General features: G+C 47.2%; 2 protein-coding genes and 1 long non-coding RNA gene across 6 annotated transcripts; all 3 read right to left on the reverse strand.

Moving 5' to 3' along the window:
- Window positions 1-11,831: 11,831 nt before the first annotated feature.
- Window positions 11,832-13,987, reverse strand: LOC109733345 (glutathione transferase GST 23). 4 transcript variants are annotated; one of them, XM_040389548.2, is made up of 2 exons: window positions 13,396-13,986; window positions 11,832-11,956 (listed from the first exon to the last, which is right to left on the reverse strand). In XM_040389548.2, exons 1-2 carry the CDS (start codon window positions 13,738-13,740, stop codon window positions 11,936-11,938), a joined length of 366 nt encoding a protein of 121 aa, XP_040245482.1. In that variant the 5' UTR covers window positions 13,741-13,986; the 3' UTR covers window positions 11,832-11,935. The 4 variants fall into 4 exon arrangements, with proteins under 4 accessions (XP_040245482.1, XP_020148131.1, XP_020148132.1 ...); XM_020292542.4 differs by lacking the exon at window positions 11,832-11,956 and adding an exon at window positions 12,388-12,923 and having other exon boundaries at window positions 13,396-13,987; XM_020292543.4 differs by lacking the exon at window positions 11,832-11,956 and adding an exon at window positions 12,392-12,896 and having other exon boundaries at window positions 13,396-13,983.
- A 1,180-nt stretch (window positions 13,988-15,167) lies between these two features.
- Window positions 15,168-51,070, reverse strand: LOC109733344 (beta-galactosidase 15). The gene is made up of 19 exons (XM_020292539.4): window positions 49,476-51,070; window positions 48,663-48,758; window positions 48,467-48,579; window positions 47,469-47,535; window positions 47,175-47,267; window positions 39,601-39,744; window positions 39,426-39,514; window positions 37,887-37,992; window positions 26,908-26,995; window positions 23,688-23,812; window positions 21,620-21,817; window positions 20,587-20,819; window positions 20,093-20,208; window positions 19,473-19,570; window positions 18,839-18,949; window positions 18,122-18,232; window positions 17,677-17,885; window positions 15,961-16,303; window positions 15,168-15,511 (listed from the first exon to the last, which is right to left on the reverse strand). The coding sequence occupies exons 1-19, from the start codon at window positions 49,728-49,730 to the stop codon at window positions 15,368-15,370; spliced, it is 2,739 nt and encodes a 912-aa protein (XP_020148128.1). The 5' UTR covers window positions 49,731-51,070; the 3' UTR covers window positions 15,168-15,367.
- A 396-nt stretch (window positions 51,071-51,466) lies between these two features.
- On the reverse strand, window positions 51,467-52,351 carry LOC141023376 (uncharacterized). The gene is made up of 3 exons (XR_012184589.1): window positions 52,212-52,351; window positions 51,942-52,120; window positions 51,467-51,524 (listed from the first exon to the last, which is right to left on the reverse strand). It is a non-coding gene; the product is annotated as an uncharacterized lncRNA (long non-coding RNA).
- Window positions 52,352-72,089: the final 19,738 nt, after the last annotated feature.

Genomic DNA, 72,089 nt, shown 5'->3' on the forward strand with positions numbered 1-72,089 from the left:
TAAAATGAATCTCGATCGTAGTGATACACATGTTCATGCCAAAAGATATAAGATAGTAATGATAGTACCACATACTTGTGGCACTGCCACTTGAGTCATATTGGTATAGAACGCATGAAGAAGCTCCATGTAGATGGATCTTTGGACTCACTCGTTTTTGAAAAGAATGAGACATGCGAACCATGTCTATTGGTATATATGCATGAAGAAACTCCATGCAGATGGATCGTTTGGACTCACTTGATTTTGAATCACTTGAGACATGCAAATCATACCACATGGGCAAGATGACTGAAAGGCCTCGTTTTCAGTAAGATGGAACAAGAGAGAAACTTATTGGAAGTAATACATTTTGATGTATGCAGTCCAATGAGTGCTGAGGCATGCAGTGGATATCGTTATGTTCTTATTTCACAGATGATTTGAGTAGATGCTGAGTGTATTTACTTGATAAAACACAAGTCTGAATTATTGAAAGGTTCAAGTAATCTCAGAGTGAAGTTGAAGATCGTCGTGACAAGAGGATAAAATGTCTGAGATATGATCATAGAGATGAGTATCTGAGTTACGAGTTTGGCACACAATTAAGACATTGTGGAAAGTGTCTCACAATTAATACCGCCTGGAACACCATAGTGTGATGGTGTGTCCGAACATCATAACTGCACCCTATTGGATATGGCGCATACCATGATGTCTCTTATCGAATTACCACTATCGTTTATGGGTTAGGCATTAGAGATAACCGTATTCACTTTAAAAGGGGCACCACGCAATTCCGTTGAGACGACACCGTTTAGAGAAACCTAAGTTGTCGTTTCTTAAAAGTTTGGGGCTGCGAAGCTTATGTGAAAAAGTTTCAGGCTGATAAGCTCGAACCCAAAGCGGATAAATACATCTTCATAAGAATACCCAAAACAGTTGGGTATACCTCCTATTTCAGATCTGGAAGCAAAAGTAATTTCTTCTAGAAACGAGTCCTTTCTCGAGGAAAAGTTTCTCTCGAAAGAATTGAGTGGGAGGATGGTGGAGACTTGATAAGGTTCTTGAACCGTCACTTCAACTAGTGTGTAGCAGGGCACAGGAAGTTGTTCCTGTGGCACCTATACCAATTGAAGTGGAAGCTTATGACAGTGATCATGAAACTTCGGATCAAGTCACCACCAAACCTCGTAGGACAACGAGGATGCGTGCTACTTCAGAGTGGTACGTGATCCTGTCTGAGATATCATGTTGTTGGACAATACTGAACCTACGAGCTATGGAGAAGCGATGGTGGGCCCATATCCCGACAAATGGTTAGAAGCCATGAAATCCGAGATAAATGGATCTTTGAGAAGAAGACGGACGTGGACGGTAATGTTACCGTCTATGAAGCTCGACTTGTGGCAAAGAGTATTTCCACAAGTTCAAGGAGTTGACTACGATGAGATTTTCTCATCCGTAGCGATGCTTAAGTCCGTCGAAATCATGTTAGCATTAGCTGCATTTATGAAATCTGGCAGATGGATGTCAAAACAAGTTTCCTTACCAGTTTTCGTAAGGAAAGGTTGTATGTGATACAATCAGAAAGGTTTTGTCGATCCTAAGGATGCTAAAAGGTATGCTAGCTCCAGCGATCCTTCCATGGATTAGAGCAAGCATCTCGGAGTCAGAATATACGCTTTGATGGAGTGATCAAAGTTTTTGGGTTTATACAAAGTTTGTTAGAAACTTGTATTTACAATAAAGTGAGTGGGAGCGCTACAACATTTCTGATAAGTATATGTGAATGACATATTGTTGACCCGAAATGATGTAAAATTTCTGGAAAGCATAAAGGGTTGTTTGAAAGGAGTTTTTCAAAGGAAGACCTGGATAAAGCTGCTTACATATTGGGCATCAAGATCTATAGAGATAGATCAAGACGCCTGATGATACTTTCAAAGAACGCACACCTTGACATGATTTTGAAAGAGTTCAAAATAGATCAGCAAAGAAGGAGTTCTTGGCTGTGTTACAAGGTGTGAGTATTGATTAAGACTCAAGACCTGACCACAGCAGAAGAGAGAGAAAGGACGAAGGTCGTCCCCTATGCTTCAGACGTAGGCTCTACAGTATGCTATGCTGTGTACCGCACATGAAGTGTGCCTTGCCATGAGTTGGTCAAGGGGTACAATAGTGATCCGGGAATGGATCACATGACAGCGGTCGAACTTATCCTTAGTATCTAGTGGACTAAGGATTTTCTCGATTATGGAGGTGAAAAGGAGTTCGTCGTAAAGGGTTACGTCGATGCGAACTTTGACACTAATCCTGATGGCTCTGAGTAGTAAACCGGATTCGTATAGTAGAGCAGTTATTTGAAATGGCTCCAAGTAGCGCGTGGTAGCATCCACAAGATGACATAGATATTCGTAAAGCACACACGGATCTGAAAGGTTTAGACCCGTTGACTAAATAACCTCTCTCACAAGCATAACATGATCAAACCAGAACTCATTGAGTGTTAATCACATAGAGATGTGAACTAGATTGTTGACTCTAGTAAACTCTTTGGATGTTGGTCACATGGAGATGTGACCTGTGAGTGTTAATCACATGGTGATGTGGACTAGATTATTGACTCTAGTGCAAGTGGGAGACTGTTGGAAATATGCCCTAGAGGCAATAATAAATTGGTTATTATTATATTTCCTTGTTCACGATAATCGTTTATTATCCATGCTAGAATTGTATTGATAGGAAACTCAGATACATGTGTGGATACATAGACAACACCATGTCCCTAGTAAGCCTCTAGTTGACTAGCTCGTTGATCAATGGATGGTTACGGTTTCCTGACCATGGACATTGGATGTCGTTGATAACGGGATCACATCATTAGGAGAATGATGTGATGGACAAGACCCAATCCTAAGCCTAGCACAAGATCGTGTAGTTCGTTTGCTCAGAGCTTTTCTAATGTCAAGTATCATTTCCTTAGACCATGAGATTGTGCAACTCCCGGATACCGTAGGAATGCTTTGGGTGTACCAAACGTCACAACGTAACTGGGTGGCTATAAAGGTGCACTACAGGTATCTCCGAAAGTGTCTGTTGGGTTGGCACGAATCGAGACTGGGATTTGTCACTCCGTGTAAACGGAGAGGTATCTCTGGGCCCACTCGGTAGGACATCATCATAATGTGCACAATGTGACCAAGGAGTTGATCATGGGATGATGTGAGTTACGGAACGAGTAAAGAGACTTGCCGGTAACGAGATTGAACAAGGTATCGGGATACCGACGATCGAATCTCGGGCAAGTAACATACCGATAGACAAAGGGAATTGTATACGGGATTGATTGAATCCCCGACATCGTGGTTCATCCGATGAGATCATCGTGGAACATGTGGGAGCCAACATGGGTATCCAGATCCCACTGTTGGTTATTGACCGGAGAACGTCTCGGTCATGTCTGCATGGTTCTCGAACCCGTAGGGTCTACACACTTAAGGTTCGATGACGCTAGGGTTATAGGGAAAGTATGTACGTGGTTACCGAATGTTGGTCGGAGTCCCGGATGAGATCCCGGACGTCATGAGGAATTCCGGAATGGTCCGGAGGTAAAGATTTATATATGGGAAGTCCTGTTTTGGTCACCGGAAAAGTTTCGGGTGTTATCGGTAATGTACCGGGACCACCGGGAGGGTCCCGGGGGTCCACCAAGTGGGGCCACCAGCCCCAGAAGGCTGCATGGGCCAAGTGTGGGAGGGGACCAGCCCCAGGTGGGCTGGTGCGCCCCCCCACCAAGGCCCAAGGCGCATGGGAGAGTGGGAGGGGGCAAACCCTAGGTCCAGATGGGCCTTAAGGCCCACCCTAGTGGCACCCCCCCCTCTCCTCCCCTTGGCCGCACCCTAGATGGGTTTGGGGGCTGCCGCCACCCCTGGGGAGGGAACCCTAGATGGGGGCGCAGCCCCTCCCCTTCCCCTATATATACTAGAGGTATTTGGGGCTGCCAGACATGTGAGAACACCTCTCTCTTGGCGCAGCCCTTCCCCTCTCCCTTCTCCTCTCCCGCGGTGCTTGGCGAAGCCCTGCGGGATTGCCACGCTCCTCCATCACCACCACGCCGTCGTGCTGCTGCTGGATGGAGTCTTCCCCAACCTCTCCCTCTCTCCTTGCTGGATCAAGGCGTGGGAGACGTCACCGGGCTGCACGTGTGTTGAACGCGGAGGCGCCGTGGTTCGGCGCTTAGATCGGAATCAACCGCGATCTGAATCGCTACGAGTACGACTCCTTCATCCACGTTCTTGCAACGCTTCCGCATCACGATCTACAAGGGTATGTAGATGCACTCCCCTTCCCCTCGTTGCTAGATTACTCCATAGATTGATCTTGGTGATGCGTAGAAAATTTTGAATTTCTGCTACGTTCCCCAACACTTTCATGCGTCTTATGCATTTTGTGCTTCGTCCTTATATTGGAGTGCTTGTTGTGGTTTACTTTGATGATATTCTCGTGTTCAAGACCTCCTCACAGAGAAGAACGGTTACCTTTGTATCGTCCTTTGTTGACTTTGGATCTCGTGTTACTTTGTGTCTCGATGATCTAGCACTTGTGTGATCATATTCGTGTCGGTTGAGTGTTTCTCTTGTTTCTCCCCGTGATTTCCCTCGTTTCCTTCTGCGCGTTCTTCGTGTTCCTCGTAGGGATCCTCCCCAAACGTGAAAGATCGGCTCCATAGGGTTCCGCCCTACATCAGAGCAGGCCATACGTACATGAATGAAGTGACTGTATTTGCACGAAAACGCAAGTTGGATGACTAGAAATTCATATTTTTAAAGTTTTAGCACCAAACTGAACATCGAACGCAAGTTCTATGACCCCCGGTGATATTACCTCTTAATGGAATGTATGGTGTTCCACGTCAAAAAAAACCGTCACTGCCCGGACACAAATTCTCCATTGAATCGGACCTTTAATAGCCGTCCCAAATGTTTAGGATGTTTGCAACCTCAAACCCAACCCATATGTAAGGCGATCAGGACATGGTTGTACGTGGCCGCCACGTCTGACTGACCCAATGTGGCGCAGTCTGATCCCACATATACCCCACCACAACCAAACTGTAGTCCATACTCCTCACACTTGACCAATCTGTTCTGCTTCATTGCCCACCTTCTTCCCGTCCAGTCTCCTCCTACCATGGTCAACTCTGGCAGCGGATCCAACAAGTCCGACCCTGTCGACTGGGAGGCGCTCCTCAAGGAGGGATCCAGCTCTGCCCCAGACGAAGAGTAGCTCGCGTTCCATCGGTACCGGATGGACAGGGGCAGCAACTCTAGCTCCACAGCGCTGACACCTCCATCCCCTGCTCCTAATGGACGATATTGGGTGCTTGTGTTGCACCGACAACCCTGTGGCCACCGCGCCTACCTGCATCAAAGGTGCTAGCCGCTCGCCGCACGAGGTAGAGGGCGTCACAGACCAGATCCAGCCGGTCCGGTATGGGTCTTGTCACGCTCGAGCCACTCCCGCCCACCGACTCCGACGAAGAGCTTCTCCGCTACGTCATCTATTCCTTCATCTCAGCAGAGATGGACGCCCCCTGCCGTCACCACAAAAATGCGAAGGTGCTCCGATTGCCAAGGAGAAGGTGGCCGCTGCGGGCTGCGATGGAAGCCGCCCGCCTCACCAAGGAGCAGGCCGGGAAGCCCGGGATCCTCTCCTCTCCCTCTCAGGCTGCAAGTGGACGCGGGCTGCCCGCGGTGCCCACGGCCAAGCCCACATAATTTACGTTCGTGGAAGCCCATGGTTAGAGCACCGAGAGATGCGGATTATGTGGGCTGTCCCGTGGCGCCCACATCAGACCCACATCTCTTCTAAGTCGAAGGTCAGTCGTGCGGATTAGCTGATTATGACACGCCGCCATGGCCGCGCGCCGCCGTGTACCTTCCTCATGGCCGCCCAGCGCCGCTGTCCAACTCCGCCATGGACGACGTAATGTCGTCGTCAACCTTCGCCAAGTACAGGTGTAGTTCAGTCTTCTTCCCCTCTCTCATCTATGATTTACTATCAACTACTACATCTTCAGCCAATTTCCTCTAAATTGTTCAGAGCAGAGCCGATTCATTCCACCTTGTTGAATCACATATCATCCGCGGCCTGATAATGCGAGTTAGCGGTTGTGGTATCTTCCCTCCTCATCTAATCCTCCTTGATTTCTTCTTCTCTGAAGAACGTCATGAAGAAGCTCGCTGCTTCAAGGAACAACAGCTGCAAACAAGCAGATTGCACTCTGCTCACCTCTTATTTTGAGCTTATAACAGTGGCACTTCTAATATCATTTTCGATGTGATTCTTCTACTGAAGCGACGCCCGCCGAAGCACTGAGCTGCGACTTCGTAGAGGCAGAGGATTACCACTCCCAGATAAAGAAAAGTACTACAAAAAAGATGTAATTTGCAGTGCCAACTCCGAAGATTCTTCACCTGATAATGAAGCCTGAACTTCTCTGCTTCTTCCATGTCCATTGCAAAACAGAAAATATAAGCTTGAGCCTGTGATTTACATAAGGATTACATGGGATGTGGGAGCCCACTTATCCCGCGAAAAATTATGTGGACATATGCGGGCTTCCCACTAATACTACGCGGCAGATGTGGGCGTGTTCGCGGGCTCCCGTGGAACGTCCTACTTGCAGCCTGATCTCCCTCATTAGACAATAGAACTGTAGAAGATTATACAACTCACGATATATTGATCGGGGGAAATATGCACGTATATATAAGTACAAAGGGTAGCCACGTCCTCAACTATACAAGGAAGGAGGACGGCTTGTTGTACAAGAAATACACATATGTATCTACATCTCAACACCCCCCCGCAGTCGAAGCGGCACCACGGTAGACGCAAAGACTGGATCGGAACTCCTCGAAAGACGCGGTAGACAGGCCCTTTGTCATGATGTCAGCAAATTGTTGGGATGTAGGGACATGTAGCACGCGTACATGACCAAGAGCTACCTGTTCCCGAACAAAATGGATATCAATCTCAATGTGCTTGGTGCGTTGATGATGAACCGGGTTGGCGGAGAGGTAGACTGCAGAAACATTGTCACAGTAGACAATCGTAGCCTTGTCAACCGGAGACAAGAGCTCATGCAGAAGCTGACGAAGCCAGGAACACTCGGCAACGACGTTGGCAACGGCGCGGTACTCCGCTTCAGCACTGGAGCGGGAGACAATGGGCTGCCGCTTGGACGGCCAGGAGATGAGTGATGGTCCAAGGTAGACACAATAACCAGAGGTCGAGCGGCGCGTGTCAGGGCAGCCAGCCCAATCGGCGTCAGAATAAGCCGTCAGATCCAGAGAGGACGAAGCCTGAAGTGACAATCCAAGATCCAAGGTGCCACGGATATAGCGCAGAATGCGCTTGACCGCGGTCCAGTGAGCATCACGAGGAGCATGCATATGGAGGCACACCTGCTGCACAGCGTACTGGAGCTCCGGACGAGTAAGAGTGAGGTATTGAAGAGCACCAACAATCGACCTGTAGAACGGAGCATCTGAAGCAGGAGAACCATCTGTGGCAGAAAGCTTGGCCTTCGTATCGACAGGTGTGGCAGCCGGTTTGCAGTTAAGCATCCCGGCATGGTCCAGAAGCTCATGAGCATACTTCCGCTGATGAAGAAAGAAGCCATCTGCTCGACGAATAACCTCGATCCCGAGGAAATGGTGCAGAGGACCTAAGTCCTTAATGGCAAACTCAGCACGAAGACGATCAGTGAGCTGTCGAAGAAGGGCAGTCGAGCATGCTGTCAAGATGATGTCGTCGACATAGAGCAGTAGGAAAGCAGTAGCATCACCCTGGTGGTAGACAAACAGTGAAGCATCGGAGCAAGTGGAGCGGAAGCCAAGCTGAGTAAGAAACGTTGCGATGCGCTGGTACCACGCGCGAGGAGCTTGCTTGAGCCCGTACAAAGACCGAGAGAGCAAGCACACATGATCCGGAGAAGACTCATTGACGAATCCAGTCGGCTGCTGACAGAACACCTGTTCCTCAAGATGACCATGAAGAAAGGCATTCGAAACATCCATCTGGTGCACAGGCCAGGAGCGAGAAACCGCCAGCTGAAGAACAGTCTGAATTGTGCCAGGTTTGACAACCGGGGCGAAAGTGTCGGTGAAGTCGACACCTGCTCGTTGACGAAAACCCTGAACGACCCAACGAGCCTTGTGTCGGTCAAGAGTACCATCTGGATGAAACTTGTGCTTGAACACCCACTTCCCGGTAATGATGTTGGCCCGAGGAGGACGGGGGACGAGCTGCCAAGTGTGATTGCGTTGCAATGCGTCAAATTCCTCCTTCATCGCGGCGAACCACATGGGGTCGCGAAGCGCGGAACGGGCGGAGGTCGGCAGGGGTGACGGTGACGAGGAAGACGTCGAAGCCACACAGGTGTACTCATCCGGAGGGTAGCGAGTGCTCGGCCGATGGACACCCAGGCATGACCGAGTGACCGGGCCAACGGGTGGTGGCACCACAGCAACCACCGGTGCTGGCGCCAAGCCCGGCTGCGAAGAAGCCGGCGACACTCCCGGCGAAGAAGCCGGGGCAGAGGCAGGTGATCCCGGCGAGACCGGGGCTGAACCCGGCGAAGAAAGAACCGGGGAGGCCGGCTCGGAGGCCGGCGCCAAGCTCGGTGTCGAAGCACCCGAAGAGGCTGGCTCGGAGGCCGGCTCGAAGGCCGGTGAGAGCGGCGCAGTGGCCGGCGCGGAGGCCAGCTCAGAGGCCGGTGAGGCCGGCTCGGAGGCCGGCGAGCCCAGTGAAGCTGCGGGCAGGAGCCAGAGCGCCACGCGTCCAGGGGGCGCCCTACGTCGTGGGTCGAAGCCGGGGCGGACAGGGTCAGCCAGAGAGGGGCCGGGCGCCGATGAAGAAGCCTCCTGTTGTTCATGTTTAAACGGAAAACACAGCTCGTCGAAATAAACATGCCGAGATGTGATGACACGGTGGGAAACCGGATCATAACATTTATAGCCCTTGGTGTTAGCCGGGTAACCGAGGAAGACACACGGAAGGGAACGAGGAGCAAGTTTATGAGGAGAAGTGGCGGCGGTACTAGGATAACACAGACAACCGAAGATACGAAGACCGTCGTATGAGGGAGGAGACCCAAAGAGGAGGTGGTGAGGTGTAAAGTTCCACTGGGTGCGACATGGACGAAGGTTGATGAGCAGGGTGGCGGTAGCAAGAGCGTCGGGCCAGAAGCGAGGTGGCATGTATGCATGGAAGAGGAGGGTACGGACACAATCGTTAAGAGTGCGGAGAATGCGTTCAGCCCGACCGTTCTGCTGTGAAGTGTATGGACATGTGAGACGAAAAATAGTGCCATGGGTGGAGAGAAGATTGCGGATGGTGGTGTTGTCGAATTCTTTCCCGTTGTCAGTTTGTAAAGCTCGGATGGGACGACCAAATTGTGTAGACACGTAAGAGTAGAAGGCCGTAAGGGTGGCAGCAACTTCGGACTTCTTACGCAATGGGAAGGTCCACACAAAGTGAGAATAGTCATCCAAAATAACAAGATAATATGAAAACCAGTGCTACTAGCAACAGGAGAGGTCCAGACATCATTATGGATTAACTCAAAAGGTAACGACGCAACTGTGGATGAAGCACTAAAGGGGAGGCGAACATGTTTGCCCAGACAGCATGCGTGACAAGAGTGCGCATCCGTTTTATTACATGTAAAAGAAAAAACCCTAATAATTTGACGAAGAGCGGTGGAGCTAGGATGACCAAGACGGGCGTGCCAAAGATCAACGCCGGCGGAGAGAGCAACTGGTCCAGCAGGTGAGGATGATGAAGACTGGACGGAGTATGTATCGCCGGGACTGTCACAGCGGTGAAGAACCATCCGGGTGAGGGCGTCCTTAACAGAAAAACCAACTTCGTCAAATTCCACAGTTACAGAGTTATCTCGAGAAAGTTTACGAACACAGACTGAATTCTGAATAAGTTCAGGAGACACAAGAACATTATTGAGATGAAGTGGTCGAGAGTTTGAAGGAAAACTGGTAGAACCAATATGAGTGATAGGGAGACCAGCACCATTACCGACAATGATACAAGAAGAAGTGTGAATAGGAGACGCAGAAGAGAGGTTACCCGGGTAAGCGGCCATGTGCAAAGATGCACTGGTGTCCATAAACCAATCGCCACCGCCGGAATAAGCCCCGACCGGAGGCTGGTGATGAAGAGCAGCAAGTAGGGCCGGATCATAAGAGACCGGCGCGGGATAGCCTGAGGAGCCGGTCACGCCTGTGTTGGTGGTTGGCCCGCCATAGCCAACCGGAGCAGGAGAGTAGTAGGCCGGTGGAGCGACCGGACCGGGTTGCGGACCGGCAAAGAACGCCTGATGGCCAGAGGGACCGGGCCGAGGAGGCTCGGAGCGGGGGGGCACGGGCATGGTATAGGCGTGCACAAACCCTGTCCAGGGGTTGTGGCCCCCCCCCCCCAAGGCGGCGTCGGCTGCTGCTGGACAGACCCGGCGCGCGGCTGTTGCTGCTGCGTCTGGCCTTTGCCGCGGCCGCGGCGCCGCTACTGGGGCTGCTGCTGCGGCGGTTGTTGAGGAAGAGTCGCAAGAGGAGCCGCAGGAGGAGCCGGTGGCCGGGGCGCCTGGTACGGCGCTGGGAAGCCGGGGGCGCGCCTGAGGGCGCGGGGCCACCGCACGAGTAGCCGGCGGTGAAGGCGGTGTGAACGGCACGGGAGCGAAGATGCTTCAACCGGCGTTCCTCGAGAAGAAGATAAGCCACCGCCCGCTTGTAGGTAGGGTTCGCCATGAGGGTGAGGTTGGAGGCGGCGTTGCCGAGATCCTCATTGAGGCCGGCGCTGAGGGTGGAGAGGAGCAACTCGTCGCCCACCTTGAAGCCGATGTCATTGAGCTCGTCGGAGAGGGTCTTGAGGCGCATGCAGAAGTCGTCGACGGAGGAGTCGTTTTGATGACACCCGAAGAACTCCTGCTGCAGGAAGACGATCCGTTGGAGCATGTTGTCGGTGAAGAGGCCGCCGATCATGTTCCACACCGTGCATGCATCATCCTTTTCGTGAACGACGGTGTGGAAGATGTCCTTGGACACGGTGAGGAAGAGCCACCTAATGATGGTGGCGTCAATCGCCAGCCAGTCGGCGTCACGGTTCAGGACGAAGAGGTTGGCGGTGCCGTCGATGTGGTCCTGCAGGTTCTACTCACGAAAGAGGAGATTGAAGTATGTCTTCCAAGCATAAAAATTTGCCTCTTTGTGGGAGAGGATAACCGGAACGCGACGTTCGATGGGAACATCGCGGATGTAGGCAGGATCGGGAAGGGTGGCGGCGGAGGAGCCGGCGGAAGAGTCGAAGGGATTCGGTGGCTTCACGACCGGAGGAGTGGAGGCAGCGGACCGGTCGGAGAGGTTGGATCCCGACATGGCGGCGGCTAGGGTTGGATGCGGCCGGGGCGGGTTAGGGTTTGTAGTGGCTAGGGTTTTGGGGTTTGGCGGCTAGCGGCGGGAGAGAAGCGGGCGGGCGAGGCGAGAGGCGGGAGCGGAAGCAGTGGAGGAGCAGGCTACGGCAGCGTCAGGGAGGAGCGACGCAGGCGTGGCCTGGTTGGAGGGTGGCACGGCGGCGGCGGCGAGTAGTCGGCGGCGCGGGCGTGCAAGGAGACTAGCGGCGGCGGCTAGGGAGCAGCGGCGACGCGGCTAGGGTAGAGGATCGTAGGAAGGCTGATACCATATAGAAGATTATGCAACTCACGATACATTGATCGGGTGCAATATACACGTATATATAAGTACAAAGGATAGCCACGTCCTCAACTATACAAGGAAGGAGGAAGGCTTGTTGTACAAGAAATACACATATGTATCTACATCTTAACAAGAACAACCACCGACGGCGATGACGATTCCTCTCTGTCCGCTGACGAAGACTAATACCGCTGCTCCGAACACTGCAAGGGGAAGGGACCAGCGAGGAAAGTGTGACGCCCTACCTTTAATTTATGTATCGTAGGCTAAACTTTTGTGAATATGCTATGCTATGTCCGATCTTTTATGAACTTCATATGCTATGTCCGGCTGTAAATTGAACATTGCTATGCCCGATCTGATCTGGGGTTGCATGGATTTAGAGGTTTTGATATAAGAAGGATGGCCTGGCCAAATGAGAGGTGACTAGACGCTATAGGGCTCAAATTAGAACATTGTGGTTGTAGATGTTCTTACACGAGTATTTCTGAGAAAAAAAGGTTACATGGGTATTTCTTTTTCCAATGACAATACACATGTAGCTGCAGAGTGTCCGCGTTAGAAAATTTGGTTTCTGTTGAAATCTGACTTGAATTTATGTCACCATAATATTTTGCTTGAAATGCGTATATTTGATAGCTACTGTGATGACTGGAATTTCTGAAATTTCATAGAAAATGAGTCATTTTTTATGATAAATATGTGTCTTATTTATATCGTAAAGATCATAGTACAAGCCATGTAAATACAAGGATGCACTGGACCGTTTTTTTTGTGGGTAGGACTGTATATATCGTACTAGTACAAGCAATTTTTTTTGACATAGTACAAGCAATCACTTAAACGCAGACAGTGGCTTTGATCTAGCCCATGTTCAGAAAGGCTTCACGCATGGCTCGGTACCTGGGTTTCAGCCTCTCCACTAGCGGCGGGTGATCCTTCACCGGCGGCGAGTCCAAGAATCGCCCCATCCACGCTGACAGAGACGGGAACCTCTCCTCGGTGACCAGCCTCACGCCGATGATCTCCTCGTACATCGGGACCACGTACGCCAACGCACCGAGCGACAGATCCACGAGCTCGACGCTCTCCCCGGCAAAGAAATCCTTGCCGCCGACGGCGATCAACTCCTCCAGGAATCATCTGGGTAAAGTTCCTTTGTAGCTCAGGCTACATGTAACCTCTTATCTTCAGTCCTCCAAAGTTGCTTTGAGATTCATACTCTTTAACTAACTTACAGCAAGAAGATTTTTCTTTTTTGTTTCTCTCGAATGAAAGAATATGTAGACTTCAAACTTTCCAGGTCAAACAAAACTTACAACTTCAATGTGTGAAAAAACTTTCAGATTTTTTGGACCAACATAAATATACAAAATGAGGATTTTTTTGATTAAAAAAATAATTTTTAGCATTTAAAATGCATGAAAAAATCTGAAAGTTTTTTCCCATATAGTAATTAGAATGTTTTGTTGTTCTGTAAAGTTTGAAGTTTATACGTTGTCTCGTTTGAGAGAAACAAAAATGACAAATGTGCCTGTACGGATCATGATGCAAAAATGGATGGCTAAGATAAGGGGTATCATGTAGCTTGAGCTACACAAAACCAAACTTGGAATGGAGGAAAGAGAACCGCTGCGCTGACCTTGTCGTGCACGAACCTCACCCAGAAGCGGGCCATGGCGCGCTCGTGGGGGTCGTCGGGGAGGATGCGGCCGCCGCGGTGGCTCCACGCCTCGTCGACGAACTCGACGATGACGTCGGATTCCGCCACCGGTATGCCGCGGTAGAGCAGCACGGGGACTTTCTTGTGCACGTGGTTGTGCTCCAGGAGGTCGTGGCTCTTGTTCCTCAGGTCCTCCTCCACGTACTCGTACTCCACGCCCTTGATGCTCAGCGCCCATCTCACCTTGAGGACGTAGGGGCTTGCCCACATGCCAAAAAGCTTCACCTGCTCCGGCGCCTCCTCTTGATGATCATCATCATCCATGGCGGCGATGGCTTTCTAATCTAATGATCCGTTTGGTCAGTTTGCTGAATTTGTAGTGGTTTTCTTGTGGCGGAGATATTTTTTATGGCTCCAGTGTTTGATTAGTCAGGTCCGGTGGCTTGACTTCCGACTGAGCAGTCTGGACGATCGACGTTGCTTCCTTCGTTTTCACAGTTAATGAAAGGCCCAGCCAATTCAAACATGAAGACCTGCAATGCCCGATCAGCCGACAGATCTTTTCAAAAATTCTGCTGCCTCGACGACCATTAGATCTGACGCCATCATCGTCTTCAGCATTGTAACAAATGTAGTATTGCAGAGCTCTTCGCAATAGAGCTCATGTTGCAGAAACCATTTGCAATATAGGTGATATTGCAGATTTTTTTTTCCAGCTTCACATTTTTGTAACGTAGGTGTTCTCGCGGAAGAAAATTTTGCAACACAAATAATCTTGCCAATTTTTTTGCAATGGAGATGATGTTGCAGAAACGCCGCCGCCATTCGCCGTCGCCCCTTGCAACCCCGTCGTCACAATTACAACAGGGAGGTGACCGGTGATGGTCGAAAACGTCATGGAGGAGGTCCGTGGCAGCCATACTGAGCTCAGGCGCACACCACACGGCCGGTGGTAGTGGTGGACGGGCGGCTGGGACGGTGATCGCAACCCACCCTAGCTGCAACGACGCACCACAACGGCTGACGGCCATGGTGGAGGCGAGCGGCAGAAGGACGGCGGACGGCGGAGGTCCCCAATGGAGAAGAGGAGGTCAGCCATGGTGGCAGCTGGAGTTCATGGTTGGCTGCGAACACGAGAAGAAGAGAGGTGGAGGAGGCAGGGCACAGGGTGCAACGATGGACGAGGGGCTTGCCGGCGACGACGCTCCCAGCGATCGGCTGGATGGAATCGGGCGACGAGGTATCGTGGGAAACGTAGTGTTGACATTGTTTACTGTTTGATACACCTGTATTATGTCTGATAGACCTGTATTGCAAGAATTGCAACAAGGGCCGTATTGCAGAAGTTAGCCTACGGTGTAGGTTGCTAGGTATCGTCTGATCAAACGGTGGTGAAGGTGGTGGACACCCGCGCTATTATCAGTCGGATGGAACGTAGCGTTTCTGTTTTTTTTTTTAAGTTATTACTCCCTTCGATCCGTATTAATTGACGCTGCTTTAGTATAAAAATACACTAAAACAACGTCAATTAATATGAATCGAAAGGAGTAATATATTAATTCAAACCCATTCACTCGATATATAATACAGTTCTAGAATTTTATCCTTCAGCTTCTTCAGTCTCTTCCATGGGTGATCGATCTTATTGTTTTTTCTGATCAGAGTCATGGCTGTCGATTTCATTAATAATGAAATCAAATCTATAATGTTCGCACCACGTTTAGGACTGCAGGGTCGGCCCACAGAGATCATTTCCGAAGTGTTGTTCAATGTTCAGCATTAATCAAATCCAACCTCCAGGAACAAACAATGGTACAAGGATGGTACAATGGGGTACGTATGTGGGGCTTTTCCCTGTCCTTATTTCTTCAGTTGTAGGATTATCTTTACACCAACACCACGCACAACAATGGGTCAAGTGAAACACTCCCTTGCACCAGTTTGCCCCGCATCACATCTCGGCTCGAGGTTCTTTGGTGGCCGATGACGGCGAGCACTCGGCCTCAACTGCTAAATCCTTGACGACTCGTCGGCATGGATCACCAAATACATCATTCGAAACACTGATTGCGCATTCGTTGTTGCCCACACACGCCTGGAAACGAGGAAAATGGTAATAGTGTTATGACATCTGGTAGATATTCAGATTTGCATCAAGTTAGTGAACAGAGTTCATGCATCTGTTCCTTATCTAACAGACTGAATAGACAAAATAGATAAACATATAGTGCAACCACCGACTTGCTCGGAGTCTCTTCTCTCATTTTGGGGATCAAGTTTAGCCTTGCGTTGTTCAGAAACCACAGTAAATTAACCCCTCCAAATCTTTCATTTTCTTCTTTATTACGAATTTTGCAAACACTGATTGATGCACATGAGTGTGGGAAACTAAAAAGGTGCTTTCGCATTCGTCCATTAGAATTTTGCAACCACTTTTTATGATGATGATGCACATGAGTGTGAAATTAAAAAGGTGCTCTCGCATTCGTCCATTAGAATCAGAAGACATTTACTAGGTTTAGCAGTCGTGACTTGTCAGCTTACCTCTGATACCAAGGCAAGAGTACTCGAAGCATGGCACTTTCCTTCGGAGAAGTTCTGGCAACCACCTGACGGTGTTCCGTAGCTTGCAAATGTAATCTTAGTGATCAAATGCCCATCATCGCACCGTAAGCGCAGTTCTGGCGCTATAGTATCAACCAAGACACGACCACTGGTAAGGCGTGACCAAGCAGAAAGGGGAGGATAATAACTTTCTGATATCCTTGAGCAGATTGTTTTGGTATACTGAACCTCCAGTGATATCTTTGAAGGGTCACCCCCTGTTTCTTCAAACAATACCAGAAGATTGTCCGACTCCTGCAGCCATTCTCGTGGTATGTGGTACCTGATTGGAAATAACAAGGTTTGAGATTATAAAAAATGGTTATGTCACAGTAAAAGGCTGGTTTTCCAAACAAAAAAAAAACACACTGAAAAAAACTAATATACACTTTAATCTTATCAAATGAATGCAATCCTAAGAGTTTAGAGTAGACTGGTCACATTCCATCAATAGGGGCTATGGAAGGATCTATTACTGATATAACCCCAATCACTGTAAGCAGAAAGTAAACGACAATGTTCTTTTCTGTTGAGAGGGTCGCCCCATTATGTAGTAGACAAAACTTCTTCGACAAGCCGGTAAGTCTATTCCTCTAATGCGATCTCTAAAATCACTGGACTGTTTCCTAACAAAGTTGCTTATCAACTAGGACCCTGGTTAATGGATAAGACTCCACGTTTGATGCGCCGCCCACAAAACATCTCTCCCCTTCTCGAAAAACAGCTTGTGGAGCAGTAACTCTTCAATTGACTCCCAGGAGACACTGGGTGCTACCAGTTGTGGAGCTATCCTGGTCGAAGTTGTCAGCCTCGATAAAGAGCCACGCTCACCAGTGACCCGGAACACAAATCTTGTCACAGTTTTTCTTTGTGCGTGTGGATAAAATCTCATCACAGTTCAAGCAAAGACCCTGACGACGATGTTCTGCCAACTCAGCTGGGGTGAGATGCCAAACTTGCCATGGCGCCGAGCTAGGTGTGGCGCAAAAAAGTTGCTAGTAGTGCTAGCGGGGAAGGCGTCGGAGTTGTGTTTACTGCAGGAGGAGTGGAGGGGCACAAGGGTCCCGTGGGTCCAGAAGGCTAGTGTGGTGACATCGATGGAGGGAAATGCCTCTCGTGACAGGCCTTGGCAAAGGAGGTGGCGGCATGGGGGTCGGACGGTTGTTGAACCTCGACATCGACGCGAACACCCCCGGGCAGCCCTGACGTGTACAGAATTGCTGGGACGGGATTTGTCGGTGTGTAAGTGTACCCACTCAGAGGAGGATAGCATACGGGCATATCCCGACCATATCACCGGCCCGAGTGTCCAAGGGATTTTTAATACAAATTGAATGGTATAACTTTTGTGATCCATAAACCATGTTTTCTTGGTCAAATTGATGGTCAACGCCGAACCTCGAAATACATGCACGACATGTAAATAGGGACGGAGGGAGTTTATTTTATGTAACTAAAAATATGATGAAATTCCTTGACTACTCATGTCTATCAATATTGTATCATCACTTTAGAGTTCCAATTTGTGGCTTATCTGCATGTAATGCTTACACTACAGATATGACAAATATAGACATAAAGAATAGACAAATGTAGAAGAGAAACCCGGCCACCATGCAAAGAGTTATACTAAAAGATATAAGTATGTCTTAATACCAGCTTTGTGTCGGCATTCCACAGTTTGATTGACATTTGCTCTCACTGTACGCTCCTGGGTAGTTGCATGAAGTTGGGCACCCAGATTCTGGCGCTACTAGTGACCAGTAGCGCCCAATTAGATTACCATTCACCCAAGCCTGGCCCTTCCCCATGCTCCCAAGATAGATGGCGACAGGGTCGGTACCTTTGGGGGCATCAAACATAGTCTGCATATAGAAAACAGTAGTTAAGAGACAACCAATGTGCAGATTGCATGATCTTGCAGTAAAATTTGAAAATAAATTTGATGGATTAGATAAAGATTGGCTTGACCTGGGTAGGTAAAAGTTATATGAAAGACATGTCCATGCTAGCGCTAGAAATGATGGAAAGCACTAAGGAACTAATACAATACCATCAGCTGTATATGATGGCAAGTTTATGGAGGTGAAGGCCAACTTACCTTGTACCATGTAAAGGGTGACAGTATATCGTCAATCTGCATGCCACTCCACTCAGCACATGCCTGCTTCTCAGGAGCATAAATCATAGAAAACTCACCTTTCAGCCCCACCTGCATTTTAAATATACATCTTACATGTGCATGGTATGCTCAAATCAGGATAAAATATTTTAAGTCCATGGCAACTCCAGAAGCCTACCTGGAACAATACTAGGTAAAGAACACATGGTGAGAGATACTGTATGCAACATTCTCTTTGGTGGAGAACAGAATAAGGAAGAACTGTAGCAGTTTCACTACCAAACTAAGCTGTAATTTTTTGGTTATATTTTCAGTAGTTAGCCAGTAAATTCGGTCTAACGATATGGATGGTTTTGGGCTACTTGTCATGTGTGTCAGAAGAATACTAGTACAGTATTCTAGTATCTTTGACAATCTAATGTAAAAGAGTGAAGTGCATTGTAGGTCGTCAAACTATTTTCGGAGTCTCACGAGGCCATGGAACTTTAAAGATCGTCATCTGGATCCCGGAAGTGCATTCTAGTATCTAGCATGAGTAATTGCATTTCCGGGACAGACAATGATCAAAGTTCCAGGACCTAAGGAAGACCCTGAAAATAGTTTGAGCACCTATGATACTCAATGCAAAGTCTGCACGCCTGCATCAAAGTGTGAACAAAGTAAAAGTAGGTGTGGCTGAAAATTCCAATGCTTTACCTGATATGTCCAAACGGAATGAGTCAGGTCAATGTCCCCATTTGGCAATCCAGTGAGTTTTACTTGACCTCTAAATCCAGCTCCATCCTTCTCCAAGAAAGCACCATAATTCTTTGTGATTGTCCAAGGCAATATGAGACATCAAATAATGTATCACGTTTTGTGCGTGATGATCATACGTGCATATATAACAGAACAAAAAGATACAGCTAGCTAAATGAAGATGATAGCATCACATGCATGCACAGCATACAAGTACCTCACTTCGATGTAACTGAAATTTCTTTCACCTATTATACGTTCAACCCCACAGTTTCAACATGCGCATAATATGAGAACAAAAAATGAGTCCAGCGGTAGAGGAGCCCCATGGAATTGTCATTAAGGTAGAAACGACCATGAGACACCAAAATTCGTTCATAATGGGAGTTGAACCCTGGTCGGGAAGGACACAGCACAAACTTAACCAAGAAAGCATAAGCCTAATTGCTGGACTAAATGTCATGGTTGCTAATTATTATTACAGGTGAGTGCACAGATGTTTTGAGGCAGTAACTATGTACGCCTGATCTTTCAAATGCTATAAATAATATTATTTAGCTAAAAAAGGCAGCATCATAAAATTATGAAATACCTGCAAGCCAACAATTTCTGACAATAATGTCAGCTTATTAAGACCTTGAACAAATTGAACCGGTTGCTTCAGTGACACCCAGTGACCAACTTGACTACCTGCATATTGAAAGATTCCATTATGAACAAACGAATCTTTCATCTATGCATTGGCACACAAACATCAACACCAGAGCATGTCATACTATGTTTAAAAAAAAACAGACAGTTGCTTGCTTGTAGCTAACCAATACCAAAGTTCTTCACCAGCGATAATCTGTGTTGTACTACTACACATATATATTTATAGAATGAAAGCTTGAAATAGGTGGTTCAACTATTTAATAAAGCATATAACAAGTAGTACTAACTAAAGTTGAACTGCACCGACGTTACACAGTTCTTATAACAGGGTTAGTAAAATTAAACAACAAAAATATCTCAATTTGAATTCATAAACTTGTTTACTTGAAAATTGAAATAGGTGGTCCATTACCACCACAATTAGGAATTGAATAATTGACCACTACCACCAAGGAACCGACGACTATGATCTACTGTAGGATACATTTTTTCCACATAAACAGGATGTCAGCAGATAACTAATCATTTTTATGTAGATTGATAGTCCCAAATAAATACCTGCAAGCTCTCCATTTACAAATACACGAGCTACATCACGAATTTGGTCTATTTTTAGTGCAGGAAGATCCCCTTTTGAACTCCAAAATCTAACATCCTCATCCGAAATGTTTACACTGTTAAATCCAAAAATGTATATATATTAGATCCTCTCAATATAAAGAGTGCATTATCAACAGAATCAGAATGTGAAGTACATGACAATCAAACTGCATACTGATCAAGCATTCTGAAGGCACAACAGATCCATTGCAACCCAATAGCTGGTGCAGATGATCAAACAAACTATATCATTTTGAAAATCTACAAACATGTAAATTTCCAAAAAAAATGTATATTAAGGTATTTCTCAATTCAATCAGCCTCGAAGGAGAGAACCCAGTCCAATCAGTCATTGGCTAACTAGAGAAGAGAATACTGGTAGTTTGTTCCCTACAGAATGTAAGCGCACAAAATTATATACACTCTAACAGCTTATATAGGTCAACATTCACCTGGTAGTATACCACAGGTAGTCAGATGTGTCCTTTGTTACATTTAAGTGCTCTAATATTCCCTGCGTAGCAAAGCTTTCACCACCCCATGTACCAAAGATCTCTTTAGAAGTCCACCAAGTACCCGAGAAATAGGACCCATGAACCCCAGGTAATAAAAGACTAGGCTTATGTCTACTTGAATGACTTGGGGACCCAGATTCAAACGTAAAAATCGAAGTTTGTGCACCAACCTGAAAGATAACGAGTAAACCGTTAAGAAGCACCACAAATGTAAAAAAAACAATTCAGTGAAATTTACCCAGCATGTTGATGTGGGACATCTAATTCAGATCCAAACAATTACAGCCATCAATATTTTCTAACATGACTGTAAACTTGGAAATGCACGAAATTAAATAAAGTATGTTAGAGATTCCGATGACAAAAATAAGTTCACCCAAGTAGTTTCTAAACCTCTGACAACATTGTTGCTGGTGATTAAGTTTTTTATGCTATTAAAAGTTCGAACCTAGAAACTCTCATGTTTAACAATTTGATATCTTTGTGGTCCTGAGGATAGGTGAGATTGCGGGGTTATCCTTTGTGTATATAAATGAGATTCCAGTAATCCTGAGAATAATTACAGAATAATTACTCAAAAATCCTGAGAATAATTACAGAATTATTAATTAGGCATGTTTTGTCATGAACCAGGAACAGCCTCCAGCTGAATACAGAAACTATGACTGATCGCACTTCTAGAGACACCTCTGCTTGCACGGCCACCTGATGCAGCAGCCATGCCTGCTCAGCCTGCCTAAGCTGCAGTTGCTGTGGCCTGTTTGAGTTTCCTGTTTCTTAGTTTATGGCTCCTGTTTTCCCCTTTTAGCCTTCGTTTTGGCGCCCTGTACATGTTCTAAATGTTTCCACTATTTTGGCAGTCTTCTTCTAATACAATATGATATGCATTCAGATGCAACTAGATAAAACAAGCATTGTGCTCACACTAACATAGGAAAGAAATAAATATGCACAGTTAGAGATTACTCACGCGAGCAGTATTGAAAGCCACATTCTCACAATCTGGTAGTATGCTCACAGACCATGGTGGCAGATTATAAGATTTACCAAAGATCCAGACTGATGCATATTTATGCTCATCAATATTGGCAAGAAAGGCGGAGCAAATCAGTCCATTTCCTGTCATGCTTCTGTTTGTTTGAACTTTTCCATTGGAATATACATGTGCCTGTATTAAACAAGAGCGTAAGCAAAGTATTAAGAGGCAATTGCACTGGAGATACGTGAACTTGGTGCACGATAACACTTAAACTAATCTGTCCACTGCGGCGTGCAGCATGTAAAATTGCACATTTGTGCGCACTCCTGTGCTCTCTTTCAGGCCTGTAAATTACCAAATACCCATCTGAGCTGTGTATGATTCATACCAATAGCAACCCAGATGCTGATCGACACCCTAAGGGCCAAACCCATCTTTTCAAAACTCCCTTCTTCAAGATCCCAGTGCCCGAATTTCCCTCTCTGCTCTCATGACCTGGGGGTGACGGCAGGCTCTCCCTCTCTGCTCCTCGTGGATGGTTCCTTCCACTCGGGGGAAGAATGAGATGGGAGGTCGTGCAATATATAGATGACATACCGCCAGAGATGGGAATGATGAACGGCTTATTACGGCTTCCATTTGCAGGTAAAATGTTAACCATTAATCAATTTAGGATTATTTGGGGGTATTCCGTGAGCTTTTTGGTTAAGTCTCCACACACGATCCATATAGGACTTCGGCGACTCAATGTTGTCGTAATTTGGTGTGTGCCGCCGGGTCATTGACGTTTAGGTTCCATCTCCGTCACTCTTAAAGTTGCTGGCGTCCAAATCCTCCATATCGTTGCTGCAGTTCACCGCCTCCTCAGTAGCTGTGGATAGCTTGATTAGAAGAACTGGTAAGGATTGCCAAAAATTGGGAGTCCTAGTCGAAAAAAGTATGAGGCGCCCTAAGACTCGAAGTCCTCACAAGCATGGCATGTGTGTGAGTAGCCAGACATGGCATGCCATGTAGGCAAGATTAGCCTGGCGTGCCTCAGTTGGGACCAAAGTGAACCCGAAAGTCAAGTTGATGGATTAGCCCATTGCATATTCCAAGTTCATGGGGTAACGTATTCCCACGCGCCATGTTGATATATCTCCATTGCAATAAGCTCAAATGTTAATATTCACAACCTAAACTGTACATAGAAATGATCACATACAAAACAAAACTCCCAGTCCCTAAGAAGTGAGACTGTTAGGTTCTAATTATAAAACAATTTTTGGGTAATAATTGTGAGGAAATATGAAATTGTATTTCCATTAGGCCAGAGGCGGAGAAGGTAAGCTACGGCAAGTAAGATGCTGAACCCCTAGACCTCTCTCGCGTGACGCTAGTAGGAGAGGGGTTGTCGCACGTCATAGGCAGGGGAAGAGGTAACATGGGGGGATAGTAGATTGGTTTATTGCTCGATTGATAGGAGACTAGAGGTAAGCATTATATAGCCGACGTTACGGACTTAAGGTATAATCCAAACAAACATGGAATATTACTAACTAGACATGTAAACAAAGTACAGGGAATAAAATCTTGCCAAACTAAGAGGATACAACTAATCTTTTCATTTAGCGACTACTGCATGCATCTGGTGACATTGTTGCCCCTTGTGTCAGCCTCCTGCGCCTATAGGGGATGCCCCACATGACAAGTAGAGGGACAATAGGTTACCCGTTCCTATAACCATATAATAGAAGGTTTAGACTATTTGCATGCGCCAACCAGTAGAACCAAAAGTTCGAACTGATGGAGAAGGTTGGGCAATCCACACATAATCCAATAGCCCTGCTCATGTGTGGCTCGAAAAGTCCTAAATGTGGACGGAAAGAGGGCCAACAATTTTGTATTCAAAATTGCAAACGCCAAGACTTGAACCAAGACCTCTTGGTTCTGATACCTTATCAAGTTTCATGCACAGTAGAATCAAAAGTCCGAACACATGAGGAAGGTTGGGCAATCCACATATACTTCAACATATACATAGTTTATGAAATCAAAAAGCAAGAAATCGGCAACAAACCTCTTGCATTGATCCTAACTTTACATATTGAGGTGAGCCATCCACTGCAATGAGAGCTGGTTCGCAAAGTTTGATAGCTGTGTGTAGATCTTTCAGATGTCCCCACTTAGGCTGCCTTAAGAAACCTGAAAATAAGACGATTGTAACTGAACTTCTCCCTTTTTAATGAAAAGAAACGCAAAGGTCTTTTGCGTTTTCTCGAAAAAAAAAGAATCTGAATATTAACTCTGATGTTTTATACACGCAAATACTAAGATATAACTCAGATGCCTACTCTTAAATCACTTGATGATATACACATTTACCACGTTGTTATAATAAGGCACCTACATGGGACGCGGAGGAATTGATCCCGAGCTCATATGCTCCCGCATGAACAGTAAAATCGAAAAAAATTCAAAAAATTCCAAATTTTTTTTTGGGAGAAACATTGACAAAAGTTCTAAGTGCCTGCAAAAATTCGTCGTGAAATCACATTCCTAGAAGGCGTGGCAAAAAAAACAAAAACAGTACTCTGAAAAAGCTACTTTCAAAAGCATTTTGAAGCACTGAATTTGTTTTTTTTTTGCCACGCCTTACAGGAATGTGATTTCATGATGAATTTTTGCAGGCACTTAGAACTTTTGTCAATGTTTCTCTCAAAAAAAATTTGGAATTTTTTGAATTTTTTTGATATTTTTTCGATTTTACTGTTCATGCAGGAGCATATGAGCTCGGGATCAAAAGATGACTTTCGACCTACATGCTACCATATGACACAATTTGAATGAAGAAATACTAAAATTGTAAAAGTTCACCATAATCATGCTTCTTTTCAAGAAAACGCAAAAGGTTTTGTGTCTCAAACTCTCAATGCATTGATAGAAAAAGATAGTTACATGCAAGCCCAAAGAAGGGCCACAACCAAATATACAACAACACATTCCTAAGTAGGCACCATTGGATCAAGCACCTCAAGACCCACCACCTCTACTTTCGTGCCCACAGCTGGGCCTCGACCTTTACTGTGGAGAAGACCGCGTTGCGCTACTTCCAAATCCACCAAACCGCGAGCATGATCATTGAAGAGGTTCCCATCGTCGCAGTATTGGGGGCGGATTGGACAACCTACTACCACAAATCGATGAGGCTAAACCAGGCAGCGGGGCTGGACGGTAAAAAAAATCCATAAAAGTATCGTGCCACAGAGTGCACAAGAAGGAGCAGCCAGTGAGGTGGCCCATGGTCTCCACTGATTGGTCGCAAAGCACACATCTTAGAGCATGCTGAATCCACGTCATGCAAGTCTCAGCGGTGTAGGACCGATACTAGCAGGCAATCAAAATGAATAACTTCAGTGTGGATGGGCCCACATTTTCTAGTTTAGCCTCCAAGAACTCAGAAACAATCACCCATGGAAGAGTGTTATAACAAGAGTACAAGACCAGAAACTTTACTGCTCATCCATCATTCACCGCCACGAAATGGTATTCGGAGAGGCAGAGAGCTGTGCTAGAGATATATTCTAGTTTCGTGTACAGGTGGTGCTATTCCTTGCTGTTATAAGGGGTTATTTGTGTTGAAGTGTAGATGTGGATTGCCTAGCCCTTTCCATCAGTTCGGACTTTTGGTTGCTTTGGCTAGTGCATGAAGCTTAATATGGTATCAGAGCCTAAGGTTTTGAGTTCAAGTCATGGCTTTCGCGGTTTATCCAAAAATTGTTGTTGCCCCCCTTGTCCACGTATAGGCCTCTTGAGTCATATCTCTGAGTCTATCACGTGTTGACATCCCGCATCACACATGAGAGGGGGTGTTGAAGTGTATATGTGGATTGCCTAGCCTTTTCCATCAGTTTGGACTTTTGGTTGCGTTGGCTAGTGCATGAAGCTTAACGTGGTATCAAAGCCTAAGGTCTTAAGTTCAAATCCTGGCTTTCACGATTTATAAGAATTGCTGTTGCCCCCTCTGTGTGATTGTGTCCACGTATAGGCCTCTTGAGCCATACCTTTGAGTCTATCACGTGTTGACTTCCCGCGTCACACGTGAGAGGGGGTGTTGAAGTGTATATGTGGATTGTCTAGCTCTTTCCATCAGTTCGGACTTTTGGTTGCGTTGGCTAGTGCTTGAAGCTTAACATATGATCCGATACGATCTTTATGTGTGTTTAGGAGTTCGCATGTCCTGCTAGGGGCCACTACCAACTAGTGACCGAGTAGCGGTACTCGTGTCCTGTTCAGACCAATCGTGCATGAACCTAAAGGGTCACACAATTAAAGGTCCGAAGTTGAAAACAGATTTGACCCGAAGGATGTAAAGAAGAGTTAGTTGATTGGATCTGGACCATTAGGGAGGGTGCCCCAAACCCTAGAGGAGGTCGCCCCTTATAAAAGGAGGGCATGGGGAGGCCTGCACATCCCTGACAGCTGCCACGTCACCCACCTCCTCCACTCTTGCCCAAGGGTTTCAGAAACCCTATGGCGGACCCCCCTCCTTGACCGTTGTTCCGCGTTGCTAGCACATCTCCACCCAAGCACCAGCCAATTGCTGATCCCACACGTGTTCATATCTTGTAGGCGTTGCAGCTACAACACTTAGACGAATCGTTGGAGGGATCCGGAGACGGTAATACAACTACTCTACATCGACATGTTACACCGACTCTACTTTCGCAAACAGGACTGCATGTCTAGTGGTAAACCCATGGTCTCTAACAGCAGCATGTTCTTGGGTGTTCGCGGTAGATTTCTTTATTTTGTGTTAGTGTAGCCTGCCGCGTATGCCAACAGCTGCCTCAAGCCCCCCCCCCCCCCCCCCCGAAACAGTGATAGGTAACACCAAGCACTTCATGAAGTTGGTATACAACCCTAATGTGTGCTTGAATCACACGAGCAAGTTGCAAGCAATAAGTAACTCCGTCCTATTCGGGTGGCAAAAGATGACGAAGTTGTCCGCATACAGCAAAACACTGGCCGACGGGTCATGCAGCCTAAGACGCAAAGAGCCGGCTCAGGGTATCAGTCACTAGCACAAATCGTACTTTTAACAAAGTGATCGTTACATGTTACTCTCCCCTTTCCAAAATTATTGTCGTGGTACGGAGGGAGTACTATTTCAAGGACAAAATGAGCAAGACGCGTTACGTGCCAAAGTCATCAGTCCTAGACCTCTTATATGTTAAAACAAAAAATATATTAAATCTTTATAGTTCTGAAGTCTTGCACTTACAAAGAAATTCACATACCATACTCGTTAACTGGAGCATCATAATCATAACTTGTTATCTGAAGCGGACCACCAGCTGTTCGGGCAAAATTTGTTCCACCAAAATACTGCAAACAAAATATTTAGAACCATCATACTCACGGTAAAACATTTTCACGTTACAAATGAACAATTGGCTGACATTTTACTAGAAGTACCAGAATTAAGTCAACCAATAAAATGCTATGCAATGTAACTTATGATTACAAGCTGGAATAAATATTTGTCAAACATCTAAGGGAATGTGAACCAAGGATCACTACATTGCTTGAAATATCTGTTTTGTAACTTGAAATATGCTCACAACTTGATTCGCCTTATAAAACTTGAGCAAAATGAGACCTGTAAGTTGTAATGAACAGAGCTCGTTGTACTGCACAAGTGTACAATTCAAAAGGTAGTCAAAGAACATGAATTGTAGAAGTTTACAATAACTTTTTACAAAGGAAGGGCTACAGACTTGGATTACAAGACAATCTACAAGAGACTACACCCAAACCCCTTAACCAATAGGAACGATACCATACTGCCATTAGGAGAAGTTTCCCTTTTTGTCTTATTATCACTATTCATTGCTGCTGCATGTTGATGCGGTTTAATCATGCTTGGGAACATTTAATGATGTTGTTATGAGAATGCAACTTGTATTACTTGGGTAGGGAAATACGCAAGAACACCTTATACAATGGGGTATATAAGCAGCTCTAATATATATACATCTGACCCCCTACCTCCATGAGCTCATGATGGATCAACGTTAATGAGTTTGGAGATATAACGATTGTGCTGAACAAGAGTCGACGCCTTAAGTCGGCCAACTGAAGCCCCAAAGGCACATACTTAAGTGCAACAATCTGATCATTTAGAAGCTGTTGGAGAAAGAGAACAACCATGGGCTGTCGCGACCATGCCCCCGTCAGGTGAGCGCTGCCGGCGGCGGCTCTCCGATCTCCTCCCGCCGGCCATCCCTGCAACGACCGAGACTAGATCCGGAATCCTCTCAGCGCGCTCCATCTTCTCCCTGTGAAGCTCTGCTCAGGGCCATGGCTGGTCGCTCTAGGCTCGCGTCCACGTCGATGGCAGCCACGGCAGCTGTCCCTCCATCCGTGCCGAGCACCGACTCTGCACCATCCCACTCAGCAGAGCTCCGGCGTCCTCCTGCCTGGAGGTTCAGGAGGGAGAATTAAGGCGTGATGTCTTCATCTGCGCGCCCCTCGAAGCCGGCGAAGGTGGTTTCTCCTGCTACGACGCCCACCGCACCACAAGGCTGTCGGCGTCAACCCCAGCCCAGTGACGTCAACCCCCGACGCAGCTCTAGCTGTTCCTACCCTGCCCTCGCTGGTTCGGCCGTTGGGTTCCCTACCGCCGGCGTCACCTAGGCGCCCCTGCAGCCACTCTCCTCTGGAGATGTCCAGCCTGGAAGCAGCTCCCGCTGCTCATGCGTCGCGCCCCTGCGTGCTAGACGGCTAACCCAGCATGGCTTAGAGGCAGATGCTTTCGGTGCTTGTGTCGAGGTCATCGAGCATTCTCTTGTAGGGATCCTATCCGCTGCAGGAACTGCCTCCATTTCAGGCATTCTCTTGTAGGGATCCTATCCGCTGCAGGAACTGCCTCCATTTTGGCCACACCGCTCGTTTCTGCCGTGCAGAGCAACCCATGGATGAGACTGCGCCGTTACGACGTGCTGCTCCATCACCTTCTTCTCCATCACTTGCATTGGTCGACGCTCACGTGCCTTTGCAGCCTGACCTTCCAGAGCAGACTAAGCTACTTCGCGTTGAGCTTCGCGACTGCCTTGCACGTGTTTCGTGCGTTTTGGCGAGAGCGGAGGCCGCTCTCGGCAAACTCCAAGTTGTGCCTGCAGAGTCTCTGTTGCCTGAGCTCCAGGTTGATTTTGATGTTGGCGAGGATGCCGACCATTATGCAGGTTTCTCACCTCGTGCTCGACCCTGCCCGTTGCCGTCGACTGTGGTGTCGTCTGTCTCTGGGAGTGAAGTCATCACTGAGGTGGTGGCTCCAGTGCTGCAAATTATGTCTGAGTTGAAGGAGCTATGTAGGGAGCCCATTTCACATGTTTTCGATGCTGCTTCCTAAGGAGATGGGGTCGCTTGGAGATGCCAGCTACGACCTCACCGCCATCGTTGAAGACCAGCCAGCCGCTCGCCTTTGTGGACCGTGGAGGTTTGGATACTGCTATTGCTCTCTCTCCTATGGTTGTTGGCCAGGTGGCGTCTGTGGGTGCCAAGGTTGATGAGGTAGGCGCTTTGGCACCTAATTCTGAGGCGCCGAAGTCCATCCGATCGCCCGTCTTTGACCGTGAAGGTATGTTGGCACGCATTGACGAGGCGGTCTTCGCGAAAAAGCTTTGCGGCTTGCTCGCCAGCTTGGAGGCAGCTAGCCTTGGGTCTGGCACGGAGATTGCTTGCCTCCTAGCGGAGGAGGCTTCTACGGGCAAAATCAAGAAGGTGAAGAAGACTCTCAGGAGCATAGGCAAGAAGAGTTCCGCCATTGGTAAGGCGTCCGCGGCTGTGGATGATACTCTCTTCGACCACCATCTCCGATTGGCTCGTCTTCGTGTATTTGGCTGTGTCCGTTGTCTTTAACCTTGGTTTCGCTAGGGGTTTCGTTGCTACGTAGAAGTGCGAGGGATCGGGGTTGTTGCGCGTTATGTGTGGTTGTCAGGTTGACCGTGGGGTCATGGAGTTTCTTTCTTAGCGAGTAGTCCGCATGTGGTCTACTTGTATCATTTTTCGTCCGGTTTTCCGTTAATTAACTGGGCAATTCTCTTCTTAATTAATCGATGAGGCAAATCTTTTGCCTCCGTTTCGAAAAAAAGATCTGATCATTTACCTGCAACCTCGTATAAAAAGCATCCAGACTAATATGTTTGGTGAGCGCATGCTTCACCTGATCTCGAGTAATGCCGATAGCAAATGTACTGTCAGGCAAAAGAGTAGTCATGTAGTGACAGAAACACCGAAATCTTCAATAACCACCGAAACAAGTCACCTCTTGTATCAAAGAAGTTGTAGCTCACAACTTAGCCTCTGCACTCAAACGAGAGAAACTGCAGTCTATTTCTTCATCTTCTAGGCAATGAGAGAACCACCAAGAAAGCCACAATAAGCAGAAATCGACGGGCAATCTAAAGGATCACTAGCCCAAGTAGCGTGGAATACGCCTGAAGCTGTAGGGAACTGGAGCATGGAAAGAAAGACGGTGAGAAATAGTTCCATGAAGATATCGCAGAACCCCAAGGAGGTAATTCCAACAAACCTAAGAGGGAGCAGAGGCAAACTGACTATGAACATGAAATCGATAGGAGATATCCGGACGAGTGAAAGCTAGATTGACAAGACTCACAACAAGATGGTGATTGGGTGTCCGATTAGAAAGAGGATCACCATCAAAAGCTCGAAGGTGGACACGGTCCACCCAAGTCTCAATAGTACGCTCATTGGTAAGAGCAGCACGAGCAAGAAGATCCTAAATCTACTTCTTGGAGTATAAAAAAGCCATCTGGGTAGAAGAAACCTCACCAAAGAACTAGCTATGGACGGGTGCGTGGAAGCTTGCTATCCATGTGCCAGAGCCATGAGTTGGTCGCGAGATCTTATGGGTTTCACCTCTAGCCTACCCCAACTTGTTTGGGACTAAAGGATTTGTTGTTGTTGTTGTTGTTGGGTAGAAGAAACCTCAATCCCAAGAAAGTAGCCAAGAGGGCCAAGATTAGACCAAAGAAACTGCTCACTGAGGTGAGGCACTCAAACTGGGCACGAGTGGCTACTAAGGTTAAGCACTCAAACCAGACACGGGTGGCTTGCTCAAGGAAGTGTAGAAGGCCACAAAAATGGCATACCATGCGCCCAGGAACTGAATACCCAGGTGGTGGCTGCATGTAGACCTCCTCACGGGACTAGCCATTAAGAAAAACATTCTCGACATTGTAAAACATGCGCCCAGGAACTAAATACCCTGTGAAGCTACGACACCCTTTGGTTCAGCCAGCCTCGTTGGCTGCTCCGTTGTCGACTGTTCTGGTCGAAAGGCGGCCCTCTGGCCTCTGTTATTCCAACCGGCCAAGATGCAAAAGGGGAGAGACAATTCGACAACGAGTCCCCGCCCGGTTCTCTTTTCTCTGGCAAGCACTAGCGGCGGAGCGACAGCAAGGTCTTCATCCCTAGTGGTAGCATCCTGATGATGGAGATTTCGGTTCGACATTGAAGTCTCGAATAAGATGGACCAGATTGCACACTACAGCTTGCATCCAGGGTATTTTCTGCTAAACTCTTGGGCTGGGTCATAATTTTGTTTTCTTTAGGGGGCCTTTGGGTCAGCTATACTGAATTGCAAAATGAATGAGCTGTAATTTTGATTTTTCTTGCCTAATTCAAAGATCCCACCAAGAATAGTCCTACCTTGATTTCGGTTCGATTTGGAAGTTTGAGTGCGCTTGGTTGGTTTTGATCCAAGATCTATTGCTATACTGGTTGATCTACCTTCTTTTCCATACATTTGACACAATTTTTCTTCTTACTCATCATGTTTTGAGATGGAAATCGTGTTTTCCCGCCCCAAACTCTCGAAGCCGAGTTTTCTTGGCCACGCATCACAAGACAATCCTTGTAGCTCTCAAGAGAATCACCAGAGGATGTCTTAACCATGTAGACCAACTTACAAATGATGGGACGAACATATGGAGGAAGGGAAGCAAGATCCCACGCCAGTGCGCTCAAGAGCAACAAGCTCCTCTGCCATCGCATGTTGTCATTCCGGATGAACACGGCATGGCTCGAGAAGAACTAGGACGACGAGAAGGGACCACTTGCGGCGTTGAGTTTAATGGGGGTGGCCTGCGGGGGTAAGATGGCATGCCACGGTGGACACCATTGAATATGTTGCGATGGGTGATGGGAATCGACCAAGTGCAGATGGAATTGATGATAAAATTGGGATCGGGATGGGCGACAGGGGAACTAGGGCACAAACACGATCAGGAAATCGATAGAAAATCAAAGTAGAGATGATACCAAGATAAGAGAAAAACGATCTGTGTGTGGTGACACTATGAGTTGCACGTGCGGTCGAGAGAGAGAAACCCTAAACCAAGGGCTTTGATGCCATGTTAGGAAATAACAACTGGTATTCCTCCAAGGCCAAGGACATTGTATATAGAGATAGAAGTACGGAAATAAGCAAGATACCCCTTATACAGTGGGGTATATACACACCACTAATATATACATCAACATGTGACAGCTCGAAGGACTGAAGCTAGGGCTCCATTCAAACGAATCTTGGAATAATATGTGTTGAACCAGTATGGGCCCTAGCCCATCTTGATATGTCTTTTGGGCCCAAGCCCATGAGTGGATCTGACCTAGAAGAGGTGCCCCTCCTCCTCTGTCCCATCGCCACACACACAAAAGACTCACGCGGAGAACAAGAAGAGGGGGCTCGAGCTGTCTGGAGGTACTCTCTCTCCCGATTCAACATGGTATCAGAGCCAGCGACGGCGGGGCCTGAGGAGACGGCGGCGACGTCCGGCGAGGTGGCGGTGGATCTGGGCGACGTCCAGCGTGCTGGAGAGGACCGGCGGGGCTGCAGGCGGAGGCTGCCTGTGAGGAGCGCGTGGGCTGCTGCCGGCGGCGCTGCTCTCTCTCGAGGAGAAGTGGATGTGTGCGTGCTACGGGCGCGCGCGACGCAAGGCACGGCCGGGCTGCTGCTGACGGCGGAGGGCCGGCTGCTGGGCGTGCTGCTGCTGCTAAATTTGCTAGGGTTTACTACTGCAGCTGCTGTTCGCTGTTGGTCTGGGCTGAACGGCTGCTGCTGCTAGTGCTTGTTGGTCTGTGAGCTGAGGGGGAGAAAGTAGGAAATGCTGGTGTCGTGCAGCTGCTTGTCAGGGGAGATACGAGTTGTGGTGTTGTTCTGTTGCGTTTGCTCTGGTGCTTGCTTGTGACTGCTGTTTGAGGAGTTTCTGCTGCTGCTACTAGGAGTTGCGGCTGCTACTCCCGACCAAAGATGGCTGAACCAAATGCACTTGCTGAGGCTTTCGAGAAGCTCGCTAAGATCCTCGTAGAGTCCAACTCCAACTCTGGGGCCATCGTTCCTCGACAGGAAGTGGCTCAGAAGCTCGAAATGTCACCCCTGGACATGAAGCTAGAGGGGGCCACAAATTATTTGAGCTGGTCCAGGAGGGCTTTGTGGGCTGTTGAGCATAAGGAGCTTGATGAATATTTGTTGGGCACCATTGCAGAACCAAGAGACAAGAGTAGTGCAGAGGGAAAAAGGTGGAAGGCTATCAACTCTGTACTTATGGTGTGGTTGTTGAACTCTGTCGTGCACTCCATTGGACGCTCTGTGGAAGGGCTATCCACACCTACTGAGATACGGAAGATTCTATCCATCCGGTACTCTGGCAAGGGCAATGTCATGCTCATTGCTCAAACTAAAACCGAGGACAAAATTAGGTTGTTGCGCCAAGAGGATGGCATGTCAATGATGGCATACGTGGCAGAACTGCAGGCTCTGTGGGCAGACCAGGATAACTGTGATCCTCTGGAACTCTATGATGCAGCTTCAATCGAGTCAGGGCACAAGTGGATGGCACGCAGGCGTGTGCTGAAACTTTTGGCTGGCCTCAAAGGTTGCTATGATGGTAGGAAGACTTCCCTGCTGCACCAACCTAGTCCGCCTACCATTGCTGAGGCTATTGCAGCGATGACTCAAGAGGAGGTGCGCCTATCTCTTGAGCATGCAGACATGAAGGTTGTGCCGGCTTCGACATTTGCAATCACCGGGTGCATGGAGTGGGGAGATCCCACCAAATGTCATGTCTGTGGGGAGGTAGGTCACTGGAAGAGAGAATGTCCAACTCGTGGCAGAGGCAGGGGATATAACAGAGGGGGAAAAGGCAGAGGCAGAAGAGACAGAGGTGGATACTCAGAGACCTCATGGGGTCAGGCTTCTAGGGGCAGAGGTGGCTACTCAGGACACTCAGGGGGTCAAAGGGCTCACATGGCCGTTGCAGGAGACACTGGGACGTCCAAAGGCAAAGATGTAGATGATGCTGTCTATGGAGACTTTGCTCACTGGGCATCCACTGATGAAGGTAATCCGGAAAGAGCATCTCTTGCTACTAATGAGAGTGCTCCAGAGTGGGTTCTTGACTCTAGAGCATCTAGGCGTGTTGCTAGTAACTCCTGCGTGCTCGAGTCTTACAATAAGCATCCTCCCTCTCACACGAGCACTATACAAACAGCTGATGGCACAAAACAGCCAGTCATAGGGGTTGGTACAGTAAAGTGTACTCCGACCATTTCCCTATCGCCAATTTTACATGTGCCAGCCTTCCCTGTCAGTTTGGTCTCTTTCAGTGCACTCATTGATCAAATAGACTGTCGTGTGATCCTTGACAAGTTCGGTTGCTTGATTCAGGTGCGACAGACGTGCCAGACGGTTGGGACTGGCACCAGGTGTAGAGGGTTGTGGTACATGGACCAGGAGGTGCAGCCGAACTTGGTGTGTGCTACGACCATGGAGGGCAAGGAGAAGCAGGCGATGATCCATCATTGTAGGATGGGGCATGTATCTTTTGATAAGATGAGTAGAATATTTCCGGATGTTATGTGTAGAATAGGCAAGGGCAAGCTGACATGTGATGCTTGCGAATATGCAAAACACACACGAGCCTCATATGTGAGTAAGGGGCTCAGGAGCATATCTCCTTTTATGCCTATTCATTCGGATGTATGGACTAGCCCCGTGGTGCCAATGGATGGGAAGAAGTATTTTGCTACCTTTATTGACTGCTATTCTCGTATGACTTGGATTTACCTGATGCGTCACAAGGATGAGGTATTTAGCTGTTTTCAGAACTTCCATGCTCTTGTAAAGAACCAGTTTCAGGTGCAGGTCGAGGTGCTCAGGACTGACAATGGCACAGAGTATGTGAACAACAGTTTTGGGGCTTTCATGGCTGACCAAGGGATTCTTCATCAAACTTCATGTCCAGACAGGCAGACACCCCCCCTCAGAATGGAGTGGCCGAAAGGAAGAATCGTCATATTCTTGAGGTTGCTCGGTCATTGATGTTTACCATGAATGTGCCTAAGTTCTTGTGGGATGACGCAGTTATGACAGCCATACCTGATCAACCGGACACCTTCCAGGATACTAGGCATGAAATCTCCGTCTGAGTTGCTTGTTGGGAGATAATAAGTTTGTTGTTCCCCCAAAGTTGTTTGGCAGTACCTGCTTTGTTCATGATCACCGACCATCTGTTGGAAAGCTTGATCCTCGGGCAGTGAAGTGTGTCTTTCTGGGATACTCGTCTAGTCAGCAGGGGTATAAATGTTGGTGTCCCTCTGAAAAACGCAGGTTTGTAAGTATGGATGTTACCTTTAGGGAGTCTGAGCCATTCTATGGTCAGCCGACTGATCTCTGTCTGCTGTTTGCAGAGCTTGACCACCTACACCCTGTGCATGTTGGTCAAGAGGGGGAGAAGGATGTGTCTCATACTCACGATGATTCTGTGGGCATTAACACTGATAATGATGTGCAGGCTCAAGTTCAAGCAATAGTGGGTACAATTCCGGTTAGTACCCTCATTGATGATTATATGCAGGCTCATGTCGAGCCAACTGTTGATACACTTAAGATTGGTGCTCTCCAGGTTCCTGTTCGAGATCAATGGCAGACGAATACCCTGGTGTACTCTCGACGGCAATCACAAGTGCAGGGGGAGCAGCAAGGCAGTGAGGCAAGAGTGCAGGGGAGCAGCAAGGCAGTGAGGCAAGAGTGCAGGGGGAGCAGCAAGGCAGTGAGGCAAGAGTGCAGGGGGAGCAGCAAGGCAGTGAGGCAAGCTCATCTGACACAGTGGAGCTGCCCATTGCGTTGCGAAAGCCTACACGTGAAGCGGCAAGGAAGGGTGAGGTAGCAAGGAAGGCTCTGCCAAAGGATGATGCTTGTGATGACCTTGATATTGGCAATTTTGTGTCTTACAAGGCCTTGTCACCTTCATATAAGGCGTTTGTTGCCTCTGCAAACTGTGTCTATCCCTAAGGATTGGAAGGCTACAAAGCAAGATCCGAAGTGGCGTGAATCGATGAAGCACTGAAAAAAAAAACAAGACATGGGTGCTAACCACATTGCCAACAGAAAGAAAGCAGTGAGTTGTAAGTGGAATTTTACCGTGAAGCAGAATCCTGAGGGCAAGGTGGAACAATATAAGGCTAGATTGGTCGCCAGAGGATAAAGTCAAACTTATGGAATTGACTATGATGAGACATTTGCTCCAGTTGCAAAGATGAACACAGTAAGGGTATTGGTCTCGTGTGCTGCAAACTTTGGGTGGAAATTGCACCAGTTACATGTCAAGAATGCCCTCTTACATGGTCACTTGAAAGAAGAGGTATACATGGAAATACCACCAGGTTTTGGCATAAAACAGACTACGGGAAAGGTATGCAGGCTGAAGAAATCCGTGTATGGTCTGAAGCAATCGCCGAGGGCATGGTTTGATAGGTTCAGACAAGCTGTTTGGAATATGGGGTATGGCCAATGTAATGGTGATCACACTGTGTTCTATAGACACACTGATAAGAAGATCACCATTCTTGCAGTGTATATTGATGATATCATCACTGGAGATGATGAGGAGGAAATAAAGGAGTGAAGGGGTGTCTGAGGAAGGAGTTTGAGGTAAAAGACTTGGGCAATCTAAAGTACTTCCTTGGCATAGAAGTGGCTCGGCCAGAGAAGGGAATATCTTTGTGCCAACGAAAATACGCCTTGGATCTCTCAAGTGACATGGGCATGATGGGATGTCGTGCAGCCCCTACTACGATTGAACAAAATCATCAAGTGACAGCACAATCAGGTGAGCTAGTGAATAAGGAAGATTATCAGAAGCTGGTTGGAAGGTTATTGTACTTGTGTCATACAAGGCCTGACATTACGTACGCCGTGGGGGTGGTGAGCAGATACATGCATGAACCAAGAAGTGGACATCTTGATATTGTTCACAGAATTCTGAGATACTTGAGGGGGACTCCGGGTAAAGGGTTGTGGTTTGCGAAGAGTGGACAGTGAATGGCTATAGTGACTCTGATTGGGCTAGCTGTCAAGATGATAGAAGATCAACTTCAGGCTACTGTGTGTTTGTGGGAGGAAATTTGGTGTCATGGAGAAGCAAGAAACAGACTGTTGTGTCTAGATCAACAGCAAAAGCTGAGTATAGAGCATCATCTCAAGGGTTGTGTGGTATGCTCTGGGTGAAGCACCTACTGTGCGAGTTGAAACTTCTGAGGAAGGGACCCTTGAGGGTGTGGTGTGACAATCAGTCAGCTATAGCCATTGCTAATAACCCAGTTCAACATGATAGGACGAAGCATGTGGAAATTGACCGCTTCTTCATTAAAGAGAAACTTGATGCTGGGATCATCAGCCTTACACATGTCAGCTCTGGGAAGCAATTTGCAGACTGCCTGACAAAGGGACTGGGAACAAAGGACTGTAACTTGGCCTGTGACAAGATGGGGATGATAGATATCTACCACCCATCTTGAGGAGGGGGGGGGGGGGGGGGGGGGTTGAACCAGTATGGGCCCTAGCCCATCTTGATATGTCTTTTGGGCCCAAGCCCATGAGTGGACCTGACCTAGAAGAGGTGCCCCTCCTCCTCTGCCCCGTGCAAGCCGCCACACACACACAAAAGACTCACGCGGAGAACAAGAGGAGGGGGCTCGAGCTGTCTGGAGGTACTCTCTCTCCCGATTCAACAATATGCATATGCCAGTGAAACTTCTGAGATAATGATTAAGAGCCTTGGGCGCAAACATATTCAGATTCCCCAGCCAGATCAAAGTGCATATAAAATAGATGTTTGAATTTGCTGTTGGAGATAATGATTTTTTTAGAATCTCCCTTTCTTATTATTCTTATGGAGGAATATCTTACCATATAATAATTCTGAAAACTTCCGCCACGTTGGTAGAAACGTGCAACAGCAAAAGCACTGTCTTCGGCAGGCCTATGAGGCAATGGTCCACCCCAGTCGGCATACCTGCGCAATACATCGGGTTGCAATTTTCAAGAGAACAAGAATATATCCTCAAATAGAACATCGAAACTAGAAGGTAGTTCAATTAGTAATTCTTGAAGAAATATAACAGAAGGGTAGTCATATTTGGTTTAGGTACATCATTCATTTGGACAAACATGGGACATTATTTATCCATGTGCATATGGTTACACATTAGGTCTGCTACTACAGCAAACCATAGAATTCAGCAGATTTTTTAAATTTTTGGCTTGAAAGCTAAACAAATACATGGAAGAAAGATCGATCATGGACATGCATACAGGAAAAAAAAATACTCCCTCTGTCCCAAAATGTAAATCGTATTTTGATTTGTTAACACAAAGTTTCGCCAACTATTTCTTTTTTAATAGGTAGTTTGTGTGCACACTGTCAAGAGCTAAATGTACATAGCCATGTAGCCTTTGTATCTTCCCCATTGTATAAGGGACTTTCTGCATATTGTACCACCTGTACGTGTATATATACTGGCCTATGGCCACCTGGGAATACAAGTTGCTATTTCCCTAATACAGACCAGGCCGGCTAACCAGGCATGTTGGAACAGCAGCACACCTGTACAGTTTAGCCCTGCAGCTGTGCTTATTTATCTTTCGTGTTCCATATTTGTTCTTAAAAAAGTGATCCACAGATCTCTCTTGCCTTTTGTTTATTTGTTTGTGTAGTTTGGTTTTCAGTTTGCAGTTGGACTTGTACATTTGGCGACATCTTGATAATAAAATAAGGGCAGCCTGGTGCACGTAGCTCCCGCTTGCGCAGGGTCGGGGAAGGGTCCGACCACTTGGGTCTTGTGTACACAGCCTTTCCCTATATTTCTGCAAGAGGCTGTTTCCAGGACTCGGACCCTTGACCTCATGGTCACATGGCACAGACAGACTGAAACAAATTTCTAAGGTGCAGTTCAAACTTGAAACATCGATGTGGTTTGTGGTGTGTTTGGATGGTGGGGATAATTGGCCCTACCAATTTTTTGGTTATGGCCAAAAAATTAGTCTTTGTATGTATTGTATGGATAGTTTTCCAAAAAAAAAAAAATCATGTCAATGCCTCTTTGCCCACTCTAGTTTCTTTTTCTAGCCAACCAACTCATGAGCGAGCAAAAGATAAACCCTAGCCAAATATTTGTAGGGCAAAGTTGGGGTAAAGCCAAACATACCCTCAATGATGTTGATGTCTGAATGTGATCTAGTAGACCTGCCTAATCACCACGTCTAAAGGAGGAGAATATGATATTCTCCACCTGCCTAACCCCATTGTATTAAAGCCATGTTCATCTTGGGTAGATTAAACACACGGGTCCATACTCCCAACTATCATATTTCACACAGCAAAGCACCTGATTATGCCATTAAATTTTCATAATAGTGGCTGAAGGAAACCAGGAACAAACTACATACCATCCATCCCAATCCTCAGTCCATATCTTTGGCTTATTGTAAGAATTTGGCTCAAACCCATCGCAGTAAAATGCATTGCAAGTATCAAGCTACCAAAAAAAGTATAGAGTCAGAACTCTGTTACAGATAGTAAACAAAACTAGTGGAATTATCACAAGGTTGTGAGATCACCTACAATTTGTTCTGGAGCATCAGTTTGCCGGCACATCACCCAAGGAATGCCAGTATCAAGCCCAAGCGCCATCTGAGCTGCCCATTGCATATATCTCTTGCCTGCTTGACCATACTTGCTTTGAATATTCCCATACTCATTTTCAATCTATATAACAATCTCCAAAGGATACCCAATAAGAAGAAAGGTCATGTAATCATTTTTGCTTCTAACGCATGCAACACAACTACTCCCTCCGTTCCAAATATAAGTCTTTGTAGAGATTCCACTATGAACCACATACGGATGTATATAGATGCACTTTAGAGTGTAGATTTACTCATTCTGCTTCGTTTGTAGTCCATAGTGGAATCTCTACAAAGACTTGTATTTAGGAACGGAGGGTGTAACATATAGCATCCTTGTCAGCTTCATATAAGTTTGTTGCACATATATGTTGGTTTTCGATAGAAAGAGGTCCACTTTTCAGCCTTGAACTTTCAAGGAAGTTCATCTTAGAATCTTCAACTCCTAAACCATTACTTTAGAACTTTAACAATCGAAACCATTTAATTTATAACCTTGATCCTGTCTAGCGTGGTTTCATGCTGATTTGGACGCCATGTGGCGGACAATTAGGAGTACAACAACACAGTACAACAACGTTTCCACAAACATAGCACGGTCTCAAGGGTCATTTACACAAACTGGGATGGGCCTTTTACCTCCAAGCCTCCATAATCGAGTCCAAGAGCAAGCAGACCTTAGACGCCGAAGGCCCCGATTTGTGAAGTCGAACCTCTAGTGTCTTGGCTTTGTGCTCTGAAGTCCGAGCCACACCCCGTGTCGTGCTAGCATCCTCCGCTGCCAGTTCTTTTCTCTTCCCAATCTCAATGAATTCGTCCTTAGCCTTCTAAAAGTGAAACTTAGGCCCCAATTGGGTTCTGGTGATTAATGACAAGGAAATTAAGAGCACTAAAGGTTTATCAAGTCTATTTCAGGAATGGACTAAGTATCCTCCATTTTGATGAGTGGAAACATCATTGGTGGCCCCTGCTTTTCGTGCTATCAAGTAGTTGGTTCTTCAAGCTCGTAGTTTGCAATTTATAGGCTTTTAGTGGATCCAAGATCCACACTGAGTTCAAGGACAACCGCACTATCAAGAAGGCACATGAAAAATAACTAGGGATGCACTCTATCTCAAGATCCACAACCAAATCCCCAAGTTCGCACTGCTTCCACTCAATTCCTCAAGTTCTCCACTTACCCGGTACTTATGAGTATTTCCTACTCGGTACTACTTGTTAGAGTTATATTAAGTGATGTCTTTTGGCCTTTTGCATTCTAGTCTCTTGGCATCCTCTTGTAGCCTTTTGGCATCCTCATGTATGTGTATATATGTTGGCATTGGCCTCCTAATAATACAAGTTGCTATTCTCAACATGGTATTAGAGCTCTAGGTGTTCTTTTTCCGCACGCGCAACTCGTGCTGCTCCCGATCCAATCTCCTACAGGAACTTCCAATCCAAGCTAGCTAGTTGATCCAGCCGCTGGCTAGTTGTTGCTCTCCCGTGGAATCCACTGTGAATCGATTTGGTCCCAATCAATTTGGCCCTCGCATGGAATCCGCTGGCTAATATTGGATCCGATCGGACTTGGTCTCAATCGATCCAGCCGCTGGCCGCTCGTCCTCCTCCAAGGTCGCTGCCGGCCGTGGGCCTCGTCCGCGCCGCCGCTGCTGCCTTATGCGGCGCCACCGGCCGCCGGCCCCGTCTGCGTCGCTGCTGCCGGCTGCCGGCTGCCGGCCCCGTCTGTGCCGCTGGCCTCGTCCGCGCCACTGCTGCCTTCTGCGGCGCCACCGGTCGCCGGCACCATCTGCGCCGCTGCTACCGGCTGCCAGCCCCGTCCTCTGCGACGCTGCTGTCTTCCGCGGCTGCCTGCGGGGCGCTTGCGTGGTTACATGAGTGGCTGTTGCCGTTTCTTGTCCGGGTGTCTACTGCTCCAGATCGTGACTCTGTCTAATCGATTTGGTCCTCGTTCGGCTGGCTTTTCGCCTGATTGATCTGCTGTTGGTTCTGGCCGCTCGCACCTTGGCCAGTTGAGTCTTTGTGACAGAAAAGAAGCACCATGTCTTTGGCGTCATCTGGCTATGTTGCCATCCCGCGCTGCCCGGTGATATTCGATGGGGCTAACTATGCTGAGTTCGTTGCCTTTATGCGCATTCACATGAGTGGCATTCGTCTGTCGGGTGTTCTTTCCAGTGAGGTCCCCTGTCCTCCGCGCACAGTGCCTCCTGTGGCTCCTACCCCACCGCCGACGCCACCGGCTCTTGACGCAGATGCTTCTGATGCTGATAGGGCTGCAGCCACGGTTGCTGATGATGATGCAGCTGCCGCTTATGACCAGGAGGTCTTGGATTATTCAAATGCTCTTTCTGTTTATCGTGACGATCTGGCTGCTTACACTCAGTGGTGTGATGATGATGCTCGTGCTGCGACTGTTCTCACTTCCAGTGTTTTGCCTCAGTTTGCTTCTGAGTTTATAGGCCTCGGTACTGTCTTTGAGATGTGGACTCATCTTCGTCAGCGCTATCAGCCCTCTGGTGATGCTCTCTACTTGTCTATGATCCGTCAGGAGCATGCTCTTCAGCAGGGAGACTCCACTATTGATGAGTTCTACACTCAAGAGTTCTGCTATCTGGTGCTAGCTTGACTCCCTTCGCACTACTGTTTGTGGCACTTGCCCGTGTTGCCAGACTGTGAGGTCAGACTTGGAGTTTCAGCGCGTCTATGAGTTCTTGTCACGGCTCCATGGGGAGTTTGAGCCTCGACGTGCTCAGTTGTTTACTCGTGGCCGTGTTCCTATTTCTGAGGTGCTTTCTGAGCTTCGTGCTGAGGAGACTCACCTTCGTGGTGTTGGTTTGCTTCAGGTTCCCTCTGTGCTCGCTGCTCGAGCTGCTACTCCACCAGTGTCTTCTCGCTCGAGTGCTCCGCCACTACTGCCCACTCCTCCGGGTCGTGAAGGTCGCTCTCGTCCTCGTACTCATTGTGACTACTGCAACAGGGATGGTCACCCCGAGTCTGATTGCTTCAAGAAGAAGCATGATATGCGTAATAGGGAGCGCAATTCTTCTTCTGGGACACGTGCTTCTTCCTCGACGCTGTCTACTGTCTCCTTGACTGAGCAAGATATTGTGAAGCTCAAGCGTCTACTTGCTGCTTCAGGTTCTTCGACAGGTACTGCAGGCTCTGTGACACAGTCAGGTACGTCCCCATGGGTTCTGGATTCTGGAGCTTCATTTCATATGTCCTCCGATTCTTCTATCTTGTCCTCTCGTAGATCTCTCGATTTTCCTATTAATGTTCTTACTGCTGATGGTACTCTTCCTGTTGCGAGTCGAGGCACTCTTGCCACTTCTTCCTTTTATGTTCCAGATGTTTCTCATGTGCCTCGCCTTACCATGAACCTATTTTCGGCGGGTCAGCTTACTGATTCTGGTTGTCGTGCCATTCTTGACGTTGATTCTTGCACTATCCAAGATCGCCACACGAAGGCTCTGGTTGGGGCTGGCCCGCGCTGCCATGATTCTCAGGGGCTTTGGGAGTTGGACTGGCTTAATGTTCCTTCCGCTACCACCACATTCGCCAGTCCATCTGCCTTCGTCGCTTCAGCTACCAGCTCCTTCCAGCAGTGGCATCATCGACTTGGTCACCTTTATGGTTCTCGACTATCGTCTTTAGTTCGTCGTGGTCTTCTGGGGCCTGTCTCAGGAGATGTCTCCTTACAGTGTCAGGGTTGTAGGCTTGGTAAACAAGTTCAGTTACCTTATCCTACTAGCGAGTCAGTGTCTCGGCGCCCTTTTGATTTAGTACATTCAGATGTGTGGGGTCCGGCTCCCTTCTCTCCTAAAGGGGGTCATCGCTACTATATTATTTTTATAGATGATTTCTCTCGCTACACTTGGCTTTAATTCATGTCTTCTCGTAGCGAGGTTCTCTCTATTTATAAGCGGTTTGCCGCCATGGTCCACACTCAGTTCTCTACACCTATTCGCGTGTTTCGTGTTGATTCTGCTGGCGAGTACATCTCCAAAATGTTGCGTGGTTTTCTTGCTGAGCAGGGTACTCTTGCTCAGTTCTCTTGTCCTGGTGCTCACGCTCAGAATGGCGTGGCTGAGCGCAAGCATCGTCACCTTCTTGAGATAGCTCGTGCGATGATGATTTCCGCCTCTCTTCCACCTCATTTCTGGGCTGAGGCTGTCTCCACTGCCACATATCTCATAAACATTCAACCCTCATCTGCTCTACAGGGAGGTATTCCTCTAGAGCGTCTTTCTGATCATTCTCCTGATTATTCTGCTCTTCGGTTGTTTGGTTGTGTTTGTTATGTTCTCCTTGCCCCCCGAGAACGCACCAAACTAACCGCTCAGTCTGGCGAGTGTGTTTTTCTGGGCTACAGTGATGAACATAAGGGTTATCGGTGTTGGGATCCTGTCGGTCGACGGATGCGTATTTCTAGGGATGTGACTTTTGATGAGTCTCATCCATTCTACCCACGACCATCATCTTCGACCTTTTCAGTAGAGGATATCTTTTCTCGCGTTTCCTGATACACCTCCCTCTGTGCCTCATATTCCTACTCCTCCTCGTCCCACAATTGCAGATCCGACACCATCTTCTCCTGTCGTTTCTTCTCCTTCCTTATTACATGACACTCCACCTTCATCACCGATGTCTTCTCCATTTCCATCACCTCTGATGGTTCCTTCTCATCCCACTTTTCCTTTTCATTATACCCGTCGCCGATGTGTTATGGATGAATCTACTGACGTGCCATCTACTTCTGGTGCACCGTCTTCCTCGTCCCAGCCAACTTATGGTCTTCGGGCTCGACTTTGCCCTCCTCCTGACCGCTATTCTCCTAGCCGATACGGCCTTTCGGTTGTACTTGAGCCTACCTCTTATCGTGATGTTGTTGTTCATCTTGAATGGCAGTTTGCGATGGCAGAGGAGATTGCCGCACTTGAGCGCAACGGCACATGGGATCTGGTTTCTCTTCCACCCCGTGTTCGTCCCATCACTTGTAAGTGGGTCTATAAGATTAAGACTCGCTCTGATGGTTCTCTTGAGCGTTATAAAGCTCGTCTTGTGGCTCGCGGCTTTCAGCAAGAGCATGGTCGTGATTATGATGAGACATTTGCTCCTGTGGACCATATGACCACTATCCGCACACTTCTCGCCGTGGCCTCTGTTCGCCACTGGTCCGTGTCACAGCTTGATGTTAAAAATGATTTTCTTAATGGTGAGTTGCATGAGGAGGTTTATATGCAGCCACCACCCGGGTATTCAGTTCCCGATGGCATGGTTTGTCGTCTTCGTCGCTCTCTCTATGGCCTTAAGCAAGCCCCTCGCGCTTGGTTTGAGCGTTTTGCCTCTGTGGTCACTGCTGCTGGTTTTTAACCCAGTGATCATGATCCAGCGTTGTTTGTCCACCTTCCTACTCGTGGTCGCACTCTTCTTCTTCTATATGTTGATGACATGATCATCACTGGCGACGATTATGAGTACATTGCCTTTGTCAAGGCCCGTCTTAATGAGCAGTTCCTTATGTCTGATCTTGGTCCTCTTCGTTACTTTCTTGGGATTGAGGTTTCCTCCACCTCTGCTGGCTTTTTTATTTCCCAAGAAAAGTATATCCAGGGCCTTCTTACTCGTGCGGCTCTTAGTGATGAGCGCACTGCTGAGACTCCTATGGAGCTCAATGTTCACCTTCGTGCTTCTGATGGTGAGCCCTTGTCTGATCCGGCACGTTATCGTCATCTTGTTGGGAGTCTTGTGTATCTTGTTGTCACTCGTCCGGATATCTCCTATCCTGTCCATATTCTGAGTCAGTTTGTTTCTGCTCCCACTTCAGTTCACTATAGTCACCTTCTTCGCGTTTTACGATATCATCGTGGCACGATCTCTCATCGTCTCTTTTTCCGCCGTTCCAGTTCGTTACAGCTCCAGGCCTATTCGGATGCTACGTGGGCTAGTGATCCTACGGATCGCCGTTCACTTTCTGCCTACTGTGTCTTTCTTGGTGGTTCCCTCATTTCCTGGAAGACGAAGAAACAGAATGTTTCTGTTACTACACCTACCACCCTCCTGTCAGACAGCACAGGTGCTATCAGTATTGCGCGGGACCCCGTGAAGCATGAGCTTACCAAACACATTGGTGTTGACGCTTTTTATGTGCGCGCTGCTGTGCAGGATCATGTTGTTGCTCTTCAGTATGTGCCTTCTGAGTTACAGCTAGCGGACTTCTTCACGAAGGCTCAGACTAGAGCGCAACATGGATTTCACCTCTCCAAACTCAGTGTTGTGGATCCACCATGAGTTTGAGGGGGGGTGTTAGAGTTATATTAAGTGATGTCTTTTGGCCTTTTGCATTCTAGTCTCTTGGCATCCTCTTGTAGCCTTTTGGCATCCTCATGCATGTGTATATATGTTGGCATTGGCCTCCTAATAATACAAGTTGCTATTCTCAACACTACTGACCCTATGAGCATCGAGTGATCCTGCCGTGTGAACCCTGTTCTACAAATGTTTGTCGGAACCACCTCTATTTTTCTCTGGTACCACCGAGCTTTGATCCTGCCAAGAGAATGCCTAGTTCCGATAACTCGGAGCCTAACCTTTTCCGACACTTCCAAGCACCTCTCGGTTTGTATAGGTCTAATACTCCCGAGCATATCTTATACGGCACCTCCGAGCTGAGAGATTGTCGTTTCTGCACCATTTAATTCTAAGGCTTGCCCTTTTTCTCCTTTTCTCCAGTACTTCAGAGCAAGTTTCTCCTTCACGCTGAGATGAGCTTCTTTGTGTTTGGTACCTCCAAGCTTTTTGTTTCCAGCACCTCAAGGTATTTAGACTTCTAAGATCATGGATGCAAGGTGCTTAGAAAAATAATCTGATTATTTTTTCTTAAGCAACATTGCTTATTTCAGTAGCAGGGGTGCCAAATTAATCATCTATGTTCTACAAATAAGCACGGATGCTTGGGAAAAACAGTTCTTTTTTGAACACTTCTCTAAGCACATTGCACTGTACATGGCCTAAGAGGCTTACTAGGCAGCCGGGACCTCCAAGCACCACGCACATCTAGGATGTTCGTTTTCCTGCCTAACAGTTCAAATTTGAATGGGCCCGCTACTACCAAGAATACCATGTGGTACTTCCAGGGTGGTTTGTCTTTTATGTTCAACGGTTAGATTTCTGCTTTTGCTATAAATAGACCCCACACTCCTTGAGTGGGTGAGCACTTTGTGAGCGTTTCCGAGAATAAAGCTTCTCAGCTGCTGAGCCAGAGTATAGTTAGTACTGGAAGTACAAAAGGCAGGACAAAAAGAATGTGTGCATCTCCGGCATCAAGCTGTTCCTTGTTGCTGCCCTTGTGCCCACCTTCCTCTATTCCTCTTTTCCTTGCAATGCTTTCCCGAGGAAAGATGGGAGAAGAAAAGCAGCGTTTGACTCTGTCTCCCTCCCTTCCCCTCCCTCTCCCTCCCTCTCGAACAAAAAAATATATCCAATAACTGAAATTTAAGAATTGGTTCATACCTGCTGCAATATAATGGGACCACCTTGCCAAGAATAAAGCTTCTCGGCTTTCATCATGTCTACAATTTTTGTCACAAAAGTCTCCATTTCAGCCTGTTGAAACATTTATACGGCTTAGTGGTTAAAGAGTACTTGAGGATGCTCCTCCCACTAAATCAGTGTTGTAACTGTACATCGTTTCTACACATAAGTGCAGGAATCATGTGATTTCATACAGCATGAAACTCTTATAAGATGGAAAATCTATGATCTGAAGAAAGCCATGGATCAAACAGTGAAATGTAATTTTTTTACCTTGTATGGCTCATTGTCAGTACGAAATTCTATGCCAGGGATATCACGTAACCAAACTGGGAAACCACTGCACAAATGTATGACAAAAGGACAGATTAATAAACACCATAAATAATACTAAATATTTTTTTCTCAAACACGCAGGAATAATTGTGCAAAGCTGTAAGGTTATGTTTATTATTACAGAAACTACTGACTTAATTCTTAATGTAGAGGGAGAGAAAACTCAAACGATAATCTACTATCAAAAGCTCAATTGCATGAGGAAGAAGAAATTTTGTAACTCTGAAATATAATAACTGGGGCCTCTAAGGTACATACGTGTAGCTCGTAATGTGTTTCAATTAGCTGCATTTATGAGTGCAATTGTGAAGTGTGATTGCTTTGATAAGTGGCAGCTATGAGATAAAAAAAAGAAGGTATACCAATTATAGAGCACCTCCTATAATTAGCCTTTTTCCTTTTTTTGTGGGTGATAGTTAGCCTTTTCCATAGCCACTGTATATTAGTAGAAACAAATTATTTGATTCGATTAACTCTTGACATACACCAACTGTAGTGTTCCCTTACGACTGTAGAACTACATTTTTGTTCACAAACACCTGTTCCTCTACGTTTCCAGAGCTTCACTAGCTTCCCTTTTTTAATGAAGGAGGGCAAAATATGTCATCCTCATAAAGTGTAGGACATGTGAAGTGTCAGGAAATCATGCGTATTGGACCATTTAAGATCCAATGGTTACTTACTAGGTAGCTAAGGTAAAGGTTCTCAAACATAGTGACTGACTTAAGCCTATACAGAGAAGCTAGAAAAGATTGTGTTGGTTGTAAAATGATGTGTATGTGTATGTGCATGAACACAACAAACACATGTGCATGTATACCAATTACTATAAAAATAGAGCAAGAAAAAAAATTGTAACACAATTGAAAACTCTAGTAATTAGTACGGATGTGATCAAGATATTTCAAAAGTCGACTGTTAAGATATAAACAGACCCGAAATTCCATTCAGCACAAGCATATGGGCCGATACGAAGGAAAAAAAATAGGCCTTCAGCAGCAACCAGCTTCACAAATCTCACAAGATCAAATCTGTCTTCGAAGTAATACTGGGAAAAATGGAAGATGCATAAGTTCATATTCAAGGACAAAATATGAACGACTGAAGTGAATAAATGGGCAACTACATTACCTGACCTTTGGCTGGTTCATGCCCATTCCAAAAGACATATGTCTCAATTACATCTGCACCACCTTCCTTGCACTTTGCAATTATACTAGGCCACATCTAGCACAATTTGCAAGAGTTTAGTTAGAGCTACAAGCAACAAAAACACCGTATTCCTGGGCAAACAAACAACAATGCTGGTGCAATATCCTGATTCCTGTGATCAAAATCGCTCAGCAATTAATTTCATGCAGCACCCAGCTTTTTGAAGCACAAGAAAACTACCAAAGTTTGATGTCCATACTAAAAGTGATAATGAACACGGTTACACCAACCAGACGCCCCAAGAAGAGCCAGTGTGAAAATCTCTCTGATACCCTCACGCACACCACCGTTAGTTCCAATTAAATCCGACACACTAACCGCAAACGAGCTTCGAAGGAAGTTCATGGAGGAGCTATCCATGGTTATCCACGGTGCTATGAAGAAAAAATACTCAGGTTTTCAGTCTATCCTAGTTTAACTTCTTTTTATTATGGGAAAAACACCAATTCTGTTCGTCTCTGCTCAATTGCAGCAGCCCCGACCACCACGGATCAAACCACACAAATCCCACATTTCCGCCGCCCCAACTCGAGCCTGATCAGGCATGAGTAAGCTCTTTGGCGGGGCGGCCTACGATATTGTGGCATTGAGGTAATGGAATAAACTCGCTCCGATAAGAGGGGCAAAACTACAGGGGGTTCCGCCCGATGCCAACAACTCCACCAGACGCTGCATTTTTTTTCCGGTGGCACCAGACGCTGCCCTTGCACAAGCCGCGGACGGGATCCTCACCTCGGGTGTGGCGCGGGGGTAGTGTACTCCCGCTGAGACGAGCATCCTCCGCTGCCCGCCGATGCGCACTGCGCGATGGTCGTAGCTCACGTTGAACGGCTCGAAGTAGGGGCCATCCGACTCCGTCCCCCTCCCCACCACCTGGCTCAGCTCCCCCGCCGCTGATGCTGAGACGGTGAAGTAACCGACGACGAGGAGGAGGAGGAGGGGGAGCAAGGGCGGCCCAAATCGCGAGGGCGGCGGCGAGGCGGCCATGGCCAGAAGCAGAGTAGAAGCACAGGGGGTACGAAGATAGTACTCACTCTCATCTTAAAAAGTTTGTTTTTCCGTTTTATAGAATGAGCCCGGGGAACGAAACCGACTCATTACATTTTACTTGGTGACACCAACCAAACACAAAGTCTCAATTCTACTACTACCATCATATATTCAGATTTTCAGATTTCAAGGTGTATTCAATCACTGCATGTAAGAGCATCTCCAGCCGCGTCTCCAGAACGGCCTCCCCAAGCGCTTTTTTCGTGCCGGCGCCGAAAAAACGGCCCAGTCGCGCCCCAGGAGCCCGATTTTCGCCGGCCTGGGCTGAAATCAGCGCCGGCGGACCCAGGCCAAACCCGGCGCGCTGGGGGCACCGGGGCGAGTGGTTTTGGCGCGAAGCAACCGCGGGCCCGCCGAGTCAGCGAGACGGGCGCTTCGTCGCCCTCATCGCCTCGGTTCCCGCGGGAATCAATGCCAAGGCTGCCGCGCTGCCGCCGTCGGTCAGCCTTGCCATTGATTCCTCACGGGCGGCGCGGCGTCACCTCCCCTCCCGCCGCGCGTACATACGGGCGCGGCTATATAAGTCGACGCCCTCCCTCGCCTCAGGCCACACCAGCCCTCGCCGCCGAGCCCTCTCCCTCTCCCTCTGCCGTGCACCGCCGCCTCCGAGCCCTCCCTCCCCTGATTTCTTTTTTTAGTTATATTTGTTATGTAAACGCGTCGCGAACATGTAATATATGCCAAAATTTGCCAAAATTTAGCCGTGTTTAACCGAACTTCGCTGAACGTTTTTTTTTTGAAAAATTAGACGCGCCTGGGGCGGCCCTGGGGACGGCGACTGGGGGGCAACTCGCCCCCAAGCCGTTTTTTTGCGCCGGCTGGCCCCCAGGCGGCGATTTTAGGCGCCCCCTGGGGGGCCAACGGCTGGAGATGCTCTAAGGATGAAGAAAAATTCACCAATGCATGTAAAAGTTCTTGGTCATTAAGTGGTCATGCATGCATGCGGTGTAATTAATGCATTGATATACATAAATTTTTGAGAAAAATAAGAGTATTAATTAGTATTTTTTCAAACTACGGAATTAATTCCATCATTCATCATCTATCTTGGTTGAAGAGATTTTTAAATTAAGCCCTATGAACCAGAAAGGAGAGAGTATAACAAAGGCGAGCGGCGGATGAAGCGAGGTTTTTCTATTTTATTAATTTATTTTGGATAATTTTGTTTTAGGGGAAGCTCTGACTAGGACAATGGATGCAAACAGAAACAACGGGAAACTTCACAAGATCAATCGGTAAATTTGCAATTTGGAGAGCATGAAACAAGATCCTAAATCTGAGGCCCAATACAATTTGCAGTCCGCAGGCTACATCGAACGAACAAAATAACCTCACGCAAAATAAAGAAATTCTTGTCCCCTATGGCTCTTTTAACCATTGCTATTGGAAACCATGAGAACGGGATGACTGACAAGGATCAAAAGTAAGGAATCGGACTCATATTCATCATGATCTCTTTTCATTGTTCGTATCCTTTTGAACCGGTCTCTTACTTTTCCTACTGGCGGACAAATCAAATTTACCGATCGGGATTATATAACATCTATGCAAATATGATTGCCAAACATTTGTACCATGTAGACACAAAACGAATAGCCACCCAATCATGATGAGTTTTGCAGACTTTGAGCCTTGAAGGTTTACACTAAAAATTGCGACATCGTTTGAGTACTCACTTGTGGCAAGGGCACCTACAAGGAAGAACCGGAATTGCTAGGAGCTGATATGCTTCTGGAAAAGAAAATGCATTTGGTTTAACCTGGACGCCTTGAGAAAAACTCATATATAAAAAGATATTTTTTGCTGTGTACACCTACCCAATAGAGATTGCTAATGTATAAGAAGTGCAACACTATTTACTTATAGAAATGAAACAAACTTATATCTGAAAAGAATCACCTGGTGTGGTATCATGAACTATGTGAAAACCTATAAGTAACAAGTATCAATATATTGATAAAAGCAAACAACTTTATCTTGGAAACAAAACAAGGTCGGCGAGGAGTTGCAAATTTACTCTGAATTTCTCAATAATACTCTTATGATGCAGGTAATCTGTTTTTGAACCTTGATTCATAAATCTAATTGCAAGCATATGTCTATTAAGTAAACTGTAGTATGACCAACACCAAACTTTTTTTATGTAACCTGACGATGGAGCAACACGCCTGAAAGAGCCGCTGGATGGCGGCCGTCTTCCTAGCGTGCCACGGCCTCCGTCTTGCCGCCGTCGTAGTCTTCGAAGGCAGCACAGCCACCACGGCACCACGCACCTCCTCTTGGCCGGCGGTTCGATCCGATTCAGTCCCAGCTTGTGCTATCGCGGCCTACGGTTGGGAAGAAATTCAGGCTTGAGGAGAAGGACGGCGACGATAGCAGAACGAGACCGAGGTGACAGGGCGGCGGCTGGTGGTTTACTGGATTTCTCCGCCGCATCGGCCGTCGAAAGGGAAAGAGAAAGGGGATGAAGGGAATACATATGGGGAGATGAGAATACGGGAGCTTCGTGATTTGTTTTGCTAGAAAAGAGACGTCGGGGAGGAAAATCCTGAAAAACGTTCAATGAAGAATTGACGGTGGGGAGCGGGCAAGCCTCGTCCATTTGAAACTCGGAGTTGGGTGGAAGAGTTGCCGATACCTCACGCAACGCATTAATGATTGGAGTTCATTTACGCGGGGAAATGATTGCGATACGTGGCTTACCAAGAAATAAATACTCTCGACCAGAATATTTTTGTTCAATTGGTTTGCCCCTGGCCTGTCCCCCCCCCCCCCCCCCGCGGGCGACCCGGGTGCGCGAACCCTAGCCCCAGTCTTCGATCCCCCCTCCCTCCTGCCCCCAGCCGCCGCTGCCGGCGGGGCCGCGCCGGGCAATGTTGGGGAACGTTGCATGGAAAACAAAAAAAATCTACGCACGCGCAATGATCTATCCATGGAGATGCATAGCAACGAGGGGAGAGTATGTCTACGTACCCTCATAGGCCGTAAGCGGAAGCGTTTCACAATGCGGTTGATGTAGTCGAACTTTCTTCGCGCTCCAACCGATCTAGTACTGAACGCACGACACCTCCGCGTTCTGCACATGTTCAGCTCGGGGACGTCCTACGCCTTCTTGATCCAGCAAGAAGGCGATGTAGTAGATGAGTTCCGACAGCACGACGGCGTGGTGACGATGATGGTGATCTCCGCAGGGTTTTCCCTAAGCACTACGAAAATATGACCAGGGGTGTAAACGGTGGAGGGGAGCGCCGCACACAGCTAGGCCATTGTCTGTTGAGTGCTAGGCGCCCCCCTCCCACATATATATAGCCTATATATATGTGGGAGGGAGGGAGGAGCAGCCAAAGGAGGCGCCCAAGTAGGAGGAATCCTACTTGGAGTCCCTCCCAAGTCGCGCCTCTGCCTTATATAGGTGCGGGGGAAAGGCAGGGAAGGGTGGCACCCCCCCCCCTTCCTTTCTCCCATGAGAGGGAAAGGCGGGAGGGGCTAGCCCTTCCCCCTTTCCTTCCCTTAGGTCATGCTGTCCAAAGAAGGGGCGCGCCAGGGGCTGGTATGTTCCCCCTTTGGCCCATTAGGCCCATATCTTTGCCGGGGGTGCCCGAAACTCCTTTCCGGTGACCCGATAAGTATCTGGTACCCTCCGAAACACTTCCGGTGTCTGAATACCATTGTCCTATATATCAATCTTTATCTCTCGACCATTTTGAGACACCTCATCATGTCTGTGATCTCATCTGGGACTCCAAAAAACATTCGATCACCACATCACATAACTCATATAATACTATATCGTCAACGAACGTTAAGCGTGTGGACCCTACGGGTTCGAGAACTATGTAGACATGACCGAGAAACCTCTCCGGTCAATAACCAATAGCGGAACCTGGATGCCCATATTGGCTCCTACATATTCTACGAGGATCTTTATCGGTCGAACCGTTATGACAACATACGTAATTCCCTTTGTCCATCGGTATGTTACTTGCTCGAATTCGATCGTCGGTATCTATATACCTAGTTCAATCTCGTTACCGGCAAGTCTCTTTACTCGTTTCGTAATACATCACCTCGTGACTAACTCCTTAGTCATTTGCTTGCAAACTTATGATGTGTATTACCGAGAGGGCCCAGAGATACCTCTCCGATACTCGGAGTGACAAATCCTAATCTCGATCTATGCCAACTAAACAAACACCTTCGGAGATACCTGTAGAGCATCTTTATGATCACCCAATTACGTTGTGACGTTTGATAGCACACAAGGTATTCCTCCGGTATCCGGGAGTTGCATAATCTCATAGTCGAAGGAATATGTATTTGTCATGCAATAGCAATGAAACTGAACGATCATTATGCTAAGCTCACGGGTGGGTCTTGTCCATCACATCATTCTCCTAATGATGTGATCCCGTTATCAAATGACAACGCATGTCCATGGTTAGTAAACCTTAACCATCTTTGATCAACGAGCTAGTCTAGTAGAGGCTTACTAGGGACACGGTATTTGTTTATGTATTCACACATGTATTTAAGTTTCCGATCAATATAATTCAAGCATGAATAATAAACCTTTATCATGAATAAGGAAATATAAAATAACAACTTTATTATTGCCTTTAGGGAATATTTCCTTCAGTCTCCCACTTGCACTAGAGTCAATAATACACATCACCATGTGATTTAACACCAATAGTTCACATCGTCATGTGATTAACACCCATAGTTCACATCGCCATGTGACCAACACCCAAAGGGTTTACTGGAGTCAATAATCTAGTTCATATCGCCATGTGATTAACACCCAAAGAGTACTAATGTGTGATCGTGATTTGCTTGTGAGAGAAGTTTAGTCACCAAGTTTGTTATATTCAGATCTGTATGTATTTTTGCAAATTTCTATGTCTACAATGCTCTGCATGGTGCTACTCTAGTTAATTGCTCCCACCTTCAATACGTATCCAGATTGAGACTCAGAGTCATCTAGATTAGTGTTAAAGCTTGCATCGTCATAACCCTTTACGACGAACCCTTTATCACCTCCATAACCGAGAAACATTTCCTTAGTCCTCTAAGGATAATTTTGACCGATGTCCAGTGATCTACTCCTGGATCACTATTGTACCCCCTTGCCAAACTCACAGCAAGGCACACAACAGGTCTGGTACACAGCATGGCATACTATATAGAACCTATGGCCGAGGCATAGGGAATGACTTTCATTCTCCTTCTATCCTCTTTCATGGTCGGGCTTTGAGTCTAACTCAACTTCACACTTTACAATACAAGATATAACTCCTTCTTTGACTAATCCATTTTGAACTCCTTCAAAATCTTGTCAAGGTATGTGCTTTGTGAAAGTCCTATTAAGCATCTCGATCTATCTCTATAGATCTTGATGCCCAATACATAAGTAGCTTTACCGAGGTCTTTTTTTGAAAAAATTCTTATTCAAGTATCTTTTTATGCTATCCAGAAATTCTATATCATTCCAATCAACAATATGTCATCCACATATCGTTGGGGAACGTAGTATTTCAAAACTTTCCTACGATCACACAAGATCTATCTAGGAGAAGCATAGTAACGAGCGGGGAGAGTGTGTCCACGTACCCTCGTAGACCGAAAGCGGAAGCGTTTAGTAACGCGGTTGATGTAGTCGAACGTCTTCGCAATCCAACCGATCAAGTACCGAACGTACGACACCTCCGCGATCTGCACACGTTCGGCTCGGTGACGTCCCTCGAACTCTTGATCCAGCTGAGGCCGAGGGAGAGTTCCGTCAGCATGACGGCGTGGTGACGGTGATGATGAAGTTACCGGCGCAGGGCTTCGCCTAAGCACTACGACGATATGACCGAGGTGTAAAACTGTGGAGGGGGGCACCGCACACGGCTAAGAGATTGTCTGTTGTGCCCCCTGCCCCCGTATATAAAGGAGGGGAGGAGGAGGCTGGCCAACAAGGGGCGCGCCAGGGAGAGGGGAGTCCTACTAGGACTCCAGTCCTAGTAGGATTCGGCCCCACCCTTTTTTCCTTCTACCGGAGGGGGAAAAGGGGAAGGAGAGGGAGTAGGAGAAGGAAAGGGGGGTGGCACCCCCTTCCCAAGTCCAATTCGGCCTCCTCCCTTATGGGGGCGCACTAGCCCCTTGTGGGCTGGTTAGCCTCCCTCTTATGGCCCATAAGGCCCATATCTTTCCCCGGGGGGGTTCGGTAACCTCCTGGTACTCCGGAAAAATGCCCGAATCACTCGGAACCATTCCGATGTCCGAATGCAACCTTCCAATATATGAATCTTTACCTCTCGACCATTTCAAGACTCCTCGTCGTGTCCGTGATCTCATCTGAGACTCTGAACAAACTTCGGTAGATCAAATCACATAACTCATAATACAAGTCGTCATCAAACGTTAAGCGTGCAGACCCTACGGGTTCGAGAACTATGTAGACATGACCGAGACACATCTCCGGTCAATAACCAATAGCGGAACCTGGATGCTCATATTGGCTCCTACATATTCTTCGAAGATCTTTATCGGTCAAACCGCATAACAACACACGTTGTTCCCTTTGTCATCGGTATGTTACTTGCCCGAGATTCGATCGTCGGTATCATCATACCTAGTTCAATCTCGTTACCGGCAAGTCTCTTTACTCGTTCCGTAATGCATCATCCCGCAACTAACTCATTAGTCACATTGCTTGCAAGGCTTATAGTGATGATCATTACCGAGAGGGCCCAGAGATACCTCTCCGATACTCGGAGTGACAAATCCTAATCTCGATCTATGCCAACTCAACAAACACCATCGGAGACACCTGTATAGCATCTTTATAATCACCCAGTTACGTTGTGACGTTTGATAGCACACAAGGTGTTCCTCCGGTATTCGGGAGTTGCATAATCTCATAGTCAGAGGAACATGTATAAGTCATGAAGAAAGCAATAGCAATAAAACTAAACGATCATTATGCTAAGCTAACGGATGGGTCTTGTCCATCACATCATTCTCTAATGATGTGATCCCATTCATCAAATGACAACACATGTCTATGGCTAGGAAACTTAACCATCTTTGATTAACGAGCTAGTCAAGTAGAGGCATACTAGGGACACTCTGTTTTGTCTATGTATTCACAGATGTATTAAGTTTCCGGTTAATACAATTCTAGCATGAATAATAAACATTTATCATGATATAAGGAAATATAAATAACAACTTTATTATTGCCTCTAGGGCATATTTCCTTCAGTCTCCCACACTAGAGTCAATAATCTAGTTCACATCGCCATGTGATTTAACACCAATAGTTCACATCGTCATGTGATTTAACACTCTATAGTTCACATCGACATGTGACCAATACCCAAAGGGTTTACTAGAGTCAATAATCTAGTTCACATCGCCATGTGATTAACACCTAAAGAGTACTAAGGTGTGATCATGTTTTGCTTGTGAGCGAAGTTTAGTCAACGGGTCTGCCGCATTCAGATCCGTATGTCTTTTGCAAATTTCTATGTCTACAATGCTCTGCATGGAGCTACTTTAGCTAATTGCTCCCACTTTTAATATGTAACCGGATTGTGACTTAGAGTCATCCAGATCGGTGTCAAAGCTTGCATCGCCGTAACTCTTTACGACGAACTCTTTATCACCTCCATAACCGAGAAATATTTCCTTAGTCCTCCAAGGATAATTTTGACCGTTGTCCAGTGACCTACTCCTAGATCAAAATTGTACTCCCTTGCCAAACTCAGGGCAGGGTATACAATAGGTCTGGTACACAGCATGGCATACTTTATAGAACCTATGGCTGAGGCATAGGGAATGACTTTCATTCTCTCTCTATCTTCTGCCGTGGTCGGGATTTGAGTCTTACTCAACTTCACACCTTGCAACACAGGCAAGAACTCTTTCTTTGACTGTTCCATTTTGAACTACTTCAAAAACTTGTCAAGGTATGTACTCATTGAAAAAACTTATCAAGCGTCTTGATCTATCTCTATAGATCCTGATGCTCAATATGTAAGCAGCTTCACCGAGGTCTTTCTTTGAAAAACTCCTTTCAAACACTCCTTTATGCTTTCCAAAAAATTCTACATCATTTCCGACTGACAATATGTCATTCACATATACTTATCAAAAAGGCTGTAGTGCACCCACTCACTTTCTTGTAAATACAGGCTTCACCGCAAGTCTGTATAAAACTATATGCTTTGATCAACTCATCAAAGCGTATATTCCAACTCCGAGATGCTTGGCACCTTTAGGATCGACAAAACCTTCTGGTTGCATCATATACAACTCTTCTTTAAGAAATCCATTAAGGAATGCAGGTTTGACATCCATTTGCCAAATTTCATAAAATGCGGCAATTGCAAAGATGATTCGGACAGACTTTTAAGCATCGATACAAGTGAGAAAATCTCATCGTAGTCGACACCTTGAATTTGTCGAAAACCTTTTTCGACAATTCGAGCTTTGTAGATAGTATCACTACTATTAGCGTCCGTCTTCCTCTTGAAGATCCATTTATTCTTAATAGCTTGCCGACCATCGGGCAAGTCCACCAAAGTCCACACTTTGTTCTCATATATGGATCCTATCTCAGATTTCATGGCCTCAAGCCATTTCGCAGGATCTGGGCTCGTCATCGCTTCCTCATAGTTTGTAGGTTCGTCATGGTCTAGTAACATGACTTCCAGAACAAGATTACCATACCACTCTGGTGCGGACCGTACTTTGGTTGACCTACGAGGTTTGGTAGTAACTTGATCTGAAGTTTCATGATTATTATCATCAGCTTCCTCACTAATTGGTGTAGGAATCACTGGAATTGATTTTCTGTGATGAATTACTTTCCAATTCGGGAGAAGGTACAATTACCTCTTCAAGTTATACTTTCCTCCCACTCACTTCTTTCGAGAGAAACTCCTTCTCTAGAAAGTATCCATTTTAGCAACGAATATCTTGCCTTCGGATCTGTGATAGAAGGTGTACCCAACAGTTTCCTTTGGGTATCCTATGAAGACACATTTCTCTGATTTCGGTTCGAGCTTATCAGGTTGAAACTTTTTCACATAAGCATCGCCGCCCCAAACTTTAAGAAACGACAGCTTAGGTTTCTTACCAAACCACAGTTCATATGGTGTCGTCTCAACGGATTTAGATGGTGCCCTATTTAACGTGAATGCAGTTGTCTCTAATGCATAACCCAAAAATGATAGTGGTAAATCAGTAAGAGACATCATAGATCACACCATATCTAATAAAGTACGGTTGCGACGTTCGGACACACCATTTCGCTGTGCTGTTCCAGGTGGCGTGAGTTGCGAAACTATTCCACATAGTTTCAAATGAATATCAAACTCATAACTCAAATATTCACCTCCACGATCAGATCGTAGAAACTTTATTTTCTTGTTATGATGATTTTCCACTTCACTCTGAAATTCTTTGAACTTTTCAAATGTTTCAGACTTATGTTTCATTAGGTAGATATACCCATATCTGCTCAAATCATCTGTGAAGGTCAGAAAATAATGATACCCGCCGCGATCCTCAACACTCATCAGACCACATACATCAGTATGTATTATTTCCAATAAGTCAGTTGCTTGCTCCATTGTTCCGGAGAACTAAGTCTTAGTCATCTTGCCCATGAGGCATGGTTCGCAAGCATCAAGTGATTCCAAAAGCCCATCAGCATGGAGTTTCTTCATGCGCTTTACACCAATATGACCTAAATGGCAGCGCCACAAACAAGTTGCACTATCATTATTAACTTTGCATCTTTTGGCTTCAATATTTATGAATATGTGTATCACCATGATCGAGATTCAATAAACCATTTATATTGAGTGTATGACCATAGAAGGTTTTATTCACGTAAATAGAACAACAATTATTCTTTGACTTAAATGAATAATTGTATTGCAATAAACATGATCCAATCATATTCATGCTCAATGCAAACACCAAATAACATTTATTTTAGGTTCAACACTAATCCCGAAGGTAAAGGGAGTGTGCGATGGTGATCTTATCAACCTTGGAATCACTTTCAACACACATCATCACCTCGCCCTTAACTAGTCTCTGTTTATTTTGCAACTCCCATTTCGAGTTACTACTCTTAGCAACTGAACCATTATCAAATACTGAGGGGTTGCTATAAACACTAGTAAAGTACACATCAATAACATGTATATCCAATATACCTTTGTTCACTTTGCCATCCTTCTTATCCGCCAAGTATCTAGGGCAGTTCCACTTCCAGTGACCATTTCCTTTGCAGTAGAAGCACTCAGTTTCAGGCTTGGGTCTAGCTTTGGGCTTCTTCATGGGAGTGGCAACTTGCTTGCCATTCTTTCTTGAAGTTCCCTTTCTTTCCCTTGCCCTTTTACTTGAAACTAGCAATCTTGTCAACCATCAACACTTGATGCTTTTTCTTGATTTCTACCTTCGCCGATTTCAGCATCGCAAAGAGCTTGGGAATCGTTTCCGTTATCCCTTGCATATTATAGTTCATCACGGAGTTCTAGTAACTTGGTGATAGTGACTAGAGAACTCTGTCAATCACTATCTTATCTGGAAGATTAACTCCCACTTGATTCAAGCGATTGTAGTACTCATTCTGAGCACATGCTCACTAGTTGAGCTATTCTCCTCCATCTTGTAGGCTAAGTACTTTGTCAGAGGTCTCATACCTCTCGACTCGGGCATGAGTCTGAAATACCAATTCCAGCTCTTGGAACATCTCATATGCTCTGTGGTGTTCAAAACGTTTTTGAAATCCCGGTTCTAAGCCGTAAAGCATGGTGCACTAAACTATCAAGTAGTCATTATACCGAGCTTTGTCAAACGTTCATAATGTCTGTATATGCTCCTACAATAGGTCTGTCACCTAGCAGTGCATCAAGGACATTATTCTTCTATGTAGCAATGAGGATAATCCTCTGATCACGGACCAAGTCCGCATCATTGCTACTATCATCTTTCAACTTATTTTCTCTAGGAACATATCAAAAATAAACGGGGAGCTACATCGCGAGCTATTGATCTACAACATAGTTATGCAAATACTATCAGGACTAAGTTCATGATAAATTAAAGTTCAATTTAATCATATTACTTAAGAACTCCCACTTAGATAGACATCCATCTAGTCATCTAAATGATCACGTGATCCATATCAACTAAACCATGTCCGATCATCACATGAGATGGAGTAATTTTCAATGGTGAACATCACTATGTTGATCATATATACTATATGATTCACGCTCGACCTTTCGGTCTCAGTGTTCCGAGGCCATATCTGCACATGCTAGGCTCGTCAAGTTTAACCCGAGTATTCTGCATGTGCACAACTGGCTTGCACCCATTGTATGTGAACGTAGAGTCTATCACACCCGATCATCACGTGGTGTCTCGAAACGACGAACTGTAGCAACGGTGCATACTCAGGGAGAACACTTTTACCTTGAAATTTAGTGAAGGGATCATCTTATAATGCTACCTCCATACTAAGCAAAATAAGATGCATAAAAGATAAACATCACATGCAATCAAAATATGTGACATGATATGGCCATCATCATATCATGCTTTTGATCTCCATCTCCAAAGCATCGTCATGATCTCCATCGTCACCGGCTCGACACCTTGATCTCCATCGTTGCATCGTGGTTGAGGGAGTCCTAGATTAAGGGGTCCTCGGACAGCCGGACTATATACTTTGGTCGGACTGTTGGACTATGAAGATACAAGATTGAAGACTTCGTCCCGTGTCCGGATGGGACTCTCCTTTGCGTGGAAGGCAAGCTTGGTAATTCGGATATGTAGATTTCCTTCTCTGTAACCGACTCTGTATAACCCTAGCCCCCTCCGGTGTCTATATAAACCGGAGGGTTTAGTCCGTAGAACAACAATCATAATCATAGGCTAGCTTCTAGGGTTTAGCCTCTACGATCTCGTGGTAGATCAACTCTTGTAATGCTCATATCATCAAGATCAATCAAGCAGGAAGTAGGGTATTACCTCCATCGAGAGGGCCCGAACCTGGGTAAAACATCGTGTCCCCTGCCTCCTGTTACCATTAGCCTTAGACGCACAGTTCGGGACCCCCTACCCGAGATCCGCCGGTTTTGACACCGACATTGGTGCTTTCATTGAGAGTTCCACTGTGTCGTCGCAGTAAGGCTCGATGGCTCCTTCAATCATCTTCAACGATGTGGTCCAGGGGGAGGTTTTTCTTCCCGGACAGATCTTCGTATTCGACGGCTTCATACTGCGGGCCAACTCGCTTGGCCATCTGGAGCAGATCGATAGCTACGCCCCTGGACATCAGGTCAGGTTTGGAAGCTTGAACTATACTGCCGACATCCGCGGAGACTTGATCTTCGACGGATTCGAGCCCATGTCAGGCGCGACGGACGGTCACGATGGGCAAGACTTTGATCTGCCATCGGGCACTATTCAGGAGGTTGCGCCTGCGGCGGCGCCGGGAATCAATCCGGAGCAGATCGTTCCCTCCGAGGACTGGTGGATGGACCCCGCCACGGAGGCCGCGCACTCATCGGCGTTGGAGCCGAACACTGAAGCCACCTCCTGTGAGGATGGTATCCTCGGACCCTCGGACTCATCTCCGGCCACAGGATCCGAACCGCGTACGGCCATGCCTATCGAATCTGACGGGGCACCAGTCATGGAGTTCACCTCCGCGGATATTTTTCAGCACTCGCCCTTAGGTGATGTGCTAAACTCATTAATGTCTCTTTCCTTGTCGGGAGATTCTTGGCCGAACTATGTCCGGTTCGAGTGGGACGCGGACGACGACGAAATTCATTACCGACCCACCACCCACTTCATAGCCACTGTCGATGACCTAATCGACACGATCGATTTCGACTCTGAAGACGTCGACGGTATTTACGACGAAACAAGAGAAGAACAGGAACCACCGCCCACTGGGCGTTGGACTGCCACCTCATCATATGATGTATATATGGTGGACACACCAAAAGAAGGCGATGGTGATGATGCAACGAAGGATAATCCCCTCGATAAGCCACCAAAGCGGCGCCGTAGACGCCGCTCTAAATCCCGCCACAGTAAAAACAGCGACAACAGCGCAAGACATAATAATACCCCGGTTGACTCCAAAGGAAACGACGACCCCATGGACCCAGCGATGGAGCAGGATGAGCCAGGGGATGATGGACATAGTCCGGAGCCAACGTCAGATGACGCCGATCCCGAGGGTAAAATTCACCAACCTGTCTCCGGAGAGAAGAACAACCCGGACGATGATGCACTTATCATCCCAGAAAAACTCTTGGAACAAGAGAACCTCCACAGAAGTCTTATCGCCACCGCGAGGAGCCTAAAGAAGCAGAAGCAAAGGCTTAAGGCCGCGCAGGATACGCTCAACCGCAGGTGGAACAAAGTGCTCGACACAGAAGAAAAATACGGCGGCGATCGTCACACAAAGAGCTATCCAAAGCGCAAGCTGCTGCCCGAATTCGACGACGAGGCCATAGAGCCCATTCAGCCGAAACCGACCGATCAGCCGGACCAACCACCCCGTGGCCGTGACAAGACGGCTAATGATGCCGCACACAAGTCAGCACACGATTTACGTGAGCTCCTGGACAAAAAGTCCGGTATGGCCAGATCCATCTATGGATCTAGGAAGCGCGCTTCGGCACAGGATCAGAGCTATCGAAACGATCACATTGATCGAACACCAGCTAGGAATCAGAACCGAACACAACAACCATCGACAGCATGCCATGACACGTCCAAATACAGGGGTGCCGCACACCCCCTGTGCTTCATCGATGAGGTGCTGAACCATGAATTTCCGGAAGGATTTAAGCCCGTGAATATAGAGGCATACGACGGAACTACAGACCCTGGGGTATGGATCGAGGACTTTATCCTTCATATCCACATGGCTCGCGGAGACGATCTCCACGCCATTAAATACCTACCCCTCAAATTGAAAGGACCAGCTCGGCACTAGTTGAAAAGCCTCCCTGAAAACTCAACTGGAAGTTGGGAGGAACTTGAGGATGCTTTTAGGGCCAATTTTCAAGGGACCTATGTCCGACCTCCAGACGCAGACGGCCTAAGTCACATAATTCAACAGCCCGGAGAGTCAGCCCGAAAACTCTGGAACAAATTTCTTACTAAGAAGAATCAAATAGTTGATTGCCCCGACGCCGAAGCCCTAGCAGCCTTCAAACACAGTATCCGGGACGAATGGCTTGCTAGACACCTCGGCCAAGAAAAGCCGAGGGCAATGGCAGCCTTAACAAGCCTTATGACCCGCTTTTGCGCGGGCGAGGACAGCTGGCTGGCCCGTAGCGGCACCAGCGACCCAGGCACATCCGAAGTCAGGGACGGCAACGGGAAACCGCGACGCAACAAAAACAAGCGTCGAAACAATGATGACAACCCAGAGAACACGACGGTCAACGCCGAATTCAGGGGCTCTCGACCCGGTCAACGGAAGAAGCCATTTAAAGGCAGCAGAGATGGACCGTCCAGCCTAAACAAGATTCTAGACAAATTATGTCAGATTCACGGCACCCCCGAAAAACCTGCAAACCACACCCACAGAGAGTGTTGGGTCTTCAAGCAGGCCGGCAAGCTAAATGCCGAACAAAAGGGGAGGGAGACGCCAAGTGAAGATGAGGATGAGCCTCGCCAGCCGAACACTGGAGGACAGAAAAAATTCCCACCAGAAGTCAAAACAGTGAATATGATTTACGCAACTCACATTCCAAAGAGTAGGTGCAAACGCGCACTCTGAGACGTATACGCCGTGGAGCCCATCGCCCCCAAATTTAACCCCTGGTCGGCCTGCCCAATCACCTTTGAACGCAGGGACCATCCGGCTAGTATCCGGGACGGAGGATCGGCTGCCTTGGTGCTCGACCCAATAATTGACGGATACCATCTCACACGAGTCCTTATGGACGACGGCAGTAGTCTAAACCTGATATATCAGGACACTGTCCGCAAAATGGGGATAGACCCTTCAAGAATCGGCCTAAGCAACACTACCTTTAAAGGAGTGATACCAGGCGTCGAGGCCCACTGTACGGGCTCTCTAGTACTAGAGGTTGTATTCGGTTCCCCCGACAACTTCAGAAGCGAGGAACTAACCTTCGACATCGCTCCATTCCGAAGCGGCTATCACGCACTACTCGGAAGAATGGCCTTTGCTCGTTTTAATGCAGTACCGCATTACGCCTACCTTAAACTTAAGATGCCCGGTCCACGCGGCGTCATCACAGTTAGCGGAAATACAGAGCGGTCCTTACGCGCGGAAGAATACGTGGCGGCTCTAGCAGCCGAACACTGAGCGGTCCCTCCAACCAGGATAAATGGTCGGTCGTCAAGACCACGGACACGGTTAGACGAGTCCGGCGCTCCGCCCAATGTAACAGCCCAGTTGGGATTTCCCCATAAAAGATGCCAGGGGCTGCCCGCAAAAAGAGCCCATAGTTTGGCTCGACCCTATCAATACAATGACATATTGCATTTTCACGGTTCATTCAGATTAACGAACTCCGCGCACGAAGTCTTTCACCTGGGCTTTTTCTTTTTACAGACGATCATCGTGCTACACCCTTCCAGGATATGGCACAACGGAGATAAAGGCGCAGACGTGCAGCAGGGCCCCGCTCAAAGGTTTCTTTTTAGATTAAGACCCTGAGTAAACCTTTTAAATGTCTCTTGTTGCTTCTTCCCCTCCGGAAACTTTATAAAACCGGGAGGGACACTGGCGTTTTCGGCATTTTTGTCACACCAGACTATTGCTCATACCTGGAAACTCAGGGCTTATTATCAAGGGCGTTATTCAGCCCAGTACACATTATAAAGTCCGAATACCTTAGGGAGTGTTCGGTGTCGCGAGTTTGGCCTTATATGCATCAGCTCCGAATCATGTCTTTGGTCAAATGTTGGGTTTGCCCGGCTCCCGTGTTTTGCTACCTTACGTTCCGCTCTATCGGCTAAGGCGGCACCGGGAGAACTACTGCGATTGTGCCCTGGTTCATCTGGATGAGCACCTCAGTAGAGAAAGCCGAAAACTGACTGTCATGATACAGCGCGAGACTGGTCAACCACTCGATGACCCAGCGGAATCTTCACGATTCCTCCGCATTAACGAAGGACCGGTTTCCCGGTCACGTACATACGCGCACCATATCCGGATGAACGCGAAAGTACCAGGGGCTATATAGTAGCCCCGCCGTCAAACTCCTATGGCTAAGTGAACGAGTTAAAGCTATATAGTCCGATCGCCTGGTTCGCCACGCTATCACCTCCTTAACGGACCAAGACGTTGGATCAAGTGTGACTACGCGTTTTCTCGAACACCCCCGCATTATACGCGTGGGGGCTGAAGCCGACGACTACAAACTTTCAGGTCATATACATACATAAACGGCCGCACAGGAGGCATTATAATACTTTCGGGCAAAAGTATAAACATAGCCTTTATAATCAAAATAGCATTGTCTTTACAATCGAGATACATGTCATTCGAACATGGCACTCTTCGAGCACTGAGCCTCTATTAAACGGGCGCCTTCTAAGACTTCTTCAAAATAGTGCTCGACCGGGTCCTGGCCTTCTGCCGCACCCCGGGTTGCAATAGCGGTGGTCTCCATCCCAGCCCAGTATGTTTTAACACAGGCAAGAGCCATCCGCGCACCCTCTATGCACGCCGACCTCTTCACAACATCGATATGCGACACAGCACCAAGGAATTGTTGCACCAATCCAAAATAGCTGTCCGGCCTTGGTCCACGTGGCCAAAGATGATCCACGACAGACCTCATAGCAAGCCCGGACAACCTATGGAGTTCTGCCCATGTGGCCATCTTTTCATTCAATGGCAGCGGACGCGTCGGGGCAGTGAACTACGACCAGAATAACCTCTTAGCCTTATGGTCTTTCCGATCTTTGAAAAACTCGGTCGCATCAGCAGCACTCTTTGCCAGATCCGCATACGCGTCCGCCGCACTCCACAACTGATCTAGAGGGGCATACTTCGGATCTCCGAATTTCATCTGCAACAAATAGGGCTTCCTAGCCATGATATCTCCGGCTTCACGAAGCTCCTCCCTCATCCCCCTCATTTCAGAGCGGGTTTCCTTGGCTGCCTCCAGGGCCTTCTTCAGGTTAGCCGCTTTTGCTTGATTTTCCTTTTCAAGGAGCTCACGGCGGTTGGCGGCATCTTCCAGCTCGGTAGCCATCTGGGCTATCTTTTCTTCGCTCCGGCGATGAGCAGCCTGTTCGGCTCTTAACTCTTCGACCGCCTTCAGAGCGGCCGCATCACTTATTCGGGCTTGCTCCTTGGCTTGGGCAAGCTCCGCCCGAAGGATCTCCACGGCAGCAGCTCCATCTGCAGTCACAACATATTATAGATACTAGCATCATGCTCCTCTTAAACATTTGCTGACAAGCCGAATATACATACCCTGGGCCTTGTCAAGCCGCTTGTTAACCAGCGCGATGTCGGCATCGGCCACGTCCAGCTGCCGCTTTAGTTCGGCAAAATCAGTAGATCGGTCGGCCGCCGGACCCTCAGCCACCTGCACATAAAGCAACGCGCTTATTACCAGAGATTATGATCCTCTGTTCGCCACATTGATGGCAACCAGAGTCTCAGGGGCTACTATCTATACAGAGCACACTTAGCATGTGCGGTACCATCAAAAATACATTTTTTGCGTACCTCAAAGCCTTTCAGCAGACTCGTAAAAGCTTCATTCAAACCGCTTTTCGCGGATGAAATCCTCTCAACCACCGTACCCATTAAGGCACGATGTGTCTCTGAGATGTCCGCTCGCTCCAGAAGGCCCATTAGTGTGTCCGGCTGTGTGCCGGACAATCCTGGACTCCTCCTGAAGCTCTCTTTGGGAGCCGGATATACCAGACTCTGGGCAGTCAAAGTGTCAACTTCTGGCCTTGGTGGATTAGGAGAAATCCTCCGTGACGACACCTCGGGGTCGTCCGCCCCATGTGACGGGGAGGCAGGGGGAGGCGTCTCGCTCTCCATCATCTACGGAGGAAGATCACCTGAGGACGAACTCTGTGGAGAAGGGCTACGAGCTGGACTGCAACAAATATGTTTCGGTCATTATCCTCAGAGACAAAACGGGGTATATTTACCAAGTACTCTTTTACTTACGGCTCGGTGGAGGGCCGGCCCCCTTGCGGGCGCTGTGCGGCAAGAACGCCCTCGGGGGCAGGGCCCCTTGGCGAGGTTTTCTTCCCTCATTTAGAAGCCTCCGTTTCCAAATCTTCAGAGGCGGCCCTTTTCTTACCTTGAGGAGAGGGGACTTTAGGTTCCCCTCCCCGAGTATCCTCCTTCGTGGAGGCGCTTACTCCCCCAATTTGGATGTGTAAAAAATGAGGCCCACCTGTGGCTTCTCTATTCCTCCCCTCGTCTTCTCCTGATGGCACCTGGTACGGCGCGCGCTCGAGCATCCTGGTCAACAAAGGATCCGGCGAGCCTTCGGGAAGAGGGGCCGAACACCTAATCCTCTCCTCCTTCCTTAGCCAGTCCTGGCAGATAGCAATTTTTCAGAATGATGTTATAATAAACATAAAGGATGGTGTGTTCGGTAGCGGAATTACTTACTTGGGTATCCGGACGGTTGCAGAGACCCACGTCCTCGGTGGTGTCCGGACACTTTATTCGTGATCCGAAGAATGACCCATGCATCTCTTTGAGCATCATGCCGAAGAATTGTTGAATGGTTCGCGGTCCTTCGGGGTTGAACTCCCACATACGGAGAGGACGACGCTGGCAAGGCAGGACTCGACGAACCAGCATCACTTGCATTATCTTGACAAGACTGACATCCCTCTTAAGGAGGTCTCGGATGCGGCTTTGCAGTGTCAGCACGTCGTTAATCGGCCCCCAATCCAGCCCCTTGTTGACCCATGACGCCAGTTGCGGCGGGGGGCCCGAGCGGAACGCTGGAGCAGCCGCCCGCTTTGTACCTCGGGGAGCTGTGATATAAAACCACTCTCGCTGCCATAAATCAGATGTTTCCGTGAAATAACCCTTTGGCCATGAGGCATCGGCGCCTTTGCTTATTATAGCACCTCCGCACTCCGCGTGACGCCCGTCATTCACCCTCGGCCTCACATTGAAGGTCTTGAGCCACAGGCCGAAGTGGGGGGTAATGCGGAGAAAGGCTTCACACACGACGATAAACGACGAGATGTGAAGGATGGAATCCGGAGCTAGATCATGGAAATCTAGCCCGTAATAGAACATATGCCCCCTCACAAAGGGATCGAGACTAAAACCTAGCCCTCGGAGGAAGTGGGAAATAAATACGACACTCTCGTTGGGTTCGGGAGTGGGGATGACCTGCCCTTGAGCAGGCAGCCTGTGCGGGATTTCAGCGGTGAGATACCTGGCCTCCCTAAGCTTCCGGATGTCCTCCTCTGTGATAGAGGAGGCCATCCACCGGCCTTGAAGATTGGATCCGGACATGGTCGAAGGTCCAAAGTGCTTTAGCTTGAGCCTTGGGTGTTGGAACTCGAGGTGCGGGAGGGGAAGGATCAAGCGTGGGAAGAAAAGGACAGGCCTTGGCCCCCCTTATAAAGAGGACGAATATCAAGCGTCCCCCGCGTGACCGTTTGGGACTTGCCTAAAATCGAGGAGTCATATTAAACAAACACGGTTAGGTTACCCACACCTGTATTGATGAGAATCCCGTGATAAGGGGGACATGATCTCTGCTTCGACAAGACGTGCCAATAAAACCGCCTCGCAGCGCGTGTAGTGGCTGGTTGTGAAAAACGGTTCGAATAATGACCGGACCGTGGCGTAATGCCATAAAAAGCTGTCAGCAGATTAGATTTGTGGAATATTGTACTCTCTACGGTGGTATGTGGAATTTGTCTTGCAGAGCCGGACACGATTCTCGTGTTTAAAATCTTCTATGGAGTATTCGGAAAAGGAACCCTCCTTGCAATGCCGAAGACAATCTGCGCGCTGGACTCATCGTCATTGAAGCCTGGTTCAGGGGCTACTGAGGGAGTCCTGGATTAAGGGGTCCTCGGACAGCGGGACTATATACTTTGGCCGGACTGTTGGACTATGAAGATACAAGATTGAAGACTTCGTCCCGTGTCCGGATGGGACTCTCCTTTGCGTGGAAGGCAAGGTTGGCAATTCGAATATGTAGATTTCCTTCTCTGTAACCGACTCTGTATAACCCTAGCCCCCTCCGGTGTCTATATAAACCGGAGGGTTTAGTCCGTAGAACAACAATCATAATCATAGGCTAGCTTCTAGGGTTTAGCCTCTACGATCTCGTGGTAGATCAACTCTTGTAATACTCATATCATCAAGATCAATCAAGCAGGAAGTAGGGTATTACCTCCATCGAGAGGGCCCGAACCTGGGTAAAACATCGTGTCCCCTGCCTCCTGTTACCATTAGCCTTAGACGCACAGTTCGGGACCCCCTACCCGAGATCCGCCGGTTTTGACACTGACAGTGGTCGTCTCGCCAACTATTGCTAATGCGTAGCGATAAAGTAAAGCAATTACATGGCGTTTGCATTTCATACAATAAAGAGACAACCATAAGGCTCCTGCCGATTGCCGATAAATTACAAAACATGATCATCTCATACAATAACATATATCACATCATGTCTTGACCATATCACATCACAACATACCCTGCAAAAACATGTTAGACGTCCTCTACTTTGTTGTTGCAAGTTTTATGTGGCTGCTATGGGTTTCTAGCAAGAACCGTTCTTACCTACAGCAAAACCACAATGGTGAATTATCAAATTTGCTTTTTAAACCTTCTTCAAGGACTGGCTGCAGTCAAATCCGGTTCAACTAAAGTAGGAGAAACAGACACCCGCCAGCCACCTTTATGCAAAACTAGTTGCATGTCAGTCGGTGGAACCTCTCTCATGTACGTGGACATGTATTCATCCCATAATGCCGCTGAATCAAAATAAGACGTTGGTGGTAAGAAGTATGAACATCACCTCCCACAACTTCTTTGTGTTCTACTCATGCATATCATCTACGCATAGACCTGGCTCGGATGCCACTGTTGGGGAACGTTGCATGGAAAACAAAAAATTCTACGCACACGCAATGATCTATCCATGGAGATGCATAGCAACGAGGGGAGAGTATGTCTATGTACCCTCGTAGATCGTAAGCGGAAGCGTTTCACAACGCAGTTGATGTGGTCGAACTTTCTTCGTGCTCCAACCGATCTAGTACTGAACGCACGACACCTTCGTGTTCTGCACATGTTCAGCTCGGGGACGTCCTACGCCTTCTTGATCCAGCAAGACGGCGAGGTAGTAGATGAGTTCCGACAGCACGAGGGCGTGGTGACGGTGATGGTGATGGTGATGTTGAAGGAAATATGCCCTAGAGGCAATAATAAAGTTGTTATTTTATATTTCCTTATATCATGATAAATGTTTATTATTCATGCTAGAATTGTATTAACCGGAAACTTGATACATGTGTGGATACATAGACAAAACACCGTGTCCCTAGTAAGCCTCTACTAGACTAGCTCGTTAATCAAAGATGGTTAAGTTTCCTAACCATAGACATGTGTTGTCATTTGATGAATGAGATCACATCATTAGGAGAATGATGTGATGGACAAGACCCATCTGTTAGCTTAGCATATTGATCGTTCAGTTTTATTGCTATTGCTTTCTTCATGTCAAATACATATTCCTTCGACTATGATATTATGCAACTCCCGGATACCGGAGGAATGCCTTGTGGGCTATCAACCGTCACAACGTAACTGGGTGATTATAAAGATGCTCTACAGGTATCTCTGAAGGTGTTTGTTGGGTTGGCATAGATCGAGATTATGATTTGTCACTCTGAGTATCGGAGAGGTATCTCTGGGCCCTCTCGGTAACATCATAAGAAGCCTTGCAAGCAAAGTGACTAATGAGTTAGTTGCATGGTGATGTATTACAGAACGAGTCAGGAGACTTGCCGATAACGAGATTGAACTAGGTATAAAGATACCGATCTTGGGCAAGTAACATACCGATGGACAAAGGGAATAACGTATGTTGTCATAACCGTTCGACCGATAAAGATCTTCGTAGAATATGTAGGAGCCAATATGAGCATCCAGGTTCCGCTATTGGTCATTGACCGGAGAGGTGTCTCGGTCATGTCTACATAGTTCTCGAACCCGTAGGGTCCACACACTTAACGTTCGATGACGACATAGTATTATAT

Source organism: Aegilops tauschii, chromosome 5, assembly GCF_002575655.3.
Source record: "Aegilops tauschii subsp. strangulata cultivar AL8/78 chromosome 5, Aet v6.0, whole genome shotgun sequence".
Lineage (NCBI taxonomy): Eukaryota > Viridiplantae > Streptophyta > Magnoliopsida > Poales > Poaceae > Aegilops > Aegilops tauschii.

Excerpts from the sequence above, each read along its gene's own strand:
- LOC109733345 (XM_020292542.4), bottom strand. The coding sequence starts at position 13,740 with ATGGATGATGATGATCATCAAGAGGAGGCGCCGGAGCAGGTGAAGCTT. Across the intron at positions 12,924-13,395 it reads TGAGGTTCGTGCACGACAAG|CCTGAGCTACAAAGGAACTT; the intron begins GTCAGCGCAGCG and ends GGTTACATGTAG.
- LOC109733344 (XM_020292539.4), bottom strand. The coding sequence starts at position 49,730 with ATGGCCGCCTCGCCGCCGCCCTCGCGATTTGGGCCGCCCTTGCTCCCC. Across the intron at positions 26,996-37,886 it reads GTTTTCAGAATTATTATATG|TATTTTGGTGGAACAAATTT; the intron begins GTAAGATATTCC and ends TTTTGTTTGCAG. Across the intron at positions 23,813-26,907 it reads TGCTCCAGTTAACGAGTATG|GTTTCTTAAGGCAGCCTAAG; the intron begins GTATGTGAATTT and ends TCTTATTTTCAG.